The following is a 72,089-nucleotide window of genomic DNA, read 5'->3' on the forward strand; positions in this document are numbered from 1 at the left end:
AGGCAACAAATTCTTCTACCATTCCTCATTCTTTGCTGTTGTAATGCTAAAGCTTCTATTAGCTATGAAGGGAGAAAGATGCCAGATCTGGTCATTAAGTATTGTAAAAACAATTCTGACAATACTAAGACACTTAAAACACACAGAAAAAGATTTTAGAATATTTATTGTCATTAAAGTCATCAAACCCTGGGCTATTAGAAAATCAAAGAAAGACATGTGTGGTCACAATGCCAATAATTTAATTCCTGTTCACTTACAAAAGGCTAGTTCTCCCCAAACATGTAGTTTAGTGACCAGTAAACGTTGCTTTACTCAATATAAGATCACTAAATAACAAAACACTTCTGATTAAAGAGCTTGATTTTATGTTTCTATCAGAAATATGGGGAGATGAAAATGGCACAGCAACTTCAGAAAACTATAGACTTATGCATACAGTAAAACAGAGCAGGCGAGGGGGAGAAGGCATGTATTTACAGTAGTGACTTGAACCTTTTTAGTGACACTTCTGTGATATTAAATTGTAATATATTCCCAAGCAAAATAGTTTTTGGCAGAAATGACAAAATTAATATCAATTGAATCCACAAGCTATGATGAAAGTTTTTCTCTGAGGACTTTAAGTTACATATTTATAACCCATCAGACATTAAACTTCTAGAGGCATTTGATTTGAAGCAGCACGTGTGCAGCCCTACCCACAAGCAAGGTCACATCCTGGATCTGGTGATCACAAAAGGTTTAAACACAAACAAGTCCCAAATCTCTGATATTTTCATATCAGCTCATATCTGTATATTATTTCAAGTCAATATAGAAGTAAGGAGGAAAGTGCCAGAAATCTATTTGGAAAAGTGTTCTGTTAACTCGTTATGTTAAAATTTGCCTACTCATACAAATCCTTGAATGAATGCTGAAATACACCAGCTTCAGAGAAAGTCTGAGTGCTTATGGAGAACAAAGGGAAAAAAACAGCAGGTACATTATGATATTTTTAAAGAACAGATCTCTAATATCAGATCTATAATCCATCCATCCATCCATTTTCTAAGCCGCTTCTCCGTCAGGGTCGCAGGGGGTGCTGGAGCCTATCCCAGCAGTCTTCGGGCAGAACGCAGGATACACCCAGGATGGGTCGCCATGTGAGTGACTGACTGTCTGTCAAGTGTAATTAACAAACGCAAAGATACCAACTAACAGACGGACCGACTAACTTTTCTGCTAGTGTGTCCAATGGTGATTTATCTTCTTAGATTTGCGAAGACAGCCTTGATCAGGGCCAGCACATGCCATCATGCTGCTGCAGGCAAAACAAATATTTTGCGCCCCCCCAGCAAATTTTCTACAACACTAAGCTAATGCTCTGCCTATAATATTGTAGTGTTAGGGTACTTATGCTCTGGTACATTTTATAACACAACATTTGCAAAATAGGCTAGTTTCATATATATCTCATAATACAACAGTCAGTTCCGGCCATTCAAGCTGATTGGTGGAGAAGCGTTCTAACCGTGCTGTTATTTTACCATAACATCACAGGTTTTTCACAAACACTGTATCACGCTGCTAAGATGCCGTTGCTAAGCAATGACTTTGATAGCTGTAGGAGACGTTTGAACGTTTTTACTTATTACTTTGCAAACAGACAATGGATACTTTTAAGATCACATTTGACCCACAGCCGATTTGTAAAAAGCGCTATACAAATAAATTTGATTTGATTTGATTTGATTTAGCAGGGCCTGAGCTTTGAACAGGGACTTTTTCAGACCAGGGGTCACATGATGCAGACCAGCCCACCCCAAACTCTACACACACACAAAGTGCCTAGACCAACTTCATAGATACAATGAAACATGTATATGTTCTATGTCTTACCTGGAAGGATTCGATGCACTGAGGTAATGGATTTATTTTAACATTTTCACAAAGCTCATTTCATCCTTTGGATTAAAATAGCACTGTGATTACTGACAACTACCAAGTTTTTTTTGCAATTGTTTTCAGCTTTGAACAGGTACAAACAACCTACTTTATGGGATAAATATACTTTTAAGTGACCTTTACATTCAAATACTGAAGGACTCACAAACTGAAGGACTGAAGCAAATGTAGTAGAGCTGCCTGTTGTGTCAGCCAATACCAGCTTGGATAAAATTATGGCCAAATTCAACCACTTGCACTGAATTTGATTCACTAGTCTCTCGAGCTGATGTTAACTTCTTGTTCAAATTTCAGTTCCAATTTAAGTAGTTGTAGTTACATATATCCATCCAGGCATCTGAATGGAACTGTTAATATCATTTAAGGTGGAACAGAACTTAAGTTTTATTTAATCTCTGACCACTGTACAAGTCTCAGTTATATGCATGTTTTTCAACTTATGGCTTCATCCATGTTAATTTCCACCTATTTGTTTCTGCTACCCTAAGACACTAAATCCAGAGAGGGATTGAAGAAGGACTTGATATTCACAAACCTTCTAACCTGCCACAAACCAGCTGCACTCCATGTTCTTTCTTTTTCTCAGGTTTAATCCAAATTCTACACTTCTTCTCTTGTGTCTTTGGTTTATGAAATTCGTAAAATTTCTCCAAACTCTTGAGATATTGGGTTTTTGAATAATAAGTTCCCCCCAGACCCAAAGCTTCAGCATAGTTGTGAGTGAGTGCACAAACCTAAATCGGGTTACTAAGCCACAATTGGTCATCCGGCGTTTATGACAGGTTTTCAGTGAAGGGTGAGTGCGGGTTAAGAGGCAGACTGAGCATTAACGGACAGGTTCCTTAGCCACTCACAGAGAGCTTGTCAAATGCTGTACTCTGTGATCATTGTAGGTGACAGTAGTACTTCTCTGGATGATTGCCTAGTTCACCTACATGGATGTACCAGCCCTGGCTTTGATAGGACAGAGCATATCTCAGCCAACTGAAACAAGTTCCAATAACCTTCCTGATAAGCCACCTACAGGAGCTTTCAACTGTTATAAACAAATTAAGTTCATCCACATGTGATCTTGACCCTTTTCCTACTTCACTTAAGAAGGTTTTGGATTGTGTTCAAAAATGTCTTAACTATTGTAAACTGTTCTCTGTGAACAGCTACTATTCCAGATGTTTTTATAACTTTTAAAATGCCCATTTCTTGTGGAAACCCACATGGTTCAGTTCTAGGGCCTTTTTCTTTGTACGTTACCTCAAATGATGTCATCAGGAAACATATATTTCATAGCTATGCTGATGACATACAATTATACACTTCCATACCTTCTGAAAAAGACAGTCTTACTAGCTTGTGTGTCTGATATTTCTCAGTGGATGTCACAAAATTTTCTACAACTAAATCAGGAAAAAACAAAATACGGATTTTCTTGGTACATAAAAAAAAGCTTTAGCTTCATATACCCAACATAAAACAAATCTGGGTGTAATCTTAGGCTCTGAGCTCTGTTTTATCCCACATGTAAAAGCAGTCACAAAAGTAGCTTATTATGATTTGAGGAAAATTGCTTTAGCCTTTTCTATATCAGAGCGATGCAGAGAAACTTGCATTTGTTACAAGGAGAGTTGATCACTGTAATGCTCTTCTTACTGGACTTCCTCTACAAACATCCTCTACAACTTAAAACTTAATTCCACCGTTTATTAGACAGTGAAGCTCAGTTACTACTACTACTACTACTACTACTACTACTACTACTACTACTAATCCAAATCTAATACACCTGATCCAGATAATCTAAAAACTCATGGTTCACAATCCACATCCCAGTGCCTTTGGAAGAAACAGCCCCTCAACATCAGAAACCTTCCACTGTACGTAGCAGCAGTCATCCTTGGTAATCCACATTGCATGTTTGTTGCAATAAAGCTACATTTTTGGTTCATCTGACCATAGAGCATAGTTTGTCAGTCCAGTCCAACCCAGTAGCATGTAGCAAACTCCAGGTGCTTATGTTTGTGTTTAGAAGATGAAACAGGCTTTTTCCTGGCATGGCATGCTTTCCTTTCACATAATCTGTTGGTATGGAGGTGGCATCTGAAGGTAGATTCTGAGACTTGGTGACCCCAAGACTTTTTTCAGTAACTTTCCAACAGCGATCCATGGGGATTCTCTACAACTCACACAAGTGGCTCAGGTAGTGCAGCTCATCCAGGATGGCACATCAATGTGAGCTGTGGCAAAAAGTTTTGCTGTGTCTGTCAGCGTAGTGTCCAGAGGCTGGAGGTGCTACCAGGAGACAGGCAAATACACCAGGAGACGTGAAGGAGGCCGTAGGAGGGCAACAACCCAGCAGCAGGACCGCTACCTCCGCCTTTGTGCAAGGAGGAACAGGAGGAGCACTGCCAGAGCCCTGCAAAATGACCTCCAGCAGGCCACAAATGTGCATGTGTCTGCACAAACGGTTAGAAACCGACTCCATGAGGATGGTATGAGTGCCCGACGTCCACAGATGGGATGTTGTGCTCACAGCCCAACACCGTGCAGGACGCTTGGCATTTGCCAGAGAACACCAGGATTGGCAAATTCGCCACTGGCGCCCTGTGCTCTTCACAGATGAAAGCAGGTTCACACTGAGCACATGTGACAGACGTGACAGAGTCTGGAGATGCCGTGGAGAGCGATTCCTCTTAATGCAGCACAATGCTAGACCTCATGTGGCTGGAGTGTGTCAGCAGTTCCTGCAAGATGAAGGCATTGAAGCTATGGACTGGCCCGCCCGTTCCCCAGACCTGAATCCGATTGAGCACATCTGGGACATCATGTCTCGCTCCATCCACCAACGCCACATTGCACCAGACTGTCCAGGAGTTGGCGGATGCATTAGTCCAGGGCTGGGAGGAAATCCCTCAGGAGACCATCCGCCACCTCATCAGGAGCATGCCCAGGCGTTGTAGGGAGGTCATACAGGCACGTGGAGGCCACACACAATACTGAGCCTCATTTTGACTTGTTTTAAGGACATTACATCAAAGTTGGATCAGCCTGTACTGTGTTTTTCCACTTGAATTTTGTGTGTGACTCCAAATCCAGGCCTCCATTGGTTAATAAATTTGATTTCCATTGATGATTTTTGTGTGATTTTGTATTCAATGAGAATATTTCATTCATTCAGATCTAGGATGTGTTATTTGAGTGTTACCTTTATTTTTTTGAGCTGTGTGTGTGTGTGTATATATATATATATATATATATATATATATATATATATATATATATATATATATATATATATATATATATATATATATATATATATATATATCCTTCAGTTACATTTTCTAAGAATTGCCAAGGGGTGCCAATAATTGTGAAGGGAACTAAGTATGCATTTAAATAGGAATAACCAAAAATAAACTAAGCAATGTTCAAATGTATCTTCTATGCCTACAAATGCTTTTCTGCTCTGAAGTCAAGCAACTTATGTTGCAATGAAGTTCACTTAAGCAATTGTTAAAACATTCTACTATAGATGAAAAATATAATCTTGGGTAACTGACAGACATTTTTTTGCCTATTACTTTGACTTATAGTGCACCTAAAATGAATTCAGAAGCATTTACCTGTCAAGACTATGATTTCATGTTTGTGTCTTTAAGTGCCTTAAATTAAGCATGTCTGTCCTGGAACAAACAGAAGAACCCCAAATCAGAGGTGGGCCTAATATTCCATGTGAAAGAATTGTCTCGTCGTCTTAACTCCATTTCCCAAACTCTCCTGTTTTTTCCAGTCTCCTGATATCAGCCTCTTCCAAAATTTGTCTCCTTCACATCACGGCAGTTTCATCTGGTGACGCTAGATCAACCATTTACATTGAGGGGGCACTAAATCTATTACACTTGGTACTACAGCAAAGTAACTGGTACCAAGAGCGAGGCGATGTGAGTCGAGCCAGTATTATGCAGTTAAAAAAACTGCTTTAGTCTCATTCTTCAAGCTTCAAACTTGCAGCCACTCAGGCCCTTGGCAGATAAGAGTGGACACCCTCGTCGTACACTTTCTATGGAGTGCAAGAATGTTTATCGAGAACAGTTTAGAAAAAAATCAAAAGCTGGCATTTGGGGGAAAAAAAAAACAAAAAAAAAAAAACATTGTTTTAGTGAAGGCACAATAGGTAATTAGTTCCACTAGACACATCTACTAAAAGTGGAGTGTATGGATAAAATTAGTGTTTGAGAACACCAAGATGAGGACGGCACAACTACAACTATATCCAGTATCGAAAGCAAATAGGGCGGCACGGTGGGTAGTGCTGTCGCCTCACAGCGAGGAGGGCCTGGGTTCGATTCACCACCCGGGTGACTGGTGTCGTCTGCGTGGGTTTCCTCCGGGTTCTCTGGTTTCCTCCCACAGCCCAAAGACATGCAGTCAGGCCAATTGGACATGCTGAATTGCCCCTAGGTGTGTCTGTCCTGCGATGGACTGGCGACCTGTCCAAACAGGACCTTTTTAAACCTTGTTAGTATATTTCCTTAGACACGTTAAGACAAGAATTCCTGTTTTTGTATCTTTGATCAAAGCATAGTGATTTCCGCCCAACTCTAAACACTGACGTTGGGTTGCTTCATTTCCAGGAGGTGGGAAAAAACTAATCAATGTTTTAGCATCACCTCATCACCCTGACCAGTCAGCCAGCAAAAAAACACCCATCACCACCGTTCACAACTCCATGTACACGCAGGTAGGCAGAAACCTTGAAGAGTTTAGAAATGATTAAATGTAGCTTTTAAATGAAGTTCAACAAACAAGGAATCGTGTTTGAAACTACAAAAAACATACATCAAAGCATAGTAGTTAATTTGACAAAGTTGGGGGCCTAATTTTGTTAGACAACTATTTCCAACCCCTTATCTTCTATAAAGTGATGCATTTATAGTGTTCTGATTTCCCATGAAGGGGGGGGGGAAAATCAGCATCACCAAAAAAAAAAACAAAATCAATGCTATTTTGTAAATATATTAATTTTCTAAATCCTATTGTATCTAATTCATAATGTATATTGTGTTTTTAATGTATTGGGATGCACAAAAGGGCAATACACATATGAAGTGTGTTCATTGCACTCCTAGAGAAAATCATGCGAAAAATCCAATTACGTTACCAATGTGACTTTATATTCAAGATGATTAAAATGACAAATAAGGCTGCATATATAATGCCAGTATGTGTCAAGCCAAAACTGAAGTTTTGCTTATTATTGCTTTTATTGAGGTTCTGGAGATTGATCATCTTCAGAACGAGGACAACATCCACTCCTTGAATTCTGAACAGAGGTCCCAGTTAAGACATTTATGTACAATTAATATCAAATGACATTCCATATAGAAAGCTAAGTTACTTATCAAAACACGCAGAAATTTAAAAACTAATTTTACAAGTACCCACAGCACACAGTCACTTCCATGCTCGTATATAAAAAGAGTACATTACGAACAGTGAGCTGTCCTTAGCATTTAGCAAAACTTATTTGCATTTTTTTTTCCGGGGGGGGGGGGGGGGGGGGGGGGGGCGGGGGGGGGGGGGGGGGGGGGGCGTCTCAATTGACAAGAACAAAAGCATACAATGTGCAAAAAAAGACGAGAGGGAAATAAACAGTGAAATTCAAATTCAAAGTTAGTACATTAAATAGTTATTCATTCATGTTAAATAAATACTGAGAAATGCTCCATCACTTGTGGTGGATCCACAATTTAAATCACTTTCCCAAACTGAAAACCTTTTTTTGGAAAGTTCAAGAATAAAAAGGTCAGCTTTCTCTACAATGGGCCCTCAGTAGAGACTGGTATACATCTTCAGGTTGTACTTAGCAAATTGTTTACACAATCTGATAGAGAACATTGATTCTGTAATAAAGGGCAATGCATAGGACACCTTACTAAACTGATGAAAAGAAAAAAAAAAAAAAAAAAAAAAAAAAACTAACTTCAAAAGTTACAATGAGCTTCATAAACCTAATTCTAACAACCATAAAGCCAAACTGTGTATTCACAGAACTGAAAGTATTGCAGTAAGTGAGCTACACGGCAAACCATGAAATTTACATTAGACGCCAAACAGGGTGGTGACCGGTAACTAGTGTAAATATTTCATGGTGGTCTCACTGGAGAGAAACAAGCAGTAGACTGACCAATAACTGTCAATTATGTATGGCCAAGTGCTAGTCACTTACAGTAAATCAAGACACGGGTATATTCCAGCTATCCGGGGGAATAACAGTATACAACCCACCTGGAGCTTGAATCACTGATCTCATCAAAATAACAGCAACATATAATGCTTACCAATATCAAACAAACTGGGAAGCTCTAAAAGCCTCAAGAATATGGCAGGTGTACCAACAGCTTGCAGCATTTAGTTGCATCACATCTAGCTTCAGTCATTAATGAACTGAATAAAATTTAGATCGGAGCCACACAAAACAGGATCAGCATTATAGAACAACATGCACCAGGTTACAACGTTTATGTCTTACTTTTCTTTTAAAAACAATGTGGCCGAAAACATTAAGATCTTTTGGCGCATGACTATCAAAAATGCCAAAAGCATGCTGACTAATGTATAGCTGCTGAAGGCACAGTTGACTAATAAGGTGTTACTGATGGTTTTCAGCACAATGCAATGAATCTAATGCCACCACGTGGCTCAAAAGGGGAACATTTAGTCCACACTACAACCACCCATGGCAAAAATTATGGAATCACCACTCTTGGAAGATCCTTCAATTGTTTAATTTTGAAGAAGAGGGTTAATCACAGAGACAAGCCACAAAACTTCTCAAAATGCCAGCCTTCTGGCATTAAGAAAACAAAAAATTTAATAATTGTTGTAGTCAGTCACAATTGTGTTTTTAGATCATGTAGAGGAAAAAATATGGAATCACTAAATTCTGAGGAAAATATTATGGTACCATGAGAAAAACACTGCACCATTTGTACTTTGTTGCAGCACCTCTGGCTTTTATAACAGCTTGAATTCTCTGAGGCATGGACTTAACTAATGACACAGTATTCATCAATCCGTCTCTGACTGTGTTATTGCTGTTGCCAGATCAGCTTTGCAGGCTGGAGCCTCGTCATTGACCATTTTCTTCAATTCCCACCAGAGATTTTCAACTGGATTGAGATCTGGAGTATTTGCAGGACATGCCATTGACATAACTTTCCCTCAAGAAAGACATTCACGTCCTTTGCTCTATAACAAGATGTATTATCTTGAAAGTCATCACCACCAAACATCCTTTCGGCTGATGGAATATGAAGTGTCCAAAAATTCAATGTAGACTTTGGCATTTATTGATGACTCATCTCCGTGCCTTTACCTGACATGCAGCTCCATATCAACACTATGGAAATTTGTTTTCTTCAGGCAGTCATCACTATAAATTTCATTGGATCGGCACCAAACAAAAGTTCCAGCATCATCACCTTGCCCAATGCAGATCTGCGATTCATCACTGAAGATGATCATCCCATCATCCACAGTCCATGACTGCTCTACTTTAGCCCAGTGTAACCTTGTTCTTTTCTGTTTACATGTTAATGACTGCTTTCGTTTGGCTTTTCTGTATGTAAATCCCATTTCTTTGACTCCTGTTTCCGCCCACTTGTTTGTTTTGCTGTGCATTTTCTGTTTTCAGGAAATATTGCTTTAAGTTTATCTTGACGCGTTGATGTTTTCCTTGGTCTACATGTATGATTCCCTTTTACAACCTTCCCATCTGGTTTGTACTTGGTCCAGATTTTAGACACAGCTGACAGGGAACTACCAACATCTTTTGCAACATTCCGTGATGATTTGCCTTCTTAAAGACGTTTTTTAATTCTGTCCTTTATTTCTACCAACATCTCTCGTGTTGGAGCCATGATTCATGTCAATCCACTTTGTGCAACAGCTCTCCAAGGTGTGAGCATTTTTTTTTTTAAACTAGACTAATTAGCAGATTTAATCTGATGCAGCTTTTTGTTTTAGAACTGCAAATTAGAGAGATTCCATAATTTCCTCAGAATTTTGTGATTCTATATTTTTTCCTCTACTTGATCTAAAAACAGATCCAAAAACAAGTGACTGAAAACAATATTTCTTTGTGTTCTTAATGGCAGAAGGTTGGAATTTTGAAAAAAGGTTGTGTGGCATGTCTGATTACATTTTTCTACTAAATTAAACAATTGAAAAGATCTTCCTCCAAGAGTGGTGACTCCATAATTTTTGCCATGGATTGTATAGCAAAAACTCACTTTTAAATATAAATTTGAAGTTGTGTGTAAAATTAAATCTGAATTTTCCAGATAAACCAGTTTATAGAAATGGCAGTAAATAAGGTATCTAACCAAGGTGGAATCTTCGATGTGGGATTACATCAGCAGCTCAAAGTAATAGTAATGAGGGGTGGGGGGGGAGGCGGGAAGAGAAGAAAGGTGAGAAAACTGAAAAGCAGTTGTGATACTGGAAGCAACAGAACAGATACAGAAAGGAACAGTTTAATACATATTTATATTGTTAGTAACAGATTTGGAGGTAGTCTGCAGTACATAGTCCTGGGGCAAACCAATCAGGATTATTTAGCCTATCACCACTCTTCACAAAAAGCCAATACAAATAATTAACATGGAATATTTATATTGTTTTTACATAAGCTTTATATATTAGAACTGAATAAGAACATGGTAAATTTCCAGAGTGCATGTTTCAAACTTCTCTTACGCAGCAGTAAAGCCTGCAAAACCTAGATGCATGATATGCAACCTTGATACATGAAGTACATGCCATTTATGCATGAAGTTTACATTATTTATGCTATTTGAGCAGTTGATTAACGTGACTCACATCAAAACAGAAGTAATCAAGTCACAGGCCTTGAGCTCCAGGTACTGCAGATTTTCCACCATCTGTAAGCCCAAGTGCTCGCTGTAAAGCAGCCAGATGTACATTCACTGTTCCAATGATCTATTAGCAAACAAAATGTAGAATCAAGACTTTGACGTATCCAATCTAAAAGCTTGGATCCTCCAACAGAGCCACGTGGAGTTTGTGTGATTGTTAGCTTCATTTCCAGATCAACTGAAGATCAAAACTGCGTGACCACCTACTTAAATTTGGTTAAGCCTACAGAACAGTACCACACCTTTTAAACAATGGCTTTAGTCAAGGACACCTGCCTTGTATTTAAAATTGATCAAGCATCACTTAGAAAACACTTTCTACACTTAACACACCAACAGTGCAGCTGAAAATTTCCAATGACAAGCTGATAAAAACATCGCAAGAACTGCAAGTCATTTCCCTTCCAACAGGCAGTCCCACAATGGACAGAAGTCGCTGCCCACACAAATGCAGAGCTGATTTTCTTCTTTTCAGTTGGATGGTGGCAACACGAGCATACATCTGGGAAGAGAGATCTAAAGTGCACTTCCAAAGTTTAAACGGAGCTGGACACTGGCGCAAACATCCCCCGTTTCAATTCACATCAGTTAGATATGCTACCAGTGTCAGAACATGTTGATTCTCTATGAAAATGAATGCGGTGCCAATTAAACCTTTGGTCTACAGAAGATATTAGCTCCACTCTACTCTCTTTAGCTGTGTCCGCACATGAACGGCCTTCAATAGTCAATATTGTGAGGGGATCTCACTCAAATAGGTCACTGATCAAAAAGAAGTTGTAATCTGCAACAAGTGCAGACAAGACATTTCTATACAAGTGTCTCCTGAATAATGGTGTGGCCTTGTGCTGCTAGTATATCTTATTCATAAAGAAGTGACAGGCAGCAGAATAAGCTGTAGATATGCTGTGTAATTCTACACAGAAACTCACTTTCTCCCACTCACTGGTGTGAGCAAGAGAGCATATTCCCAATAGTCAATGATGAATCAAAGGCCTCTAGAAAGAGAATTATTTCACTGAAGACAGGAGAAAGAGGGTAAATTCTGATACCCATTTCAAAAGCAGCTCGTGTACTGCTGAAGAGTTAAGGAAAAACCAAAAAAGCCACTTCCAAATAAAGGCCACGTGCAAGCTGCACTTGTCAATGCAATCGCACAGTGGATTGTTATCTCAGTAAGGCTGAAATGTCCTCTCAAACCAAGATGGAGTCTCACCTTGAGACCCTTTCAGTTGCACAGGAGGTCATCAAGGTTTGGAAGCCTGTCCAGGTCATCAAAGAGGTCAGTGATGCCCTCTCCTTCACCCAGGCTCATGAGGTAGTCCTCACTGAGAGGGGGCGAGCCCAGGCTGACGAAGGGAATGCCGTCTGCGTAGGGAATCTGGTCTTCTGTCTGCTGCAGAAGGCTGGTGTATGGAGAGGTGATGGGTGACAAGCTGGTGACCGTTACTGCTGGACCAGCCCGACTAGAGCCCCCATCTGCAAGCAGAAATGAAGATAAGACGCTATACAAGAATCACTGAATCAAGGGATTACACAATAGGTAGAACAAGACTAGGCAAATAACAGCCTTTCACAGTAAACCTACCTTCTAACACTTTCATGAAAGGTGAGGAGTTTCCGTTCAAGCGTAAGCCTTCATTTTTCACCGGACTGTCAGGCGTATTCTCATCTGGACACAGGAAGACATCTATAGGGCCCTTTGTACTGGTGAGATGTACTTGCAAACCCTGTAAAAGATCAATTTAGCACATTTAGGCAGCCCTTGAAACATTCCTAGGGTAACAAGAAAACCAACACTGCACCCTAACCACATTAGTTCTAACTGCACTAGCGGTTTCAAACAGAACACCGAATAGCTACAAGTTTATCCGCTTTACCACACTCCAAAAAAAGCTAAAGACATGGCAGTTACATTGTTGGTATATTAAGTTAGGTCTGTAGCATGGTGACTCTCAGGAAAAAATATCCAATGTTCAAAAAGAAGTTATGGCCATGAAAAAGATTAAAAGGCCTTGGATGTGAGGACAGGTAAGACAGCAAAACAATCCTCCAATAGCTTGCTTTACTACAGGGTAATCCTGTTATGAAAATAAGGTGGTTGTGAAGCAGGCACAAGCCAGAGACTGACCTCTTGTGGATCCGGGACTTCCAGCTTGGTCCCAGCAGGTGCTCTGACCACAATGACCGTCTGATCTCTCAGGCTACGGTCTCTGCGCAAGTCTTGATACGTCACATAAGCGAATGTGAGGGAGGTTAAGGAATTACACTCAATATTCCAAAGTTCACCAGAACATATGATGGTCCAACCCACTGTGCTCAGTAATTCTCTAAGAGTGAGCACAATGAACTGTCCAAATGAAGCACGTTCTCTTTACATGTATACAAGGAGCTTGAACAAGTTAGCTTAATATTTACAAAGTTTTCTTTTCGTTGAAAAAATGTTAAAAGTAGGGATGGATTACTCATTCCGGCTGAGTGATTTGGCCTGCTAGTTCATAAGCTACAGATTTGTGTGCTAAAGTTTACAGCTCTTGACACTTGCTCTCAAATTGTAATTGATATTGATCTTTCAGCCCTGTAACCCTCAATCAACCAAACAAACTCTTGTCCAACATAAAGCAGTCATATGTGGTGATGTGGCAGTCACCCATTCTTGGCCTGAACAGCAAAGAACCAGGTCATATGCAGCTTGATTAACCAGCGACTTGCGTCATACAAACCACAGCACGAATCAGACTCAAGCAAGTATGCAGCACCATCACTGCTGCTAACCAGGAAATAAAGGATATTTCTGACCATTCGATGACTCCGTCATCTGCTTAACCTCCTGGGTACATTTCTGGATCAACTCGTCCAGTCGGCGCTCCTCCTGCACCAGCTGAGCCACCTCACTGCTCAGAGTCTGCTTCTGAGTTAAAGCCCCACCAACCTCTGACAAATTACAGCCCCTGAAGCACAGAGACAAGCAGTTACCACATGCATACAAGGAGTAACTCACCAACACGTCAGTGTTGCCCCACGTCCATCTGTTGAAAGAGAGGAGTCCACATGTTAGGGTCAGTGGCATGGTACCACATTTCTAAACAACGGTCTCACAATAACAGAATTTTGGAGGTTGTCACCAAACATCAGGGACCAACCGAGTCTGATAAATCAGTATACACTCCTCTACTAAATACTAAGGAAGCCATCAGCTGCATTGTATGTGTAACAAGTAGTGTCTTATAAAAGACGCTTGCATTATGTGCTGGTTGACACACTTCAGTCCACCTGCCCGCAGTGTCTGGCGGAAGCCCATTCATCCTCACTTGAAAGAGAAAATTCCCTCAAATCCTTCTAATGGACAGGCCCGATTTTAGTCTCAAGTTATCTGGCTTAACTCAAATCTTGCTTTGCGAAAAGCACTGGAAGACACATCAAGCTCAAACACACAATAAACACCACTGATACTGAACTTGTTATTAGGAAAAGCTTATGATGCTTTGTAAAGACCCTCATGTTCCATTAATATTTTTTGGGTCTTTGTCATCCCGTTCCAACACTCAAGTTTAAATTAAAACATAGCAATCTTCAAGTCTATTCTCTGCCACTTGCCATGAGCGGCATGCAAATTTTTTTAGAAAATACAAAATAACACATAGTACGACCAAACCAGGCTCATAATCACATTAGCTATAGTTCAACCTGCAGCAACAGGCCCGGACAATATGTAGGTTAGGCTACCTAGTAGCCCGACAGCATACAAAGAATTTGACTTCTGCTGATTTTCACAATTAGCATTATTTTACCATGAGTGTAGTTGCACTGTGCTATTTTCACATTGTTTTGCTCTCATACTGGTGAGTATGCACACATTCTTCTGCCTGCAGAATCAGTTGTGACTCTAGACCAGTAATACCAACACTCCAGACTAGGGGTCTTTAATTCTGGTGTCCAACACAGGTGATATTCTTCCTAAAGTCTCACAGGCTTGTCAATGTGGTTTACGTCACAGTACCAGTTGCTGTGACCTAAAAAATGAAGATGGATGGATGTAGCTCAAACAGGTCAGGCTTCAGCACACTGGCTATGTTTACATGCAAAGATTTTTGCCAATCCAACTGAATACAATTGGATTAGAGATTTAGACTGAGGGGTTTATCTGCTCACTCTACTCAACAATCTGACAAAAATCTTCGTTTACCTTCGCTTGTGTTTTTGATGTCAGGCTCAGAAAAACGTCCTTCACATGCACTTATTTAGGAAGACGTCGTGCTCTGAGACACATAAGCTGGCCGTCCGTCCCACCTCTTCTTTTAAAGCTCAGAGTATAAACCTCGTCTCCTCTGCAGACCAGTTTCTGCTCCCGCCATGTTGAACGGTATAAACCTTTCGCTATGCCGCGCATGCGCAGAAGTGTACTCGGATTCAGGCGTTTACGCGGATATTATTCTTCTATTTAAGGGATTATTTAGAGGTTTACCCACCTCATTCAATTGGATAGAAATTGTATTCCGATTGAGGCGTTTACATGGACGTTTTCTATTCCGATTGAGCTATTAGTCGGATTATTAGCAGATTATCAGGCTGCATGTAAACGTAGCTACTGCCTCATTAAACACAACGGATTCAGTTCATCAGCAAATTAGCAAGGTCTTCATAAACTGAATTTAGAGTTTTAGATAAACACTAATCTCCACAGCACTTTGGCCAGGAAGGTCTCCAGTTTGTCATGCCTGGTGTCAAACACGTCTCAAACGTCTACCTGCTAAGTAAAATCACACACTGATTTCAGGGGACTTTAGGTGCTATAATAGGTCAGTGCACAGATCACACGTGCCTAGGGACACTAGATTTTTACATTTGTCTTACCTTTTTAAAAAAAGCCACCTTTTTATAACACCACCTGTATTTTCAAACTGAAAATTAAAAATAACCTGACGTAAATCTAAATGCAATCTAGAGCTCATATGTCCACAAGAAGGGGAGTCTGAATTTCGAGTCAGATTTCGGCACAAACGTAGTGCCCGCAGCGCGTGGCCACTCAAGTTTTGTTCGTTTGTGTAGTTCACAGAAAGACATACTGTGTCCTAAACAATACCAACAAACTAGTGCCTTAATGAAGACCCAGAAGACATTTGAGCAGGATGGGAAGTTCTGGAGATTTACGCAAGACATCTGGGTAACTACTGATGTGTTTACAACATTAAGCTTCAGCACTAAACCAAAAAATGAAGTAAAAGGAATATTGTGTAAATTTGTTTTTGCTATACCTTTAAGAAACCCTGAACTAGAAAACCAGTAAAAGAAAAATATTTCTGAAGGTTGCCACTTGGTACCAAGTTATGGATTTGTAATATTTCTCTACTTATGCAGTTTTGTCTCACCACAGCAAACAAGCCCTAGTGCCTCTGTATGCTCACTTCATGCATACAGTCAAAGAGGATTACCACAGGCAGGAAAACAGCTCTCACAGACATACTTCCTGTGTGCATGGGTGCAGAACAGTAATGTACATGTGCAAGGTGCTTATCTTTTTTTTTTTTTTTTTAAAGTGCTTTATCAGACACATTATGGTCACAAGTATGCAATGTTATGTCATGACCACTGCTAAGCTAAATGTGTGCCACTTGAATGTTTACACAATGTGGTAAAACCCATTTTAACCTCTGCAATGTTTCCCTGAAAAGAAAAAAACCCAAATCAATACATACATCCATTGTATGTTGTTCTTTGATTTCTTCTTGATTAGATGGACTCCCTCCAGCACATTGGTAATATCATAGAGCCGCCTCTTCTGGACATTGAGCACTTCAGCTGCTTGGTTCAGGTCTACCACACCATCAGAAGACTGGCCTAACAGCTGCACAAACTTCTTAGTCAGGAGGCCCAGAGAAGTATCATAGCGCGTTTTCTCTGATGGAGACTTCGGAGCTACGTGGACAAAGTGGAAAAAGACTGGTCATAATGTGCTTGGGGCAATGTCAGTTAGTAAACTTTAAACTCAGTATCTGAATTAAACCAAAAAATAAAAACAGTCACTGCATAACCAATGCATCCTCCTCATAACCAAACCATGCTTAGGTATTTTAATCCATTTCTTACTTTTGCTGGCCTTCAGTACAGCTAGAGGTGCTCCATTTTGAGTCTTGGATGTTTTGGCTACATCAGTCGTATACAAGTGGTCAGCATCATCCAAGGCCAGGCGTCTCTTTGCCTGTGGAAACATAAGAGTGCATACAGTGCCAAAAACACGAAGCAGCGGCTAGACAGGGGATGACCACCTATACTACAGTCTTACGGTTTCTCCAATCCACTTAATCTAGTTGCAATTATGAATATACAAGAACCAGGTGTGAAATGAGGATTTAGAACATTGTTCAGGTCAACACCTAATAGCAGAGCTGAATGCATCGCAAGTGTTGGCTGAAATATTTGTATGCAAGGGTCAAAGCACTTCTCTGGAGCTCAACGAAGCGACTTAACTTCTCGATTAATAATTATGCAGTAGGTATCAGTTTCACGCAATCATGCTGTCAGTTTCATTCAGCAATACAATTAAGTGTGCAACCAGCTTAATTACCAAGCCTTTCATGAGCTGAACTAGACAACAAGCACAGAAAAAAAAAAGATGCAGAGGGGAATTCAGGATTGAAGTTAACTACATTATTACGGACACGACTTCTGCAGACATACTACCGGCAAGTTGCTGCTGCCTAGAGACACTTTGCCATTTTACCACCGGCCTTGCAGTCCAACATTTATTCCTGTTCCAAAAAACTTGATTCAACTGATCAATTAATCATTAAGCCTTTCATGAGCTTTGCTGGCAGGACCGGTGCAGGGAAAAACAAACATTCTGTGCTCAGGAAACGGATTGGGAAAAAGCAGATCCAATGATCAATGCATCTTTATCCCAAGTCTGGCCCTGGTTTCCGGTGATCTTTCCAAAGGTCATCTGTATTTATGCAGAGACGGTTCTAAACTTTATCACTGTTATAAATATGTTTACACCAAAGTCAACAATATACAAAACCCGTATTCTCTCAAACCACGTGCCAGCCATCGCGTCCAAACTCAATACACTCAGTTTGCACTGGAGCTGGGACGCTAATTTTGCTAGCAAGCCATGGAAGGGTATACTCCACCAATTATATCTGTTAACTACATGTTTAAAGTGTCATACCTGCCTCAAACCACATGTTAAGCAATCTTATAGACTTGCATGTGTGGTTTGACACAGTAGGGCATACTGTCATCTATAAAAATGGACAAATGTATGTTGTATAGCTTAGAGAAGTAGTAGCAGCCATTTTGAAGCCTGAATTCTGCCTGAGCTTTTGTCCGTTTTTATATAAGAGTGCGTTCCAGTACAGCTACAATTCATTTCTGAGTATTTTCAAGCAGCATTTACTTCTCAAATGCGAGGAATTTACTTCATTACTATTTAGGTCCTTAAGAGTACATTTGTTCTGTTGAGGCAGTTCTGGGGCTTTAGCATATTTTTAGACTCAACCTTCCACAAAAATATTCAAAAGGATGCATTTTTAAATGGAGCTGTGTGGGTTTTTCTGGAAGTGACACTTTTACATAAAAAGTTTTGATTGCTACCTTTACTTTTCTGGGAGTTCCTGTTACTGAAGAAAACAAAGCTGCTATTCTAGGACAGTTTAAGATTCTCATACCTCTGAAATTACAGGGTTTTGTTATTTTCAGAAGCTGAACGTTGCTAGTAAGTGGCATTTCTTGAACATAAGATTAAGGATTCCCTAAACTCCCTCACTTGTGCGCATTTACCTCCACTCTGCTGCTCAAAACAAACACAGCCACAAAAACAGGCCAGAATGTGAAGCCTGGTCAGCAGTGAGGGAGGTAAGGGATGGAAGCCCTTTAAGGAGATTAGCTCCACTAGCAAAGAAAAACACCACAGAAAAGCAGATCCGTTTTCCCAACTCTGCACCCTTCCCCCTCTGAATAACAAGAAGCGGAGGCCTGGGGCTCCTTCACAGCCATGAAAACACACATACACACGCCATACACTCGTTTTAGAGCCAGGACCAAAGTAAAAACCTCCATGAAGCAACTGCCACACTCCCCATTTGCATATGACCCCTTAAATGGCAGCAAAACACAACGTGCGACAGTGAAACGTCTTTAAAAGCAGATTTTCAAGCTTTCTTAGCTGGAAAATTGAAGTTGAATAAGTTTGAAGGAGCGCTGTAAGGCTAACTTAAGATGTCGAGTTTAAGGGAGGCAAACCTAACGTGAAACAAGCGAACGCTCTGCTACGCTGCTAGCAAACACTTAGCTTTAGCATTCGGTGTTTGTAAAAGCGGCAGAGCTCAGAAAGTGAGTTTTTGTTTTATTGCTGTTATTTTTTACCGGAGGGCGTCCTAGGGCAGGTCGTGGTCCGGCTCCGTTGTTCCCGTGCGGGGTTGTGTACAAACTGGCCGCCGGAGCCTCCGACAGGCATACGGTGGAGGTCTGAGAAATGCCCGGCGGCGGGGTTATGATTTGGATATAAGTTGTAGTGGGAAGATGAGAGGTCAGGCGGTCAGACAAAGCCGTCAAAACAGCGTTTTTGTCCAGCGAAGAACCACCAACCCCTGCGATTATGACTTTCTCCGGGGCTGATGAGATCCCTCTTCTCATCGTCGTGGACTCGAGTACGGGGGCCGTCCTTTTGTCCCTCTTTGATTTAAAGGCTTTTTTGTACCTACACGCCGCGTTTATGTCATCAATATCGGTCTGAAATAAAAGATAAGACTCTTAACTATCGATTTGGCCACGTTTGAGTTTATATTAGTCCCACGAAAGCGCAGATGGTTTGGATTAAAAAACGGAGTCGAAGTGCTGCGCCGCTCGCTGGAAAATGGCTCCAGGAAGCTGACAATGAATGAGGGGGATGCAGTTTTACCCGCGAAAGGAGCTCGCGCGAAACTCAGAATTCCCGCGAATATTTTTGAACCAAATTTGCATGTGCGCGTGGATTGGTCCTTCCTGCTGCGCAAAGCCACACCCCTCGTGTAAAAACATTGCGTTCGGCGTCAGTTGCGCCAATCAGGGAGCGAACACGCAGCGGCCGATCCTCCGATTGGACAAGAGGAGCGCTGTTACGTCACTTGAGAGTAGCATGCAAGTGGATGAATAATATTTACACGGTTTTCTTTACGTCTTTATTACTGTAGTCGATCAAGGTTTTTAATTTACTTTACTGAAGTATTTATAACACAGTAAACATTGTCACATTTAAATAGCTCGAATTTAAAACGACCAATTACAAAAAATATTAATACAGCACAGTGTGCACAACAGCGCAGCTGCCCGTCTGACAGAGCACACTGACGATCATAAATAAGATCCGGCAGATGATACAAGGGGTGATACAAGACCGGTACAAATACGCACGCATACAATACTAATAGCTGTTTTGCCTTACAGTGCCCTCCATGTACCCCTCCATAATGAATGAATTTTAAAAAACAAATACGATTCAGGCCAAAACCTGAACAACCTGTCTCAGGCATCTAAACAGGAGATGTGTTTGTCATGTAAAAACCTCCAGTGAGGGAGCTTTAACAGGCACTACATGCTTCAGATGCCTGGTCCCTAGCCCCACCACTGTGACTGTGTGTTTCTCTAGAACAGCACATTTCACAACAAAATTCTGAATGACCATGTTTACATCTTACCCGCCGCTTAAGGTATGGAGAACCTTTTTCAAAGATCAGTCGAATTTGCCAGTAAGAGACAGGGAAAAGAAACAAAACATGAAAAGGCGGTCTGCTAGATGGTCTGTAGAACATTAAAACAACCCCATAGAGATTCTACTGTGCACAAACCTATCAATCATCAATCATTTTAACTGACCTGTAAAAGAGCTATAAGCATCAGACATGTTTCCTCAACCAGTGGCACTGAAGCCTGTCCACGTACTGCTTTAACAGAAATGTTGTTTGGCTAAAAGCACTTCTAAAGGCAAGAGCACCGTCTACTTACGCTGCAGCTCTGGTAGCCTCATAAACATTTGTTCTCTGTGTAATCAGGTTTAAGTGGGCGAGGAGAAGTATTATGCTATTGCAGCACTTCTGCCACTTTAGGAGTTTGTTTGAAAAGGTTTTGTCAATCTTCAGATTGATGGAGAATGTGTCGTCCATGGTTCTATATAAACCCTATAACCCTATAAAGGGTTCTGCTATTGTTACAATTTCAGGCTTGTAACAGTGCAAGAACCCATTTTTGGTGCTACATAGAACCATTTTCAAAATATTTCCGTATCAAACCATATACAGCACACTCTCTATCAGTCTGAGGAACAATTTCACCATGCAAGAAACTATTTGGGCATGAAATGGTTCTATATAGAACTCATGGTTCTAAAGAGAACCGCGACCTTTACTAAAGATCCCTTAAAGAATCGTTCTTTTAAGTGTGTGGTTTTTCAGGTTACCTCAGGGTAGTTTTACCAAATTTTCCCCAATCTGTCAAACAGTGCAGTAATGTATGAGGCGACAGTGTTTATGTTTATCTGAGCTGCATCAGCTGTCAACTGAGTTTCTCATGACTTTGTTAGCCAATCTAAAAGTAACCTTATGAGCTTTTCTTCCTGTGGGGTAGACATTGAGTGTATTATAGGATGTCCATGTATTCAACCCCTGAAAGCTTTGATTCCTGGATCTATGGTGATTCATGTCTTTTTTAAGAAGAGTTGTTTCCTTCAGCTCAGATTTCCATTTCTATTTAAATGATGGTTTACCTTGCAGCGCCTTATTGACTTGGTTCTTGTTTATTATACAATGGTTTGAACACCCTGGTCAAAGAACATGTTTTGTTGTAGTGAAAATGACACGTCATCAACAGAGAACTTGCTTAAATGTGACATTTTAGTGTAACATATCTGAGACTGACATATTGGAGAGAAAGAAGCATTAATGCTAAAACTGCTATAATGTTTGGCCAAATTCTGTGTTTTATTTTCCCCCAACTGTGTTCAGTTCACCGAGTAATCATTCATTTGGCCCTGAAATGTGATCCTCTGTGAAGGACATAACAACTTATATTCAATTAGAAAATCGACAAAACGCAATTTGACCAGTGGTGCACAAACTTTTGATAGAACTGCATTTGTACTGAGTACTTGAAGAAACCGTACACCATAATGTTAAAATAATGGTAAAAGATTCACATTGGTTTTTCATTATGAATGGCTATTAATCATTATAATTATTGATTAATGATTAATAGAATAAAACATTTCTTATGATGTTAGAATATCATGTCCATCATCTGAAACGCTTTACTCATGACAGTAGAATCTCATTTCTGTGTGGATTCATTAATTATCCAAACTAATAGAGGTTTTACTGCAGTGTTAGAGCTCGCAGGTCATTGTGACTGGCGGCCTGCAGGTGGCGCTCCGTGCTAAAACAACAGCAGGAGGACGCTGTAGCACAGCGCTGCTGCTGTTTCAACGGTTTCTGAACGGATTCATTTGCAGACAAATGCATAAAAACTGGCTGTCAGTTCACAGCAGAGACTCTAAACAGCAGGTTTACAGCCGGTACAGCGTCAGAGCTTAAACCCTGGGCGAGCTGAGCACTGATAGTGTTTCTGACACATTTTTCAGTGTAAAACTATTTTAGGAAGCTCCTGATAACAATAACCTTCAGGGTTTTCCCCCTTTTTTATATTGGATTTCGATTTTAAAGGAGAAAAAAGGAGAATTTCTCCCATTTCTCAAAGATTTCTGCTTAACTAAATGTTTCAACTGTGAACAAAGTCGTTCGGAGTGGTTTGGTGTGAAAAGCTCTGTTCTAGAGAAACTTACAGTCAGAATTGTTCCCAGTGGTGCTGCTAGGAACCAGACATCCACCTCTAGAAGCTCCCTCACAGAAAGTTATTACATGAAGTAGCATTAATGTGCTGCCTGATGAAGGTGTTGGCGTTATAGGTCGTTTTAAAACGCTTTCAGGGCAGAAAGGTGGCCTGCATGCAGGGCGTGGGAGAGCGAAACGGATCAGTCTGGAGAAGAAAAAACACGTCAGGCAGTGAAGATCTTTCAAGTTCTGGGAAGGAGCGCGAATGACTGAACGATGTTGTTGTCGTCTTTTTTTAATTATGCAGAATTTTTTGAAAAATGGGTGGAATTCTTCTTTAAAGTTTACAAAATATACCGCAGGATTGGAACAAAAGGGCAAAGTAAACAGAAAACAGAAGGGAAAATGGCTGTAAAATAATATTATTTTTTATTTAATTGATATGTGAACATATAAATATGATAAGACCGCATCAATCAAATCTATACAGAAAAGAAGAAAAAAAAAAACAGGTGTTCTCGGAGCTCACGGCTCTGGCTGTTCCAGTGCTGAGGAGCAGTGCTGAGGAGTTGATTCAAAAAGAGTCTTCTTGGCCAGTGACTCTTCGACTCGAAATTCTTGGAGTCGACTCTTTGACTCTAATTGGCTCGAGAGACAGTTGTTGAAGCGTCAGTTAACCGTTATCGTTTGTCAAAACTACCTCATATTACTTGGCATAATTATCATCAAATTCAAACTTTTACATAGGACTGCAATTGTATTAAATACATAAAAAATGACACCAAAACATTACAATAGTTGTAAAAGATTCAGATCTTTTAGATAACCTCTTATAATAAATCAACCTGTCAGTGTTGGTATAATCTCATGTCTATTATCCGAGATGTTGCATTCATGATATTAAAATTTCATTTGCTGTTTGATTCTTTAGCTACTCAAAAAAATGGGTAAACTGTGTTTAGGATTGTTTAATATATGCTGTATCTCTTTACTGCCGACACTGGATCGGCCTTGGTTTTAAGTTAAGGAGGAGTCGAGGAGTCGTCCAGACTCAGACTCTCTGCCACAGCTATCTCAGTTCCTAGCCCCAGCCTTCAAAATAAGAGTCCCTGCAAAAGATGACAAGCAGAATAACTGCTAGGGAACGCATCACCTAGACCACATAGAGCACTCAACACTACTGCTCTTCAAACTAAATAGGCTCTGACACCACAGCGTTATATTAAACTGTAGTATCAGCAAAATAGCTGATCCAGCTCATAAAGGGTCGTATAATTAGCTGAAATGGGGTGACAATAGCTGAAAATGTGTGCAGCAGAGGGTCAGCAAGATCAGAGTTGGGCCCCCTGTCCTGCCCAGTCTTGTTTTTTGGTCAATGCCTTTGTCCACACTTATTATTGCAATGTACCCTCGCTGGCTGGTTGTATATTCGGCATCTCATGTATAATCTTTGTGTTAATTGTATTGCATTACACTGTGGTTGGTTAGTGTAGTGGTTAACACCTCTGCCTTGTAGACTGGGGTTCAATCCCCACCTGGGCAAACACCCTACACTATACCAATAAGAGTCCTTGGGCAAGACTCCTAACACCGCCTTGGCCTATCTATGTAAAATGATCAAATTGTAAGTCGCTCTGGATAAGAGCATCAGTCAAATGCCGTAAATGTATTCATTCAGCAGTATGTTATGTATTAGACTGTATTTTTCTACATGTGGTATTACACTGTACATTCTGCACTGCAGAGTGACCGACTAGTCTATTCTGACTGAGGTGTAAACATTGATCGAGCTGTCAGTCGGATTATTAACGGATTATTAGGATGCATGTAAACATGAACGGTACCACAGGGACGGGAGGCGTTCACCTAACATGTAATCTGTGGGGAGGGGCGAAGAGAGCTCGCGCACGGGCCTTGGTGGGTGAGGCTTAAAGCTCCACTGAACAGCGGAGTGTCAGCGCGCTGCCGCTCCCGCGCCCCGCCTCGATAAAGCAGATACAACTTGTAGAAGAGCTGGTTTGTGTACAGGGAGCGTGTGCCTGAGTGTTTGGGAGTGTAAATCAGCGTGTGAGAGTGCTGAAGACCACCGGGAACATGCTGCTCCTCGCGGTTCGGCACTGAGCGTCTATACGAGCAACAGGTCGTTGAGTTGGGCTGCTGGTGAGGGAAGGAGGGACGGTGTAAATGCGGAATGGGGGAGCGGTCGGACAGTTTCACCACCACGGGCTGCACATGGCTCTGGCCTCTCAGCGACCTCACCGGAGTCCCCCTCGATCAGGTAGGACCAAAAAGAGACCGGGACAAGACAGAGAGCTATTTCAGTGACACTGAGCAATGCTGTTTTCTCTTCAGCTGAGCCTTCAAGCCGACCCCCGCTTATTATGAGGAAAGTTTTAGTAGAAATGTGGGTTTAGTTTAAAGGTTGACAGACAGAGCATCTTTCACCATCACGTAGCAGCGTTTCTCTAACACCGAGTGCATCAACTTCATCACGATTCTTTCCAGCAGTCAAGTTGTAAAGCTCTTGTCCTGTCATTTTAGTCGCATTGCTGCCTGTTGTGTATGAGGAGCAGTGCCATGTTGCCTTCTGACTTGTTTAAAAGGGGAATTCCACCAGTTTTTCCTTTTTCTTTATATTTCAGTGATTAGAATGTACACACAGTCTTGCAGAGCGGTCTAATACGAAATGCTCTGTTCAAGAGAATTTAATGAGTCCGAGTTGTTCAGTGAGAGTGATGGGAACCAGACATCTGAGGCAAAAGCTCCCTCACAGAAAGTTATTACATTAATTGGTTTTGAACATGCGATCTGAAGCCTGGGACACTGTTTTATGATCATTTTGAGAAGCTTTTGGCCTAAAACATCCTTATATATGTATATCTGGGGAGCTACACACAGGGCATTGTACGGCAAAATATTCCCAAAAGAAATCCTATTTAAAAACTCATTAGACATATGTGACCATCGGTCGTTTTGGATAATAATAATAATAATAATAATAATAATAATAATAAATTAAATTTAAAAGTGCCTTTCTTGACACTCAAGGACACTGTACAAAATGTAGGGTTATATATATAAAAAAAAAAAAAAAAAAAAAAAAAAACATCAACAGAGAGAGTAGGCTAATTTGAACAGGTGAGTTTTAAGACTTGATTTGAAAAGAGGAAAAGAGTCAATGTTCCGGATGTCAGGTGGGAGGGAGTTCCAGAGTTTGGGAGCAGAGCGGCTGAAAGCTCTGCACCCCATGGTAGTCAGACGAGCAGAAGGTACAGAGAGATGAATGGAAGAGGAGGATCTGAGCGAGCGAGTAGAAGTTGTGATTTGGAGAAGATTTGACAGATAAGGGGGGGCAAGATTATGTATGGCCTTAAATGTGTGGAGGAGAATTTTGTATTCGATCCTATATTTAACAGGGAGCCAGTGGAGCTGTTGAAGGACAGGTGTAATGTGATGGAATGAAGGAGTTTTAGTGATAATACGGGCAGCTGCATTCTGAACCAGCTGAAGCTTATGGAGGGATTTATGAGGAAGGCCAAAGAGAAGAGAATTACAGTAGTCTGTAGTCTACAGTAGGATGTGTGCATGGTGTCCTCTGGTTCCCATCACCACCACTGTAAGTGAACTTGTGTGGCTGCAGTCTCTCTTCCTTTTCATCCTTTTACATCAGAGTGCTCTGGATGACGTTGTTTACATCTCAGTGATTCAATCATGAGAGGATTTAGAGAAACTGGTGAAATGCCCCTGTACATGTGGCCAAACCTTTGATGCATTGTTGCTCAGTGTGATACTATGAGACGCTGTACCATGTCTGAGTGGTTCTTGGTCCTTTACTCTGTCTCTCCTCCGCAGGTGAACTTCATCATTTGCCAGGCTGTTGGCCTCGCAGCTGCTTTCTGGTTCCGCCGGAGCTTAAGCCCTCAGCGGGTCAGTCCAGCACTGCGCCACGCTGTTGCCACCCTCTTGGGGGTATCATTCGTCATCTTCTGCTTTGGATGGTAAGGACGGGTGTGGTGGTGGTTGCCCATCTCACGCCTCACTGTTGTGTCTCAGTACTTTGCTGTAAGGACATTTCAGCCAACTTGCATTGATGTATGAAATAATTTATATAGCTGACTTACTTACCTCCTTTACACTGTGTCTTTCTGCATGAGTGTTCTGTCACGTCTTGTTGAGGACTCGACTTCTGTTACAAGTCCCAAGAGATCGTAAACAGAACTTGACTGTACTTTCAACAAGGCTGTAACTTTGCACTTTCGGACAGGCAGCAACTCCTATGGCTTTCCACAACACAATGAAACAATGTAATCTACTGCACCTGTCTCGCCTGTTTCACCTGCCCACAGGTGCTGATCACCTGAAACTGGTGCTTCTGCAGTGCACTGATCTGGTATTTTTCTCCTTTAGGTATGCATCACATACCTTCATCCTGACGCTGAGTTGCTACATAATCCTGTGCAAAGCGAGCGTTCACAATGTTCACTGGTAAGCCAGTCTGGACACTCTTACTGGTCATTTTTTACATGCATGATCTTTTGTTGCAGTTTAGAGATTGTGAATAAAACCTAACTGGAAAAATTCATTCATTGTTAGTCACAGTGCACTATGTGCTAAAGTGATTCTGATTGTGTCGCCTGTTTTGGCAGTGGGGGTAGGTGGGTGTCCACTGTTACCATAGTCAGGCACACCCAGACATGCCTGATGGACTCGTTCTGCTGCGTGTGGGTTATTTTTATGGAATGTAGGCATAGAGGTGGTTTATTAAGCTCCACTTGTAACAGAATGCAAAAAAGATTTATAGCATTGGTAGAACAGTGGTATGTAGATGTTTTAACCACGTCTTTTTTTAAATTTGATTCACATTCTACTTAACACTAATATTCTTTACTCCTATCATAGATTGAGTACAAGAACATTATTCCATTAAGTTTGTTTATTATGATCTCCTTCTAAATAAATAAAAAAAAACGTTTGAAGGAAAAACTTGCCATTATTTGGAAGCCAGTTTTGCTTAGTTTATCAATGAAACCAGTAGATGATTATTTTTGTGGCTAATAATGACTTTGCTAATATTGCTTTCATTCATTATTGTTGGACACCTTAGGCCGGTTTCCCAGACAAGCGTCAAGCCTAGTCCTTGACTACAGAGCATTTAAATGGAGATTCTGCATTGAAAGGAAAACATATTCCAATGAGTAAACTTAATCCCTGCCTGGGAACCTGACCCTTTACATTTGACTGGTTAAACTACCTCTTCACAGTTTCAAAGTATGCTTTGCTGTCAAAGAAGTCATGCTAATGTTCAGTGTCTTTTAACATAGGTATTCCATGCTTGTGGCAGTGGGCTACCTCACAGCGTGCCAGATCAGCAGGGTCTTCATCTTCAGCTATGGCATCCTGTCCACAGACTTCTCAGGGTGAGTCTCCAAGGATTGCACCATATTTCCCCAGTATCATGGTGACAGCTATTCTGCCTAACCAGTTCTGCCTGACCTAGCATGACAAAATGAGAGAAATGGAAGGTGTGGATAGGGGCACCGCAGTGAGGGAAGGCTGTAATTGTTTTGCGGTAACTGTAACAGGTTCAGCATGCCACAGTATGATGTTTGTGCGCACACCTGCCAGACAGTACATGATAAAATGACAAACCATTCTTGTAAACATGGTCCAGGAACTATAAGAAGACATGTTAACTTTATTTCTGCAATGTCATGGCATCTGTGTGACTTGCATTGATTTCTTAGCCATATCTATCTTTCACCCACCCACACAGTCTGTTAATCTGGCCACTCCTTTGGGGTAGATTTCGCTGCTTATCTGCTGATCCTGTTAGTTTCCTTCGCCGAAAGTTTGCAACACACCCTTTGGCAAACAAAGGTGTGAGATAATGTGCGGCTGGCTGCTTCACCTGCCTGTTTGGTTGTCCTTGCTGGGCCAGTTTGGCTCTCACAGACTGCAGGGCTGCTTTCCAGCAGGGAAGGGTGGGGGTGAGTGGGCCATATCAGCTGAATCTCATTATGCTGCTGCAAAACTCAGCCAGTTTGATACAATCTGATGTTCCATTCATGGCTCTCTTCTTTCCCCTGCCAATCTCGCACCTTCTCTCTTTCAGTCCAGAGAGAGTCCATAGCTGGCATGCGCATGCCAACTGGACCAGCCCCATTCAAACAAGCTTTTTCAAACATGCTGATGGTTGAGCTTCAGTACCAGCAGTAGAACGCAGTGTTTGAGCACGTTGAAGAGAACTTCGGAGGGAAATGGGATTTAGCAAAGCCTGGATGTGCAGGCTGTGGCTGAGTGCCCTGTTCTGCTGGTCAGTTTTCTCTCGGTAACTTTCGTCCCCTGCCAATGCCATCTCGCGTCTAATACAGCTCTCATCACATGAGTGGTCCTAGCAGAGCCTGCACAAAGTCAGCAGTATGTCAGCCAAACAGAGGGTGTTCTATCTGCTGGACAAACATGGAGCCAGCAATCACAGCTACACCCATCCGAGGCAGCCCAGGAATGGGGCCATCACAGGAGAATAGTGTCGGGTCTTCACCCATTGTTCCCCATCTCACAGTGTCAAGCCACTGGCTTAATTTAATCAAAGTGCCATAAAACTGGCCACAGCAGTGCTTTGATAGAAAAGCATTTGGCAGCATAACTAAGAATGTAAAGCATTCTAATTAGAAAACCATATGAAACAGTGGGAGGGAAAGCAAATGACTCAGCAAATAATTATATTCCCGTTATTCTGCATTGGTGTTCTTGTAAAGGAACTCCACTGCTTGTATAACTGAGGTTTAATTTAAGGGTGTTGTAGCTGTAACTTAATAACCTAATAAAATGCTTTCAATGAGTTCATATATTGTGGGATAAGACTCTTTGCTGAACTGTTTCCTTGGCTAGAAACTTAACTTTCATTTGTTTACTTTTCTTACTCAGTCTGGTTGGTTTCTCAGCCCTAGATTAAGCTTAAGCCTAGACTAAAAAGGATTTTCAACAGCAGATCACTCTTGGCATTGCAGTTTAGTCCAAGACTATACTTAATCCACGTCTGGGAAGTCGGCTCATGAAGCCATCTGTGATTCCTTCTGTCCAAAAAGAGCAGCCATTATTTATGCAGTTATTGGATAAATAGTTATGCACAGGGTGGATCATTTGTATCTGCACTGCTAGAAAGGTTGTATTGATTGTAAAGCATCCAGCTTCTTTCCTTTGGTTTCAGAGAGGAAGTGCCAAGCTCATCAGAGGCTGAACTCATGTAATTGCTGAAATTCTTACACTTACTGGAATACCCACTGTGACTAAAAAGCATCTGATTCCTGTTTTCACATGTCCTTTATGCATTATTTTAATCTGTAGGCCACTGATGATGATAACGCAGAAGATCACCACTATAGCCTTTCAGGTTCATGATGGTAAGAAACACTGACAGAATGCATACAAACTGAGAGACTATAAAGGAAAGGACAATTTAATTGAAGCATATTGTTGGTTGGTTGGTTGGATGGATATACTCAGTTCTGTGTATGTTTGCAGGTATGTGTCGCAAGCAAGAGGAGCTTACCCCTGAGCAGAGACGTCTGGCAGTAGTGTATGTATAGAATACTTCTTGACCTCTATCTACTAACAAAGTAACTTAAGGCAAGACACTACAGGTAAAATTGGATTAAAAAAAAAATAGTAGATATCAATGAGTGAATCCTTGTCAGTTGATTACTGATATTCCTGCAAGTATTTGTTACATTTAAGGTTTTCAAGCAAAGGTATAAGTACTAAAATTCAACCCTTTTTAGTGGAATACCAGTTTAAGCTAGGAGGAGCTCTAGATAGTGGTGTCAAGTAGATATAACAACTGCATCTCCTTTACACAGCAGTAGTATACGACAGCGTAAAAACAAGTAGCCATGCTAATTGTAATGAAGCCAAACTAGTTTATCACTAATTACTGTTGTCTTACAATCTCTAAGCTAAAGATATGGTGCCGCTCTGATTTTCTTACTGTTGTGAAACACTGTAGATGATACAGATTACTGCAGTAATTATTAATCACTCTGCTCCTGCCTGTTGGCTCTGAGTAACTGCAGTAGAAAAGAGTGCAGAGGTCAGTGGGAGGTGAATGCTAGATCAGAAGATCAGAAATGAAGAGAGTTGTGGTATATAACAACACTAGGAGCTGCATAAAAAGAGTAATGCAATATCTCTTAACAATGGATACTGCCACTGCTTTTAACTATGTAACCTACTTTTGTCCATTTTTCTAGATAAAAATGTGTCACATAGTGTCAGAAATCACAAAAGCAAGTAAGACTTGTTACAGTTACCTGATTGAGCTCATGGATGCATTATTAACAAAAATGCAGTTTTATGCATTTTCCATATATAATTTAAAAAAACAGCTACGTTTTTTTTTTCAGTATTTTCTGTGAACACAATTTACCTTCTGTTGTTTTGGGAGACTTGCTTTTAGTTATTCAAAGAAATCTGCAGGGATATGTTTACATGTTCAGACCTCAACATAATTGAATGTGTTTGGGATTACTTCGATCTTGAGAAGCAGAAAATGCAACCAACTTCTAAGACTGAACTTTGGGGTGGTCACTCCATTGTACTGAGAACAACGGCAGCTTCTTTGTTTGATTTGCTGCGTTTTTGTTAAAGGTGCATCTTTGAATCTTTGAAAGCTGTACATGGTTTATTATTGTTGTTCATTAAATCCATTTTTTGTTTGACCCGCCTAAAACATGTCTTGACTGATCAGCTATGTGTAGGATAAGGGGGGAAAACTGAGCACATTTAAACTGAACTGTTTCTTTAAGGCAGCTGGGTGGAGCGTGCATTGGCCAGCACAATTGGTCATGTGTGTATGAGTCAGGCCAGACCAGTTAAAAGTCCATACATTCACTTGTTTGGGGAATAGCATGAGGAATGGTCATTGAGCAATGGCGCATGTTTATATTCAAGCAGAGATTAGGCTGAGTATGGGTTCATAAAGGGAGGGAATTTTCCAGGTAACTTTCCAAAGCTTACACTCTGATTCTCTACAAATGTTCATGTGCATTGATGGGAGAAAAGAGAAGAGGAGAAGCCAATTGCGCAAGCAGATTAAAAGGTTGGACTGGAGTCCATCTGCAGATTTGCAGAAGATTTTCATGTTATCTGACCATGAGGAAAAAGTATAAAGCATGATTTAAAATAGCTGAAAACATACAGCAAAAGGTCAAGCAACAAAGAAAATACACATGTATGTTGGGTCAGTGTACACCAGTACACCTACAGCTGCCCAGACACATCATGGATTCCCATGGAAAAAAAAATCTGTAAATGATGCCTTTATCACTGATCTTAGCTGCATACAGAATGAATGAACTGAGCTGAAATATAAGCTCATAAATACAATGATAACTATTTTAATTTAAATAAACTTGTTTACTGTAAATAATTGCCAAAACAGGTTAATTTAACAGAGGAAGTACATTTAATATTGTTGTAGTAAACGAGTCTGAGTCACGACTGACACAAAGAGTGACCAAGACCAAAACTAGATTAAGATTGATTCAGAATAGAAAAATAAGAAAACCGAAATGTGTTTGTAGTTCATTGTACATTTCTCATGATACATTTTAAGATATCATGTTTCATAATATACTTTGTAAAATATAACATCTAAATCAGATATAGTCTAAAATACTATTAATAATTATTTTACTGTTGTCTTAGTCCAATTTTACATTGCTTACCTTTTGGAAATTGATGGTAAGATTATTCTCTGTCTTTCTTCTCTGTAAGTTTCAGAATCACCACCTAAAGTCAACTGAATATAAAGCAAAAAAGATGCATCCATGTTTATTATTAAATTAAAACACAGTGATAATAACATTCCAATCTGCCCTCAGGGGATGTCTGAATTTTGGAAGTGGTGAACCTCAACAAACAAACAATACCCAGTTAAGCCATCATGGAAAGAAACAATTAGATCCTCAAACTACAGCAAACCGATTTTATTTAAACAAGTAGAGAAAGTTTTATTCTGTTTTAAGGTTTTGTTAATAGGAAAAAGTTTCTAGTTATCGCAAACAGGCTCACACTCGGCTGCTCTTGAGAACGATTTCCACATTACTGCAAGATCAAATGATGTCAAGACCAAGACAGAGACTGGACTCGAGTACTACAACACTAGTTAGCGTAAGACACAATTCAGAAACCTCAAACATTATAACTAAAAAAAAAAAGTTAGACCACAGCTTTGAAATTTTGTATGGCTCCATTAGTTTCACCAAAGGCTGTAGCTGAGTTGGAGTGAAATGATCCACATTCAGCTCACTTTGAACACGCCCTGCTTTTACCCTCTTTGTGTTGAATTTGTCCGTTTAAATCATGGGTCACCAACCTTTTCTCCCTACAGCACCAGACCGTCCCTGCTGGAGTACCTTAGCTACAATCTGAACTTCATGAGCATCCTGGTAGGACCGTGCAGCAACTACAAGGACTACATAGAGTTTATAGAGGGGCGGCACGTGCAGAGCAAGCTAAAGAGGCTACGAGAGGGCAGCCCAGAGCAGAACGGCTGGGACGCGCTCTCAGAGCCTTCGCCTGTGGTGAGACACAAAGAGAGATTCACGGCTCTATTCACATGCACATAAAAGGCTGTTCACTCAGGCTAAGACACACAGAGCAGCACAGAAACACCATAGCACAGAACAGTGCTTCTGCATTCAGGAGAAAGATTTAAGGTGGCACCTAGATGAAAAGGACAGATAGAAGAAGTACAAACATTGCTAATAATGTAGGAAGGTAATCTAACTGCACCAATCATTCACGCCTTTAGAATCCATACACTGCAAAAAATGATCTTTATTCTAGATAATATATCTGAAGTTTCTGATTGAGATTTTAAAGGAATATTATTAAGATAATTCAACTTGTTTCTACGTTTTTTTTTTTCTTTTTAAGTAACTTTCTCTAGAGAAATTGTTTCCCTCCAGTCCCACTTCATCTGCTTGATTCAAGAAATAATGCTTGAAAATTAGGCGCCAGTTGGTATTTATCATGTTTTGTTTTTTTGTCTTATAATTTTTGCAGCATACTTTCTACTCACTGGGCACTTCATGAACTTGTAGTTCTGCTATATATATGTGTGGCATTACAGACTGATTATGTGTTTTCATGGACAGTTTATCAGCCAGTCTCTAGTCCATTCATTAAAATTTTAAATTCATCTGCTGTCTCAGAAGATCAAGCCACTTTTTGGTAATGTAGCAACTTGTATGATAAAACTAATGCCTTCCTTTGCTCCATCTCAGCAAGCTGTGTGCCAGAAGCTGCTGGTTTGCGTTGGCTGCATGTTCTGGTTCTTCGCAATCACGAAATCGTTCCCCGTCACCTACACCGTTGACCCGGAGTTCCTCAGCCAGGCCTCATTTCTCAGGAAACTGGTCTACAGCTTAATCTCCCTTCAGGCAGCCCGACCCAAGTTCTACTTTGCATGGACTCTTGGTGAGTTGGGTTCCCACCAGACAAAGTACTCACTGGTCTTCATTGAACCTATAGCGTGGTAAATAACACTAACTCCAGGGTATCATTAGGGAAGTGGTGTGACAATGGCAGCCCTAGTCATTTTAATGACTCATTTAGTAGAACACAATGAAAGTGCTTGTAGTTACAATATAGTTGAACAACGTAGTTGCTTGTTTTGTATGAAAGGGGTTAGGAATGCTTGGCAAGGTCCATAAAAAAGCTACTATGGGGGGAACCACCACTGTGTGTTTCTTGTTGCCATGCACAAACCTGTTCATTGATTCAAGTGTATTGAATGTTCCTTCATTCAGCTGATGCCATCCATAATGCAGCAGGGTACGGAATCAGTGGGGTGGACGAGAAAGGCCAAGTGTCCTGGGACCTCATCTCCAACATCCGCATCTGGGAGATTGAGGCAAGTTCATTCAGCATAAAGGAATACAAGCTCACAATTGATCCTGCCACTGGTTGTATATAGCTCTTTAAATGCTTATCTCTGGTGTCGGTTAAAGGAATCCTCCAGAATTTTTCAACCTAATCTCTATTTGCCACATCAATAGCATGCAAATGTTTACCCTGAACAGTAGTTTCCTTGTACAGGAATTAAAAGAACAAAATCTGTTGAGTCAATGCACATTTGTACTAGGAGTCTGTGGGAAGGTGTTCAGCAACTGCCCATTGGCTTCTTTGATAAGCAGATTTTGTAATAAGTCTTCTGTAACTCTTTACAGAAACACATCATTTTGATATCATTTCCCTTCAACAGGTGCGACGTCAGATTAAGGCTTTAGAAATGTCTATGTAGGTTTAAATCAGTTGTCACAAAAGACAAAAGATGTGTGTAGCTTTAAGAAATACACTGTCATACATGTCTTATAAGGCTGGTGTTTTATACACTAGTGCACAATATGTGTAAAGCTACATTTCTGGTCAACATTGGGCCAGGTAAGATCTCCAACTTGTGCTGAGCAGTTTGTTTCTTTTATTATTCTATCAACAGACAGCAACCAGCTACAAAGCATTCATCGACAACTGGAACATTCAGACTGGAGTATGGCTGAAGAAGTATGCACCAAATCTGCTCTTTATTATCTGCAACACATGAGGCACTGGATCAGTTAACATGTGCAGATGGCACATACAATATTGCTTCATGAGATGTTTTTTTGGGGGGAGGGATTGTATTACAGTGCAGCAAACACTGCCTTTAGCTGCTAAGAAAATGGTACAGGGTTGCTGACAGCAATATAAAAAGAATAATACGAGTGAACATGTGTGTCGTTGTTAATTAGTCAGTATGATCAGGGGACGTTCAGTGTTCTTGCTCTGTTTGATCCTGTTGTGTCCTCTGTTGTGATCCGGTGCAGTGTGTGTTATGACCGGGTGCCGTATTACCGGACACCTTTGACTTTTGTGCTGTCAGCGCTTTGGCACGGAGTTTACCCCGGATACTACTTCACCTTCCTCACAGGCATCCCTGTCACCCTCGCTGCTCGTGCTGTGAGTCCACACACATGCCATCACTGTTCACTTTATTAGGAGCACCAACCTTGTACGTCCATTCACTGGTTACTTCCTATGAGCTTCACCCAACTTATAGCTCCAGTATATAGGTGTACAATTACAGACTGTAGCTCATCTGTTGATCCACATGTTTATTAGCCTCTCTGCCCTGTTCATCATTGGTCAGTTTCTGACTAGAGGGCTGCTGTTGATCAGATATTATTTGGGTGGTGGGTCATTTTCAGCACAGCAGTGACACTGACATGATGCCATCTATGGTAGTGTGTGTGGTGCTGGTGTGAGTGTATCAGAGCAGCAGTGTTGCAGGGACAAGTCAGTGTGGAGAGTGGACCAGCAACCTAAAATATCCATCCAGAGGCCACAGTGTGGTCAGAAACACAACATCAAAAAATAAGCCGCAGTCTCTAACTGTACACCAGCAATTTGGAGCTACAGGGTTTTTTTTACAGGCTTCTGCACATTTTAATGCAAAGTTACTGTTTGTTTGAATTAACAAATTGAAAAAGCGGCCAATTTGGCTTTTAGCTCTGGCACATTATATATATGTTTTATCTGTATATTAAACTCAGTAAAAAGGTCCCTGTAGAGGATGTGTTCACTTATTTTCACTTAGAAAATTAACAAAACGTCATTAGACCAGATGTGTTCAAACGTTTACATACGACTGTATACAAACACATTTTCTTGTTGGAACAGACCAACGTACCACTAACCAGCTTCCCTTTTGTCCTCTTCTACATGCTTATGCTTCTTCTGTTTCATGAGCAGATGCGCAGGAATTTCCGCCAGTACTTTTTGGGCTCCCCCACCGTGAAGTTTGCCTATGACGTGGTGACATGGCTGGCCACACATTTGGCCATCTGTTACACCGTTGCGCCCTTCACACTGCTAGCCATGGAGCCCACGCTGGAGTATTACAGGCAAGAGATCAGTCCTGCTGACCCTTGTGTCCTCCCAATCATCACAGGCTGATGAACACACCAGGAGCAAATCTGTGTATTTAAACCATTGACATGTAAACAAAGTCTTTCAGACTGTTGTGATGTGGTTTGTTGTAGAGAAACTTACCCTCTCTGATTTCTTTACACTGGTGGTAATAGGAACCAGGAGTTTTATGTTGTGGTTAATAATGGTAAAATAGATTCCTTTGGGACTACTTTTCCTTACAGCACCCTGCACGTCCCCCTCCACCCTGAATGGATTAAAAAATACATTTTAGACGAAAATGTTGTCTTAAAACGATCAGAAACAACCATTTCAGTGTATTAGCTTTCTGTGAGGGAACTTTTAGAGACATTAACGGTGCTAATAAAAGAAAAAGCTGAACAGTATTCAGTAAAATGTTGTTCTCTTAGCATGTGAATTAGTCCATTTCAGTTCTCTGTTTGTCTATGTGAAGTCAAGTATTATGAAACGTGTCATTATATGAGGATCATTATGAAGTAAGTCCCTCTACCTCTCTGTCTCTCTCTCAGGTCGATGTACTTTTATGTGCACATCATCAGCATTCTGGCTATAATCGTCCTGCCCAGTAGACCCAGGAGCACCAAGCCTGAAAAACATGCCCAGCACTCCAACAATAATGTGAAAGGAGACTGAACGCTGCTGCGGTGTGTGTATGTGTGTGGAGTGCAGGCACAGCAGAGACATGGGCCTGGACAAAGACTGCTCTGTGAGAACGCAACAAAGGCAGCTCGACAGGGCCTTGACCAGCTGGCTGGTTGGCCCTGTGCTGCCCTCTCAGCCAGGACGCTTGCCAGAGAAGCACTCTGTACCCACACATACACGCAAATGCAGTCTCTGAGGTGGACACGACAGCTCTAGGGTTCATAACGCACCCCAAAAGCCCTGAAAGTCTGCCTCAAATTCCAACAGAGACTTTGAAACTCCTGAATCTCACATACACAACATTTTCTGGAAACAGCAGAATGAACAGGTCACAGCCTTTACTAAGTAAATTAATTCTGCCCTTTTTAAGGGTTTTTAATACCGTTAAACTCGGGAGAAGAGCCTAATGTAAACTAATATTGTCTAATATGTATTTATTATCTATATAGCATTGGTTTTGCAAGAAACAAGATTACGGTAATCTTACCATTTTAAAGTTTTTTTGAATAAAAAATAAAACAATTTTTCAAAAAAGGGCTGATGTCTGTTTTATAATAGACTTATGACGAATTATAAATTCATTAAGAATGACTTACATGACCATTTACCCCAGATATAAGTAAATGGGCTGTGTTATAATAAGTGTGTATAAGTGCTCTAATCTTATACTCCATATATGGATTAGGAGAGTGAATGCTAAGTTTTACATTTTTAACAATGTTTACATACCACATCAAATGCATTTATTTTAAAAAAGGGATAAGAAATGAGATTTCCATTATATGGGCCCTTTAAACAGTATTGCAAGTAGGGACAGCATTGATATACCACTAGAGGTAGCACCATTCCAGCATTAGGTAAATGCTAGATCGGATTTTGGATGGGAAACGGTAGTATTTGAGAAGTTTGACCCAGGCCTGTAGCTAAGAGCAGGCCTGACTGATCACAAGCCTACCCAATCAAAAATAATATTTTTTAAGATGCACTTTTCAGGACTTTATTTGACTTTTCATTTTTGCTGATTTGTTGTCATTGTATTATGGGCTGTCAATATCATTATACTCTTTAATCGATTGATCCTAAGGTCTGCCTTATTTTCTCAGCCCACCAATAACTGCTTAGCAACCTTAACTCAAACCTTAATTTCTTTAGCAGTATGTTGTTTTCAAATAATTTCCAAAGTTATAAAGAAATAACAATAAAAGTTGAGATTGTGTTAATGGGCGCATAAACAAAATTTTCCTCACTTTCCTAAAATAAAAGTTTAAAGCAGTATGTAAACATTGCTAATGGTTCAAAATATACATTTTCCAGTCCATACAGTCCATGTATGGAAATTAAGCTTCAAAAGCAGCTTGTTCTGAATACACTGTTTCTGTGATGACACAAAAACAAACATATTTACATGTCTCCTGCTTAACTTTCTAGTATTTCAGCCTAGACTGATTTTGAATAAAGCACAATACAGGACAGTCAATGAATATATCAGTCTTAAAAATACAGTAAGAAAAATGACCAATTCTAAGGGATAAACAGGGGTTAGAAAATGGTCGTGTTAAAATGAATGAAAACTACATTTGGTATATAAAATGACACAAACATTGTGAGTGGAACTCATAAATGTAAGACATTTAAATGTAAGTAGACATTTACATTCATGCATAAAGCCATCAAAGGTAAGACATAAATGATTAATCTTTTTTTTGCGTGCCTGCTCTAACAGAATGCTTCAGCCTGGGATGTTTAACAGTTTAGGTTCTTGAGTTTCCTTCAATTTTGTACTATCTCTAAAGGTGGCCTACCCACTTTCTGTGCTATGTAAATGTAATTCTGGTTATGCCTCTCATTTGTGTTTGGGGATAATTTATGTAAATTGTAGTTCATTTTTGGTGTTACAATGAAATACAAAAGGTATTATTCAAAAAATGTAACATCTATCAATATAATAATTGGCAAACTTTGGCTAATAGAGCAAGGCATTTTGGACCATAAATATAAAAACTCAGTCAAAAACATGAGGAAAAAATAATTCTATGATTTTTAGCACCAAGCTAAGATTTTTTGGTCATTCTATATTGAACACAGACATATAAAGCTTCTGAATGGCATTCCATGTTTTACTTGAAGCTTGTGACAGACATATTAGCATTTATTTTACTTTGTAGCAGTTTCACAGTGACTCTTTCGTTAGAGAGGCCTGATACAGAGTGGCTGCTGTTGTTTTCAGTTTCTTAACAAATCATTATTATAGAGAACCACTGGCTGCTTGTATTCACAGTCAATGACAAGACCCTGAGGCCTGTTCAGTATATTTTAACAATAGTGTAATAATCTTGAAAGCCAAGCCATCCCTAATCACACATATGAAGTGCAAGCCTAGGCTGTTGAATTATTACGATCTAGAAACTGCCGTCCTGCTGCTTTGTGGCTTCAATTGAATTTAAAGTAATGAATGTCTCTAATTCATTCCTAATGAATTAGTCAGGAGACAGACATTATGGCATGACATGGTGCAGATGGACTGGGGAGCTACATAATGAAACAAATAAGGGCTGTTTGGCATTTGGTGTTTGGAATGGGAGTTGCTGGTAGTATCATCACAAAAGATAAAATTCCATGTCTTCTAGTAACGCACTATTAAAGATGGCATTGGGCAGTTAAAGGCCCACAGAAAAACCAGCAGGAACAGCACAGCTGGTCACCAACAAAACCAGCATATGTTGTGTTTTCCATGCTGGTATGCTGTTCAACCAGCATGACCATGTTGGGTGACCTGCTAAACCAGCACCAGATAAGCATAAACCAGCATAACACTGCTGTCAGAAGAAAACCTTGTATCTCCGTTTTTGTCATTTTTCAGTTTTTGACATAATTTGAAAATGCCTGTTGTTCATCATTTCATGATAAATGGCCCAAAAGTACATGAAAAGACGTCTGGTTCCATTGACTTATATTGAAAGTAAACTATGTTTTTCCTTCTCCTGTAAAGTTACCATTTTGGAGATACAAGGTTTTTGTCCGACAGCAACAATAAATAAGATCTGCTGGGAATACAGGTCACTGATGTGGGCGATGGTTGTATTCTGCAGATCAGTAGGCAGGCAGGTTCAGGAAGCAGCCAGAAAAGCCAACTCTATTCAGAATTGTTCAGTGAACATGATTTGCAGTCTAACTAGGGGCAGTGACCCAGAGAAACAGCCTTTCGGACCTGTGCTGACTTCTAGCATAGAAAAGATAGTGGTCCTGTTTAGGCACATTCCAAACGATGCTAGTCATGCTCACCATTACATCATGGGGATGGTACTGGAAAACAAGTCTTGGTTAGATGTTTCCTTTATCTTGGCTTTATTTACTTAAGCGGGTGGAGAATTCTTCCACAGCTACTTACTCTTGTGTTACTAATGTCTGTATGGAATAAAAACATCATGCAACTGTGGTTTAGACAGTAATGCTACTCAAACAGCAGGGGGCACTCTTCACTCAACTGTGTGTGACCGGCCTGCCACACAGCAATTTACACACCTCACACCAAATAGATCCTCTGTTAAGAGTCAAGCTCAGATACGAGTAGCCACTTTCTCCCCTGCCAGATAAATATTTAATGAGGTATTACTTCAACTGTTGCATCAGCATCCCTAAAGGAACAGTCTGAAATGTGAATTGCATTGGTTTCTCCAAACTTCTGTGTAATGAAATGGTTAAGATGATCTGTTGTGAAATGCTCCTTTCCAGAGAAGCTTACCGAGTCAGAATTGTTTACAGTGGTAATGATGGGAACTAGACATCCGAAGAGTTTAATGCCTCTAAAAGCTGCCTCACAGAGAGTTATTATACGCAATAGTTATGAATATGTTAATATCCTGTAATATTGATATTTTACTATCAATATTACATTCACAAACTCAAAGATGTGCATGTTCACTGCTAGTTTTAGTAAATAAATAGTAATAGTAAATAAAATTCCTATATTTGTGTTGTAGTGATTGGGACACCTGGTTCCTATCAGCACCACTGTAAAGAATTCCAAGTTGGTAAGTTTCTAGAGTCTAGAACGGAGAGAATTTCACATTAAATCACTCTGAATGACTGTTTATCTCAATGACTAATTTTCATACTGCATCTTTACTTAGAAGCACATTGTTTCACAAGTAACACGTGAAATCATTAGAAGACAAAATGGACATTTTTAAGCTTTTGAGCAAAAACATTCCATTATTCCTATAAAACCGCATTTAAATAAGCCACTTCCATCTTCAGATGTATTACTAAGGTATTTCTGTCTGCAGCACAGCACCCTATTGTCAAAAGGATTGTTATTACTAAGAAGCATTTCAGCCAAGAGCCCTTTAACATTTTCTAAGCGTACCCGGTAGGCAATCAGTGTCAGCGAAAGATAAACGTCCATCATCAATCTGTGCATGCAGACGTTCTCTACTTGTATAGATAGATAGGCTTGAGTTAGGCTTTTCACATGTAGAGCAGGCAAACGCAGCAAACTCGCAGAACCACAGCTGTGTTTATCACAAAGTGACAAGCCAGTATTGCTGTTAAATTTGCATCTCCTTGTCTTTCACAATCAGCAGCTTTGCTTTGGAGGCATTTGTTACATTAATTTCACATCACAGCCAGTTTAGCCACACTCAGGCTGCATGTCTGGCCGTTTAATGCGCAGGAGATTTGTTGCTGCTTTTTGAAGTACTGAGTTCCCCCTAAAGGGGATTCAGTCTCTCCGGGTAGTGCACTTTACGCTTGGTGAAATCGTTCAGGGCAGGAGGTGCAAAGCATATTAACTTCAGCATTATGTGAAAATCATGTTGAGATTGGAGCTCATGTACAAACCTGATCCCTCTGGGCAACACAGGACTTACACTACAGCACTCTGGTGGAGTCAGTGTCCCTCTCTCTGTCTCCCTTGCTCTCTCTCTCTCTCTCTCTGCTCCTGCTGAGAACACAGAAGGGAGGTCTCACCCACGCAAGTAGCTCATTACCTGCACACAGACGTTTCATTACACTAGAGAAGGATCTTTGGTACTGAAACCACTCAAAGGGCTGGGTAACACTGGGTAACAATCGCTTTCTCTGAATACACACACACACACACACACACACACACACACACACACCCCACACACACACACTCAGGCATAACATTATAACCACCTCCTTGTTTCTATGATGCTCATTGTCCAATATAGGTGTAACCCATGCAAATCATTGAATTCAGGTGTTCTAGTCACTTTCATGGCCGCAGGTGTGTAAAACCAAGCCCCTAGGCCTGCAGACTGCTTCTATAAACATTAATGAAAGAATGGGTCGTCATCTGGCCTTCAGATTATCTCAAGAACAGCGTAGAGAGCTTCATGGAATGAGTTTCCATGGCTGAGCAGCTGCATCCAAGCCTAACATCACCAAGCGCAATGCAAAGCATTGAATGCAGTGGTATAAAGTGCCGCCACTGTGATCAATCACGCTTCTCCGTCTGGCAATCTGATGGATGAGTCTGGGTTTGGTGGTTGCAAGGAGAAGAATTTTCTAAGGGTAAACATGCACATCTAAATGCACAATTACTGTTTATCTGACATACTGCCAAAAAATACACTTAAAATATGGAATGTGCTATGTGAGGCCATATTTATCAAACAAATGAAATAAATTTTTCTTGAAAAACCACAGTACATTATTTTGTGTATTGTTTTTACCTGTTTCGTTAATTACTTGTTTATCAACATTGACCTTTGGAATACTGACATCACAGAAGACAGAAGAAGGAGTTCATAAGGCGGCCTGGGACCCACATAAGCCTTTCATCACAACCTATTTAGACATTTAAACACTTATTCCACCAAGTGTCAAACACCATCAAAATAGACAAAAGCAGTGCTTATGTTAACCGACTTTTGTTGGGGGCCTTTGTAAATGTCAGAGGTGGACGAAGTACACAAATCATGTACTTGAGTTAAAGTAGAGATACCCAAGGTAAAATATTCCTCCAGTAAAAGTAGAAGTCCTTACTCTAGACCTCAACTTGAGTAAAAGTACAAAAGTATTTGCTTTCAAATGTACTGAAGTATCAAAAGTAAAAGTACTAAAAGATTAATTATGGCTCTGATGTCCTGTTATCATTTTTGTAGCAAGACTCACTTCATTAACTCAGTTTAGGTGAAAATCCTCCAGTGTCTCTCTTGGTAAACCAGTCTTTTAATAGAACGTCATTAATTAGTGACGCTGACGTCTATTAAAATGATCATAAGCACAAAACACTGAAGGTAAACAGTTTCCATCAGGGAGAATCGAGTGGCTCTGAAATCACTTTTTACACACAAGCAAAGTTTCAGTTTAAGATTACTTTGTAAATTAGTTACAATAATAAAAACTGGCTTTAAACTCAGGATCACAAATGAGTTTCCTTTCCTATATTGATCTGTAGGTCTCTGTTCATAAACATAAACTAACCCAAACTAATTTACTATAAAATGAAAGTGTTTGTATGAATTCAGGAAAAAAGAAACGTGTCAGTCACGACTGCATGTGTGTACATATTTCTATATTGTGGTCTATTTACACAAAGTTAGGTTAGTCCATCATTTAGGTAGACAGATGTGCTCCCAAATTTTTACGCTGCTGCACTGACGTTGAACCGTGTGCTGCACTGGGTCGGTATGACCAACATTTCAAAACAAGCTCAGAACAAAGTGACCGCTGTGCCCTGATTGGTGTTCTTGCTTTGCGCTTATTTCGTTTTGACATGTTACGTTTTTATACACAAAAAAAAACAAACAAAAGGAACGACAGATTTCTCAAAGTGTAGTGGAGTAAAAACTAAGATATTTGACTCTGAAATGTAGTGGAGTGAAAGTAAAAGGTCGCCCAAAATGGAAAACAAGTAAAGTACAGATACACAAAAAAACGTATTAAGAAAAGTAACTAATTACATTTACTGAGTTACTGTCCACCACTGGTAAATGTTTATATAAGTTTATCTCTGTTGTCATCAAAGGTTTATGTAGGTGTCATGTAGCCTTATTAATGCTGCCTCTCAGTAAAGTAAAGGCATTTTTGGTAAAAATAACAAGTCAATTATTATTTATCATGTCAAATCAAAGGTTCATCTATGGCTTTGTGTGAGGCATATTTCAATCACAATATGTAGTAATCTCAAAACAGTATTTTCTCTGTATTGCTCAGCCATACAGATTAAAATATATCTTCTGTTTGAAGGAAAACAGATGAAGAATCTTCATTATTCTCATGTGTGCTTTAGGAAAAGACAATTCTCAACCTACAAGTGTTAAGCCCAGGCAAGAGCATCCATTAGTCAGATGATGTATGTATTCTGCATCACAGCTGTGGAAGTGCGGGTTTATTAGTAATTAACACACTGAAATCCCAGCAGTCCAACTTAGCAGGATTAATGAGGCACTTCAGTTCATATCCATCAGCCTCCAAACAACTACTTAACCAGCACCCAAAGACATTTAGCCTGAAGACTGATAGCACAGGTGACAATAAAGCAAAAATCTCCCCAGCTATTTCATTTGAGGAGTAACTACACAGTAATACATGCTAGAATAATAAATGGCTGCACTGAAATAGTCCTTTGAGTAAGTCTGTGGAGATGGAGCTGTGTGTCATAAGCAACTAGAACTCAATCGCTTTTGCACCTTAAACATGGCATATATATTTGCATTTATTGGTTTGTTTTAATCAAACAAGATTCTTCCAGGGCTCTTTTATGTTTTAATGGTAGCAGCCTACAGTTCATGTGGAACACTCTTTCAGAAAGTAGATGGAATTCAAAAAATTACAGAACGTTTTTCTTTACTTTTCAGTTTGTGCTGCAGAATATACAGCACCGAACAAAATTCAGAGACGGCTCTTTATTGATTTCATGACCAAAAAAGCCACTAAGCACAACTTATTCATTTTCTAGGAGATATTTCTGAAGAGATTAGATATAATAATCCACTTGTATGGAAACTGTGCAAAAGAAAATTGTGAAAAAACAAGAGTTTCCAAAAAGAAAATGATAAAAAGATACAGGATGGGAAACCAAACAACAGTGCTAGATTACTTAGACCAAAGCAACAACTTCTAGGGCTGAACTTTGGAGGTGTGGAAAATATCCCTACAGGTATCTTTGAAAAACTAAAAGCAAGTGTTCATTAAAAGAATGGAAGCTGTAATGAAGGTAAAGGGTAGAGCACACTAAATACTGAAAATGTATATACATATATATATATATATATATGTATATACATTTTCGGTATTTAGTGTGCTCTACCCTTTACCTTCATTACAGCTTCCATTCTTCCATTCTGCTGATCTACTGGGATTTTCACGCACAACCATCTCTAGGGTTTACAGAGAATGGTCCGAAAAAGAGAAAATATCCAGTGAGCAGCAGTTGTGTGGACGAAAATGCCTTGTTGATGTGAGAGGTCAGAGGAGAATGGGCAGACTGGTTTGAGATGATAGAAAGGCAACAGCAACTCAAATAACCAACCAAAATCCCTGAGGAACGTTTACAACACCTTGTTGAAAGTACGCCACGAAGAATTAAGACAGTACTGAAGGCAAAAGGGCGTACAACCTTTTACCACCTAATAAAGTGGCTTCATTATATATATATAATCTATATATATAATCATTATATATATATCTTCACATCATGTATCAGCCACTCTCAGAGCTGTCCAGGGATGCTGTGTTATCAGCATTTGGAAAAGATATGGTGGCATTTCAGATCACACAAGAGAAACAACTGCAAGCCTTTGCACTCCCACTTTGATATCATGGTGTAGGATATAGGGAGACCTAACTAGTGGCTATAATTGTCCCAAAACAAAAACGGGCCAAAAATAAATAAACAAACAAATAAATAAATCTTGGAATAAATGATTGCTACATTAACTTCCATTTATATAAAAACACTTGCACTAACTTAACCAGATTAACTCGAAAGACACAAGGTACAGATCCAACACTAAAGATACGTAAATAAAATACTGTAATCTCATAACTGAGACTGAGATATCTGCAGTTCTAATGCACGAGTGCCAAACAGGGAAAGAAAGAAGACACAGAGACAAAGAAATGACCATTTGTAACCCTTTAATTTACAGGGATCAAACCATAATGTAAGGGGATAAATATTCAAAGCACATTGCTCAAGTCTCAAGTCAAATAATAAACAGTACAACCTAATCATAACAATCGTAACACCGATTTCAAACACCTCCCTAAAACTCGTGCTGTTGGCATTTTGTTGAAAGTCATTCATGTTCAAATGCATGAGCTGAAAGATTCACAAAATGATGCAGTAGTAATCCATCATTCAGGGGCCAATAGCAGCAGCAGCAGATTATTCCAGATACTCAGGGCTTTCAATCGCTCTGTTTGTGCTCAGGCTTATGACTTTCGTGCACGTTGTGTTTGAACTGTGAGTTTTCAGTGAAGCGTTTCAAGATGAGACTGAGACACTTGTGTTTAAAATGAGTCTCTTGGCTTTCCTGGACCAAAATAAAAGATATGTGAAAGCTCTTTGAGATATGAACTTCAGGAATGTAGAGCCTATTCACATGTTTTCCAGGAAATGGCCACAACACCAGCAAGTGGCCAAATTTCAATTTCCAAAAAGTAATTGAAATGAAAACAGATAAGATTAAAAACTGCAGATTGCTACAGAAAAGTTTTGAGCTTCCTTTTCATAAGAATCTATAAAACTCTAAAGACAAATGGCCATTATTGCCAACATAAAGCAATATCTTATTATTACACTGAAGAAAAAAAGCCATGTGAAGTCTTACATGCATTTCTTCCTTCCGCTGGCCAGTGATTTGGACAGCTTTAAGATGATGCTACTAGAGTGAACGCAGTAAATTTAAATTTGCTGTTAAACTTAGTAAGTAATATAGCTACCTTAACATTTGGAATTCATTGAACATTAATTAGTAAATTAACAGATCAATAATCTGTATCTTACATTCTGTTAACTTATCTGAAGCTCAGTCTTAAGGCTGGTTACTTACATTTTACTTACAAGTCAAAACAAAACATTTTTACAGTGACATAGTTCATTTAAAAATAAAGTGTTTTTGTTACAGCTGGATAGTTGCTATGGTCAGCAGTGATAGCTGAGCATACACAGTACCGAGCAAAAGTCAGAGACCAACAGTTTCCAGCCAAAACAGCAATTACGTACAATTTATTCATTCTTCGGAGTCATAAAAAAGCAGGAAACATATTTCACTAAGAAGCATCCAACAAAAAGTATAATGTCAAATCTGTCAGTATTTAATTACTTTTTACTTTTGTGCATTAACTCCTTCATCCTACCAGTCTTGAAACCAACCAGTTACAGCTGCATCCTCCCAACAAAAGCTGTTCCCCAAACCCTCACTGACAGTAGGTTTCCCCTTCAGAGAGGCACTAACAGTCGCACAAGCAACTACCCAAACACACCTTAGCTGCCTTACAGTTACTAAAAAGTTATTTTTCTTGTGCATCTAAAATCACTAAATATGAGATCTTTGGACGTAACAGAAGGCAATATGTACTACACCAAAGCAATAAAAGACTCTTCAAACCAAACACTGCAAGCTCAACGAGTGCTAATGAGTATAAATTTTAATACATAATGCTTTGCCCTCTGGAAAATGTATGATGGGGAAAATAAAATTATTCTGCAGCAAGATAACAAACCCAGGCAGACTGCAAAGAAGATCAAGATACATTTCTCAAACAAAGAAGCTGCTGGTTTTCTTGGAACAATGGACTGACCACTCCGCATTACCTGAATCATCAGAAGCAGAAAATGCAATGAACTTCTAAGACTGAACTTTGGAGGTGTGGAAAAAATATAACCTTCGAAAAACTGAAAGTCTCCTAAGAAGAGCGGACGCTGTAGTAAATACTGATAAGATGAAATGATATGATGAAAAAAAAGGGGCTTCTGCGTAACTTTCTGTCAAATATAAATATGTAAAACTTTAAATAAAGTTCTCTGCTTTTTTCTGACATTAAAAATGTATGACATTTACTTAATGGCCAGTTTCACTGGAAAGGAGATTAATGGAAGGGTGTTCTCTGACTTTTGCAGAAGGCTGTACAGGCGGTCTAGGAATAGCAATAATAATGGCCACAAAGCAATCAGTGACTTTGCACCTTTGTTTAATTATACATCACTACTGCACATTATTCCTTTATGACAAATAACCATGCTGAACAGAGGAATCTTTCTCGCCAGTAGTGATTATGTAGTTATGAGAATGTGCCAGATACACAGAGGGCCAGCTATGCCTGTAATGAATCTTTGTACAAGTTACAACCACATAACTAATTAATCTAATCATGCCTAATAACCGATTCGTCTTGACACAAATAAAAATGAGGTACACGTTCTGTGAGGCAAAAGGTCACTTCAATTTATTATAATCAGGGGGAAAAGTGTCCACACAACCAAATCCATTACTCTCAGCGGCCACTGGACACAGGAGTGATCGGCTTTGCCCCCAGGTGAAATGTTAATGAATTCATGAGTATTCCACAGTCAAACGGCTGTGCCTTCATCTGAAGATTTCATTTGCATCTACACAACAGCTCTGACTCACCACACGTCAAGCAAACCTAACACAGTGACGAAGAGGAATGGCACTAAGAGGAGTAAAGAGTTTCTCACACGGGTGATCTTTTTCTAAAAAGCTGCATGCTGGCATTTCCTGGGGAGAAAACCTGTGTATTATTATTTGTTTTTAATGGAGACCAATCAGGATAAGAGCCTGTGTGAGTGTTTACCCAGAGCCCTGATGGCACTAAATGAATTGGCATGCATTTCATAAATGGGAGATGAGTTTCAGCATAACGACTCATAAAACCGAAAAAATATTCCAATCATTCCACTTCTCACTACAAGAGCATGCAGGCCTAAAACATATGGACAAAATACCATTTTGTGATTACATTGCTACATAAAGTGACTGCAACTTTAGTGAATTCATAACAGACGCATAACCTTAATGTTCCTTGTATTTCATTCTTTCCCTTGCAGTTCACTTATTTGTCCATTTGTGATTTTATGTACCAAATATGGACACCATTACATTTTCTTTGGCCCTTACAATTAAACACTGTTTTTGTTACTGCGCCTTTAAGACTGATATAAAATAAACAAGCTCTGTTCTGATTGGCTGTCCTATATTGTGCCTCTTTCAAAAAGCACTCATTACTTAGAACTTTACTATGAATGGGTGGAGCTAAACTGCCACAGGCTAAATAGATCCATACATGTAAACAAGTTCGTTCTCATGGCATCAGAGAAACAGTGTGTTCAAGATAGGCTGTTTTGCCAGCAGATGGCTGTTTAGACAATCGCTAGACCTGTCATGATTATTATCTTACTGCCTGAGCTTTGGTGCTGTAACACCATTAGAGGGCAGCTGTGAGTAATGTTTATTTATATGAGCTCAAACTGTTTCTGTCATCAGTTGAGAGCTACTTAGTATCAACAGCAAGACAGCTAATCAGCAAATTCAGAACTTATTTAGGGCTTATAATTCAAAGGTTCTTTATAATGAGAAAAAGACAAATTATTAAACGTAATTATTCATTTTGAAATTAACTGTCAGCTAAAATTAAGGCCTACCAATCACAACTGTTTCTCATCGATACTTCCATTAAGAACTCCACAAACTACAAACCTGCAATGAGAACAGTGGTGGCAGTGAATTACTCTGAATGATTAGACTATGAGACTGGAAAAGGTGTTACCGGAGAACATGTCACACACTATCCTGATCATCTGCAATGGTGGTGGTTTTTTATGTCATTTCTGAAGCTGAGAACGTTTTGTATGAAACTAGGTGGACGAACAAACTCAAGCTCAATGGAAAGGCTAAGGCAAGCTAAAGTTTATTTAGATTACTATATTTGCTAATACTCATTTTAATCATGTCTAATGATAACTGTCATCAGAGAACAATGTTAAAATGAGTTAGCTCTAGTGTCAGCTTTAGCCCATCTTAAGGGACAGCTTCAGTCGCTCAAACCTCCTCCTCACAGCAATAAAAAGTGCAGCTTTACTAAACTTTTCTGGTTTGATTCATGTAAACAGGTATATAATTCCAGACCTCTTTATAGCCTATATTCACATTTTGTCAACTAGCAAACACATTTCCTACTAATCATTTGTAAGTCTACTTGTAAGCCTGCAGATGCTAACAGGTGGTCTATGGTGAAAATTTGACAGACAAAGCCAGCTTAATTAAGGGAGGCTCAACGGAATACTAGACAGGGGCATTGATAGAACAGTTTTAGGGTGGGCTTTAGGCTACCCTAAATGCTATCTAGCCCCCCTCTCAAAAAATGTACTAGCTCAAATCATCTGTAGTTTATTCTCATTGATTCTATATTATTCAATTATGCCATTGTGTCTCTAACTTCACAGTATACTGTGACTGCAGTGTGTGATCTGGCTGTTGTGAGTTCATGGTGAACAGACATGTTGGGGCCATTAAAAATAAATAAATAAATAAATAAATACATTCTCCTGGGGGATCATGCTCCCAGAAACCCCTAGTACAGGCTTAGCCCCCCATCCATAAACCTTCAGTGATGCCCCTGATATTAGATCCTTTGTAGAATCGATACTACAACAGTCAATATCACACTGAAGACTAACTAAGTATATATTGTGCAGCTGTAATGTGTATAGTTTATGTGTGCATTATCCTGGACTGTTCAGTGGACAGAGCGGAGTGGACTGGTCAGTCACATTTCCATCACTGTCACAACCTAATCTCCCACACACACACACTGCAGGTCTCCATCACTGTCCTCGCTGCAGAAATATACACACAAAGCCGCAAACACATCCTCAAAAACGTACATAGCTTCCATTCCTTTGTCAAATCTCTCTCTCTCTCTCACACACACACACACACAGACACACACACACAGTTACACACATCCCTCCCTCAGGCAAGTCCCATCACTTCTTGACTGCGCAGTGCCTTCCCCTCCCCCGAGTGTTCCAAATGTCCCCAACTGACCCTAAACTTATTCCAAAAACTGCCCCTCACTTACTTACTTTCAAAACTTCTGACTGTTTGTTATATACAGTACAAGAGAGTGGAGTACAACATAACATGTGGGCCTAATATTTTCAGAATTGTTTTATATAAGCAATCTACACGTACCTGCTATAAAAATAAACTCTGTTTTCCCAGCATCTACTGTTTGTGAACAATTCAGCCCAAAGTGGTGGGAGTGTGGCTGTAGGTTTTTTATTCCAAAAATTAGGAGCACAACAACCTCATTAGTTGTTGTAGACTGAGACTAAGTGATTAACCAAGTGGAATCAGTTGTGGTCCTGCTCATTTGGAATGAAAACCTGCTGTGAAAGCTACTCTTTGTACAGAAGACAGGACACCCTTGCCATAGGTGGGCATAGGTGTTGGTTGATACAAACACAAATAATTTAACAAATTGAAGTGTTCTTTGAACCAAAATAAATACACACACAAACTGTCTTTTGTATGTTTTTATCAATCTGTCAATCTATCAGGTTCTTATTGTCTACTTTGACAGGCTTAGTTATAACAATGTGTTAAACGATCCCTGCCATGTGGAGGCTGTACGTCAGCCTGGCTAGCTGTCACTCAGAGTTGTCTACATGCTTCAGAACAATGCATTATTACAGCCACTAAGAGAATGATACGAGTTAATTATTTAACTTATATTTAATCAGTATTTCAATAAAACACTTATGATGAAAAAAGTTTTAGAATACAAAAACAGTCTAGGGGAGTCTTGGAAAACGTCAGCCAGTGGTCCGAATATGACCAAAGATCTGTTTAACTACATGTTACATCTTACCCAGAGTTAGTTTGTGCCCCACTCTCTGACATTTGCTGGGTCTAGAAACTACTGATGCCCACAAGCTTTAGGGAGTCATGTATTTGAATACTGAGATGCCAGGTTATTAGAAACACCTACTTTGTATCTATACTCATTGATCATCTTATCAGGTACATGCACCATATGAGTGCACTTTGTAGGTTTACAATTACAAACCGCAGACCATCTGTTTAAATGATCAGCCCCCCTCTACCTTGTCCATCAATGGAAATTGACCACCACAGGACCACCACTTACCAAACATTATAAGAGTGATGGACCACACTACCATGTTAGAGACACTGCTGTGCTATTAATGATCCACCAACTAAATAACTGGCAAGGGGTGGTCATGTGGTCAGAAACTGAACACAGACAGATAATGGCAACAGTCAGTAACTGTACGCCTATATAGTGCACCTACTGTGCAAGTCTGAGATCACCCTTCAATTATTTAATTCATTATTTAAATGCAAATTATTCATTTTTAAGTATCAGGGAAAAGGAAACATATTGCTGCTGTCGGAACAAAACCTCATATCTCCTATTTTGGAGTTTCTCAGATTTGAAAACGTCTGTTGACTGGACCAAAGGAAATGGCCTAAAATTACTTGGAAAAACATCTGGTTCCTTTGACTTACATTAAAATGAAAGTAGGTTTTTTCCCCTTCTACTGTAAAGTTACCATTTTGGAGATAAAAGGTTTCGTTCCGACAGCAGCAATATATTTAACAAAAAATGCACAGAAGCCTCAACAAGTAAATATCGAATTTTTCAGGATTTACTGAGTCTACCCTTTAACCCTACTACAGTTTCTTCAGGAGGTTTTTCTAATAAGCTGTCAACTTTGTGTACATAACCCTGCTTGCCCATGCCTCAAGTAAGCCTTTCCACATGTCCAGACCCAACAAAACAACAGTCTCCCTTCACACTCAACCTATAGCCTCTCCGGGATTCAGACACCGAATCAGCAGTCCCCTCATACGCCAATCCTGTCTCCGGTGGGAGATGCTCGACTGCCCACACACCCACACCACAAATGCCAGCTCAACATCTGAGCCGCAATAACAACACCCAGGACTTTCTAGAGGAATGCAAATAACAGGATGAAAGGTAATTAAGCCGACACAGTCACAGCACGGAATAAATCAAATATAAACCTTAAAGTGAGGAACCAAATGAGTGGCATGAAAATGACAAACCATAGTCTCCTACTAACAGCATATAAGCACAGAAATATTCAAGGTGAATTAATTTACATAAAGCTACATGTTGTTGTGCAAGTTAAATAAATATGTTACTATTTCTTCCTGACCTGGACAATATAGTGGTCATCCACTGATCCACCAGCCTTGTTAATCTGAGTCTGCTGAGATGATCGAGATGCATGTGAGAGAATTCAATTTTCTCTTAAAGCTTCAGCAGACCCATGAATGACTTCAACCTCTTTTATGATTATAAAACAAGTAAAAAAAAAGTAAAAGAAGCAAAAGTTAGCATATGGTGTAAATATAAGAACAGTCAACCATGAAATTTCATTGGCTCAGTCCAAATCATCCAAATGTACCGGGTTAAATGACATTGAAGTTTGCAAGGTTTCCACTTAGAACAAAAAAGACAACAACATCTAACCAGAACAGGGTTCAAGTTCAGCGAGTGACTTGCTTTTTTGTATTAGATAAGAACCGAAGTCCTACATCATTAATCAGCTCAGATTCTAACATCCTTTTAAACTCCTTGGAACCACTGGTGGTTCCAAAATGCACTTCGTCATATTCTTCATAACTTTCATATTTCATAAGCTACATTCAAAAAGTGGGTGTCATATGAGTCTTTCCAGTCAAATAGACGGGTAATGTAATTTTAAATCCTTATAATAAAAGAAGCTGAACTCACAAGTTTTTTTTTGTCTACTGAAGTCGACCCATTTTTCCACAAATCTGGGCTACAACCTATAAACAGATGGTGTCTCTTCAGTGATATACTCCTTTAAAATGATTTTTATAAAATAATACAAAGAGTGTCAAAGATTTTTGGATTTCAGCAGTAAATTGTAAGCATATAGCAATATGTGTAGATCATAAAACACTTTTTCTGTGAATTTGAGGGGAGCTTTCAAAAAATAAATAAATAAACAAAATATAAATTTGCACTTATTTCATGCAGTTAATGAATCGTTTGCCTTCAGATGTGGTCATGTAAATTCAGATGGACAAACCAAAATATACCCTGGAGAATAAAAGGATGTTCAGTTCAAGCAGGATAGTTTAACTAATTAGTTACAAGTAAGCAAGCCATTTAAATCATCAGTACTCAGTGATCCTTAACCCAGCCACTGATCTTTAGTTCAACAAAATGCAAAATATCTTCATTAAATTTTAAATGCAATCTCATCTTGCATTTAATGTCAATGTTTTGTCAAGTTCATGAGCAACTTTCTCAATACCACATGCAAATTAAAAGTCAAGACTTCATGAACAGAAAAAACTAGAAAAGAATTACATTGATATAAAACAATACATTAAAAGTGTGCTTTTAATAAATAATTCAATATGCATGCAGATATAAAACTGAATCCTTCAGTACTTCTGCAGCCTTGAGCATGTTTTCATAATGCATAGTGACTACAAGCCAGTTAAGTCTCAAATATTTTAGTGCTCAGCAACCAACTTTGGACAAATCTCTCATCTCACCCACACTCTGAGCTTTCCACATATACAGTACTGTGCAAAAGTCGTAGGCGCCAAGCTCCTACTGTTTGAAACCATTTATTTTGGCAGTAGCTGTGTTTTGCTTGCAAAAACACCATGTACTATTAGAAAAAAGGCAAACAAACATGAATGTGTTTTTCAAAAAGTAGTCTTTTGAGGGAGTCTGAGGACCTCTGGTTTGGTTCCAGATTTCTCCTTGATGCCTCAGCTGTCATACAGGTCTGTTCAATTACATCTGCAGCACACTGGATTTAATTTAATTAGGTGTTGATTAGGTAAATCAGGCATTAGATGATAACCATAATTAATACTGGGCTGCCACAAAATACCATTTTGTTTTTTTACATTTTTTTGTCCTTAGCAAATCCGTGCTTACTAACCAGATAAACTGTTCATTTTCTCAGCTGCCTAAAACATTGCACAGTACTGTATATATAAATATATGTACATTACCAGTCAAAGGTTTGGCCACATCTGACTAAATATGTCTTTTTGTTGTCTTCAAAGACTCTTGCATCCTATTTCTCCCCTGAGCTCCACCGTATGTGTGGTTTTGTGCCAACTTCTCCTATGACCAACTTCTCTTAATCACTTTGAATTAAACTGTTTTTTTAACTGTGCCTTTAAGACTGATATACATAAATGAGCTCTGCTCTGAAGAAATTCAAATTGTAAAATTAATGTATGAATTAATTTACAAAACAAATTTTTAAATACCCCCCCACAAGTAGCTTTCAGCAACCAACAACGTCTCAATATACACAGAACTTCTACAAAATGATTCAAAAAGCATCACAAGTGGCTGCTCATGAAACTGCCTGATAGAATGTTGAGTATGCAAAGCTGACTACTTAGTAGAATCTAAAATATAGATGAGTTTTGATTTGAGATTTAACAAACAATTAGTTTTTTTTGGTCACTGCATAATTTCATGTGTTTTAGTCTTTGAGTATGTGTGCTCAGACTTTTGACTGGCACTGTATATGTACACAGTCTGACCAGCCACTTCATTAAGTACCTCTTTAATTCTACACTCACTGTTCATTTTAGCAGCTCTACTTATCATACAGGTGCACTTTGTAGTTCTACAATTACAGACTGTAGTTCATCTTTTTCTCTGCATACTTTGTAAGCCCCCTTTTACCCTGTTCTTCAATGGTCTGGACCCTCAGAGGACCACCACAGAGCAGGTATTATTTGGGTGGGGGATCATTTTCAGCACTGTAGTGACATTGACATGGTAGTGGTGAGTGAATCAGACACAGCAGTGCAGCTGGAGTGTTTAGACACCTCAGTGTCACTATTGGACTGAGAATAGTCCAACAACCAAAAATATCCAGCCAACAGTGTCCTGTGTGCAGCAACCTGTGAGCACTGATGAAGAACCAGAGTTATCGCTCAGTTTGTTTTGGTCGTTCTCTGGTGGTACTGTTGGGGGTCCTGACCATTGAAGAACAGGGTAAAAGGGGGCTTACAAAGTATGCAGAGATACAGATGGACTACAGTCTGTAATTGTAGAACTACAAAGTGCACCTGTATGGCAAACAGACCTGATAACATGGATGAAAAGTATAGATACAAGGGGGTATATTTATTGAAGTGGCTCGTCGATGTATAATACAGGTAGAAAAATTACTTCAACGGTTTCGTTCAACCTCAACTTCACAATGAAAAATCTACATACACACACAAAAAGAGATTTTGTCATGCCAGTTTTCGTTGGTCTGCTTATGTAAGTGCTTGTGCTTACTTCTTTTCTCTCAACGCGATGAGGTCAATTAGATCCTGTAACCCTGGTTCATGTTTTGCTGTCAGTGTATGTGCCAGGCTCAGCAGGAAGCACTCTAATGAAGAGATGGAGGCAGAGCGTTTCCATGGTTACAGTGGCCTAGAATATCATATCGGAAATTTGGAGGCGTCAGCCGAGCAAAAGGGACACTCCATGTCGAGACACCTTGATCCTGTTAAGTTCAAAACACTTAAAGTATGAACACTTCATAAATGACACAAAGCAAATTAATAAACAGAAAAGCATTTTACATTAGTGTGCAAACATTCTGCAGTGTTAATATACAGTGTCTGTTACTGAACAGTTATTTGCTGGGTCAGGTTCCCATTAGCAGTGTGTATTTTGTGTTTATAGTGTGAGTTAAGCCAGGGTTGGCCAAGGGAGTCAGTAGACTCCTAAAAGACTTTTCCTTCATATGGCCCCTGTTGGCCACCCCTGCATTAAGGCACATAACACAGTAACGTGGCTGAGGTATGTGTAGTGAACGTAGTGTGCATGTATATGTATGTGAATGTTTTTGTGTTGGAAGTGTTCTGACAAACATGTCCACTGATGCATGTTTAAAGCTCTATCTAGACAACATTTGAACATGAATATTCACCAGGGAAGTCTGCTCAGATTCTCCATGCATTTCAGCTCTCCTTCTGTTTCAGTTCTGCCTCAGTACTGCCCCCTGGTGGCAGGATGGGGTTACCTTGCATTTTCAATCATCGCTTACGTTGAGAAAGAAATGTGCTCACAGAAACAACACAAAACGCAAATTAAAGGTTCTCCAAAGTCCTCCACTCTAAAGAGTTCCAATTCACTCAGTCACTATTAAGGGGAGATGTGCTGATCTCTAGTGTTTTGATTTCTAGTGTAAGATGATGATAAAACAGTTTATTCCATTGGCAGTATCAGATTCCAGTGTAGCTGCAGACCCATCGAAATAAGAGGCTGCTTCTAAACATGACACAACCTCTAGTTAGAACTTGCCATTTTATGCTGTCAATTTGATGGGGTTGAACAACTTATACTAAGAATTGAGCTTGAAGTCAACTCCATTTCAACCTATTGAAATCAGGAAAGGGGCAGTAATTCAACTTTCAAATCAAATTACCCATACTGTACATTTCTATCAAAATATTCCAAGTGAGTGATCACATGGGCACTCTAGCCAAATGAAAAATGTAACCATTGCTACATATATTGCAAAGATGCCTGCCACCTTGCCAGTGGTGCCACAGTAGTCTTGAAAGTGAGATTTTCAGGTTTAAAGACTAGTAAAACCCTCTTCTGATGATGCATCTTGATGGTGGAAGAAGCCCTTTTTAGAGGTTACTTGATGCTGGGCAGAAAGAAGCCAGAGAGCTAACGCTACTGGCAGGAAGTAAAAAAAATCTTGTTTATATTTATTATTATTATCAATTTATTATTATCATTATGTGTATATCAGTATGTGTGGGTTTCCAAATGGTTCTATGATATTTGCATAAGTATGCTGAGTATTGTAGTGAGAGAGCGAACGCCGATGGACGAAACACAAACTGAACGCAAAATGATAAATTCTGCCCAACCGACGAGGCTGAGGGATGCAATGCTACAAAATTATAGATAACATGACAAGTAACATATTAAATGCTAGTTTCATGCTGGAGAGCCATTTTAAATTTGTCTCTTGAACAGCCTGAACTAATACCTGTATTCAATCAAATCCTATTATTAATTCAAGCCCTTCAATCACAAATCCTTTTCTGCACAGTTTTGAGAAATTTGCACACCCAAAAGTGAAATTAAATAAATAAATACCCACTACTTGCTAGCATTACGCAAACAAGTTCATGCAAAATACTTCTCATTAGCCTTCATTCACTGTAAGTCATGTGAGCAGTTTTGATTCTATCCGCAGCGTTCTGAAGTGAACAGGAACTGACCCTATTTCTGTTCTGCACCACTAGACTGCCAGAGTGGCCTTCACTCACTCCTGATGAGACTGGGGCTGTACATCCTGACGACTGAGATCACAATTCCCATGAAAAACAAAACTACAGCCATATTGTAGAATGTAAAGATGCAGCCGGAATGGTTCGTCTGGAACTGTGTGCCATCTCAAACCTTTGATGCAAGTACTTAAAGGTTTCAACACAATGACGTCGTTGAAGAAATGCACATGGTGTTAGATCAAGGTGGAGCACCTGCTGTAACAGGCTGAAATGATGCTGTGATGGACAGCTTGAAGAGTGTCCGACCACAGGTTCTTTAATTTACAGGAGAAACAGTCTGGCAGGGAGGCCCCTCTGGGGCGCTTCTCCTTCTCATCAAGCACTTTTGGAGGTCTCAGCAGAAGGAGATGTCTGCTCCTCCCCTTCCTCTGCTTTCTTCTCGTCATCGTCTTTGAAGAAAAGGAGAGGAAACATGCCCAGGATGCAGCCGATGCTCACTCCAATGGCCTTGCCCTACAAGCACAACACAAGCAATAAGAATAATAAGCAATAAAAAGCTGCTTGCTTGGATGTTCTAGCTGACTAATGTAGCTACTGTATAGAAATAATGCCCAATATGTAAGCAGACTCACATTTGGTAATTTGTGTATGTGGAGCATAGGAAAATGAAAGTTAAGGCTAATTAATAAGCTTCACTGTTAACACTGAAGAAGAAATAACTTACTGTGCACTCACTGTCCACTTTATTAGAAACACCTGCCCTGTTCTTCTATTCACTGTTCATTAAATGACTTAAAGATCCACTGTATATGTGTATAATTACAGAGCGTTGCCCATCTCTTGCTGCACAATTTGTCAGTCCCCATACAGCCCATTCATCATTAGTCAGTTTCCAGTGATGGGTATAATGTGGTACAAAATAACATATTACAGCAGTCTTAAATCTTGTCACATCACAGTGACTGTCTCAATAAGAAATAGTAAGTTAGTAAGCATCACGAACTTCAGTAACAATCTGTTGAAGCATCTAATCATCCATCCATTTTCTAAGCCGCTTCTCCCTCGGGGTCACGGGGGGGTGCTGGAGCCTATCCCAGCGGTTATCAGGCAGAAGGCAGGATACACCCTGGACACTCACACCCAAGGGCAATTTAGCATGTCCAACTGGCCTAACTGCATGTCTTTGGACAGTTGGACAAAACCAGAGAACCCGGAGGAAACCCACGCAGACACGGGGAGAACATGCAAACTCCACACAGAGAGGACCCCGGTCACCCGGCCAGGGAATCAACCCAGGCCCTCCTCGCTGTGAGGCGATAGCACTACCCACCACACCTCCGTGCCGCCCCCTAATCTAATCATGCTAATATTAAACTGAAGGATAAAGATCCCTCTGCTGGAGAGAAAGCCCAAACCTCACATTTACAGACTCGACCTCGCTTTTTGAACAGTTTCTAGTGGCTAGTTTCTTGGTTTTTGAATTGCATCAACTGTTCATCAGCTCTTCAGCAGACAAGCATTACTGACAGATCTTTTAAGGGATGTTCACTGCGATCAGCTATTTCTTTCTTAATATAACACAGGAATGAAAGTGTCCATTTTCTGTGCAAAGTAAGAAGTAAAAATGTTCAAATTGCTTGAACATTTCCTACAACTGTCAAAGTCGTTGTTTAGCAATGGCGTCTCAGTGGAGTAATACAGTGTTTGTGAAAAAACTGTGATGTTATGGTAAAATAACAGCACAGTTAGGACGCTTCTCAACCAATCAGCTTGTGTGGCTGGAACTAACTGCTGTATAGGAAGTAATAAGTAAGTAATGGATTACTTTTTTGTTTCACTACCCTGATAATGCCAGTTTCTGACAACAGTGTGTTTGTTGACCAAATGTTATTTGGGTGGTGGACCATTCTCAACACAGCAATTCACAACATTCTCCCCCCCAAAACAACCCATCTTCATCAACTATATGTCAATAATAAGAAAAAAAAAGAATTTGGGCTGTCAGAGTTGTGGCCATCACACAGTGACCTTTTCAATTTCAAACAGCATTTGGAGCCAAATTTTCAATTAGAATTTCACACCCTGGTGAGCTTATCATCCAGGACATCATTCAATTTCCTGCTAATAAATTATTGTGATGCCTGGAAAGTATTTGGAGCTATTCTTCCTCAGGCAGCTCAGCAAAATACAGCATTTTTTCAGCAGTACACACCATCACCTCCTCTTGGGACGGTACAATGAGTTCTCATAATCATTGTTTATGCTGCAGAGATGCACAACACAGCATCTGACACTATTATCCAAGAAGCACAAAGAACAGTTGTAGGGTATGTGATACTGGCTGCTGGAAATAGAAGCTCAAAATTCAGAAATATAACCTTTCCCTCTGCTGTTTATCTGTTTATTTAAGGGGTGAATATTCTACAGGTTTCTTACATTTCACATTTTCCTCTAGTCCAGTTATAACACTTGCGAACCAAAGACATGGAATGGCAATTTAAAAATTAATATCAGCTTAAAGTGCAGACTTTCAGCTTTGGTGTATGAATTATAACCATTTTCATACATAGCCCCCTCATTCTTAGGAGCCCAAAAGTAACTGGACAGTTGGAGGTTTCGCTGTTCCATGGCCTGCTGTGTTATCCCCTCATTACTGAACTTACAAGCAGTTCTCAGGGTTGACTTCTAGTGTGCCATTTGCATCTGGAATCTGTTTCTCTTAACTCTTAAGATGAAGTCCAAAGATCTGTCACTGCCAATGAAGCAAGCTGTCATTAGACTGAAAAATGAAAACCTCAAAGAGTAAAAAGATTAGCTGTGACCAAATAAAGTTTGGAACAGTTTTGAACACAGATGATGAGCTCAGAAACACCAAAAACGAAATAACTGTGGAAGTGACAGAAGAATTCCTTCCCTGGTGAAGAAAACCCCCCTTCACAGCAGGTGGCCAGATCGAGAACACCTTCCAGGAGGTCAACAATCAAGAGAAGACTTCACCAAGTGTAGAGTAACAAAGAGGGTTTACCACAAGATGTAAACCACTGGTAAGAAAAAAAAAATTATTAAAAAATTCCTGAACAACATCTTCTGGACAGATGACACAAAGCTCAACTCGGACCAGAATGATGGGAAAAGAAGAGAATGGTTGAAGGGAAGGAACTGATCAATAATTAAAAGAATACCACATCTGTTAAGAAAGATGGATGTAGTGTTACGACGTGGGTATGTATGGTTACCAGCTGAACTGGTTCCTTTGTATGTTTTGATGATGTGACTTCTGACAAAAACAGCAGGATGAATTCCGAAGTGTATAGGGCTATAATAGGTGCTCGGCGAAATGCTTCAAAACTCATTGGACATGGATGGGTGATAAACAGAAGCATACTGCAAAAGCAACCCAGGACTATTTGAAGTGAAATAAGTGAAATGTTCTGCAATGGCCAAGACAATCCATGGACCTGAATCTGATCTAGCATTCATTTCACTTACTTAAGGTAAAACTGAGGGTAAAACACTTTAAGAACAAGAACGAACTGAAGACAGCAGCAGTAAAGGCCTGGCCGAGCATCACCAGGGAAGAAACCCAGTGTCTAATGATGTCTATGGGTTCCAGATTTCAGGCAGTCATTGACTGCAAAGGATTTGCAAACAACTATTAAGCCTTAAATGGCCAGGGCCCAAAAGCAGGCCCAAAGTTTTATTACACAGTTCTATGACATAAAAACAGCGCAGCCAATTTGCATTGACATCTCTTAGTTACTGAATAATAAGGCTTAGTACGTAATAAGGGATTTTAAGGGGTTAAAAATGACAATTTATGATGTTTGCTTGTTCAATTTTTGGGCTATGTATAAAAATGACTGTCATTTCTATACCATTCTCCTGATTTAGATGTAAATACCCTTTATTTAAAGCTGAAAGTCTGGCTTTTATTATTCAATGTCCAATATCTGGTAGACAGCTTAAAAACCTTTTAAAAATCACAGACTTGTATAATGACTTGTTAGCAGTCTGGGCTGAAATGTCCAGAACAAACTGTTAAGTCTGAAATCCTCAGGGTTGCTGGACTCTTTTCAGATGTCTGGATGCTTTGGAAGGCTGAAGTGATATGCTGGCTTTCACAACAGCCAGGAAAACCCTGATGTTCCTCAATAACCCTGCTACAGACTGTCTGCAAAAACAACACAGTCACGTTAGCGTGAATAAGCAGGCTAAACTGTTTTTGACTGTAAAGACAATGTCATATAAATGTTGTAATTCATGAGGCTTTTTTCACAACCATGAGGCTTTTTTCCAGCTTATTTAACATATATTGGCAGTTTGATCAATAAATTAATCATACATGATATGGACCTTTTAAGTCTTCAGACAAAGCAAGAGACTTTGCTCTGGTCATTATTTCAAAACCAGGGTGTCTGAGTCATCCTGAGCCTTTCCCCACATTGAGTAGAAAAGAGAAGAGAGACAAGGGACAGACATACTGAATGATGACAAAGGAAGGCCTTGATTAAGTAAAACAAAGAAAGGCATAAGCAGTAGAAAATCAAGCATGTCAGACAGACACAGGAAGAGAGACAGTGCGTGAGACAGTGATTAATTACTCACGGTATGAGAGCTGACTCTGGTTTGCCACATATCAGCTTGTTTGGGACTCAAGTCTGGAATCTGCATTCCAAGCCTGCAGGCCAGAGCCTCCACATAACCTGCAAGACTACAGAGACATAAAAGATTTGTTTTCCATTAAAGTGTATATTACTGTAGGTCAACACTATGGTGAAAAATCAAATCTACATCATTTTCCACCTACATCAGATGTAGCTGTTCAGTCAAGGCATGTTTGGTGTCCAAATGTTGTTTATTTAGTTTAGCGCTAGAGTTACAAGCTAATGCTGCTAATAAATGGTGCAGTCACCTAAACCTTTTCTGTACATACTACATTTTTTGCATTATGTTTTGCAAGTGAAGGGATGTCAGAATTCAGTGTAATGCCTGTTGTTAAAAGTAGCTGCTTGCTGTATTCAGCTCCAGAGTGAAGTTCTGACCAATTTTATAGTTCACAGTAAATCATACATCAACAAGTCTGTTGTCTTAATCTTAATGAAGACCTGGATGCGGATTGAGCAGGTTGAAAGTTTTAGGCATGCATTTTTGAAAGATTTGGGTGTCTAAAAGAAAAAAAATGTTAAGGCAACTTACTTCAGTTTACTCAACTTGAGGAGTTTGTCTTCAAGTTGAATGAGCTCAAAAAGTTGTGAAGTTGCCTTAAAATTTTAAGACTTTTCTTTTTATACAGTGTATTGACTTCTACTGTTTGTAACATTAACTTCATAGCTCCAGTGAAAAAATAAATAAGCAAAATTTGGACACCAGATTTTGGCTGTTCGACTACATCGACTGAAAGAGGAAAACTGTGTAAAACCTTTGTTTTCATTATTTAATATACTTCCATGTATCCACTTCAACTTTGCACACAAAGTTTGCACATTAAAATGTGAAGAAAAAGTACAAGACAAAGATTTGTTAGGAGGGGTCCCTCTGTTGGATTTGCAATTTTAAAATCCTCCACAAATTTCAAATGGAAGAGATTGGTCAGGCAATGCAAGCAACTTCGCCTTCTTTTTCAGCAAGCAGTCTCAAGTTATTTTGGCTATATATGTGGGGAGGTTGTCTTGTTGAAACATTAATCTTTGCCCCAGATTCAGTTTCTTGGCAGATTAAATTAAATTCTCCTGTAATCTCTTGGTACATCGCTCCATTCCTTTTTTTCTTTTTTTTTACATGTATGACATGTACTGCCCCAGTATTGTTCGCAGAGAAGCAGCCCCATAACATGATACTACCACCTCCATGCTTCACTGTTGGTATAGTGTTCCAACTAATGGCAACATCTTTTATAATGATATCAGCTGCAATTTGCACAAGAATAAATTTATTTTTATTTTTAACCTTTACAAACATGTATATGAACTTTTATTCTCTATCAATTTATTTTTAAACCTGTCTTTATTCTTAAGACTACTTATATTTCTGTTCATATTTATAAATATTAAATCAAAAGACATTGTGTAAAATTCTCAGGTTTAAAACTCAATTTTCATTTTAATTATAGCCTCTAACCATCCACCAAGTATCCCTTATTAAATAAGATTAAACAAGACAAACAATTGTTCACATTGTTCACAACCTGTCCATACAGCACAAAAGATTCTGTGAAACCTCCAGAAACTGATAACAATCCACAATTTCTGGGCAGTCAAGTGGATTTCCAGCACTACCCATCTTTGGGAACAGAGAAAAATAGGTCTGCCAAAGTCACCCAAAACTATCAGCCTGATGTGATAGATTTAAGATGCTCTCAGTCAAACATTTTTCCTTCTGTTCTTTTCCCTAAACCAATCATTTTGTCCCACAGAGAGAATGTTTTGGTTCCAGATGCCATGGTGGAACTAATGACAGCTCAAATTGAGACAACAGATGTATTGAGCCAAGTAATAAAATCACAGAAGACTAATGAGAAAAATCACTGACCTTCTTTCTGCTAAACAAAAACACTGACCTACATCAAGCAAAGACAAAAAATGGACTATGGAAGTTCAGACTTCAAGGTGGCTGCTACTATTGTTCCAGCTATGCAATGTATTCTGCCTATATATATTTTATTTATATAAAAACGCATTTTTATTATATTATATTTATACAGTGTAGGAGTGGGAGATTTTAAGACTTTAAGACATGATGAGTATCACATTCTTTATTTTTTTCAGAGATTAAAAAAAGACCCAGTAGTGCCAAATTTAAAACACACTATCAAAAACTAAGAATGCAGAAGCTAAATCCATTTAAACCAGCTTAATTTTGCTCTTTATCTCTATGAAAAATCTTGGTAAATGGAATCTTAAATCTAGTCAATATATAAAATATTTCTCATTTTCTGAACGTGGTACAGTTTGCATGATGGTTATTGATGGGTTATCAGCTTCTTACAATAGATACATTATTCCTACATCCCAGGTAGCGCCTCATACTGGGGTTGTGCCCTTCAACATTCTGTTTCACATGCCACTATACAAAATTGAAAAACACTCATCAAAAAAGGAAAATCTCTGCAAACAATTATCTCCACTCCCACAGCTTCAGCTACATACATCAAACAAGCCCTTCTGCACTGGACAGGTGACCCACTCTTAGTGCCATTTCATCACAGCCAAATAACATCTCATTACACTTCCTATCAGCTTTTCCAGTGGGAGCTCTGAACACACTAGCAGCTCCCAGCAACCAAATACTCATCCATCATCTGTGTGCAGATGGGTCGCTCTGTGAGGAGCTGCAACGGTAGAAAATGAACGGTCCTGGTGGTACACAGCAGACTGGGTCATGCTGCAGGCCTCCCAGGCCTATAATGTTTCAGAGTTAGCGATGGCGCATGGTGCTCGCACAGGGACGGCTTGGTAAGAGTGATGGATCATGGAGCTCTGGGTGAGAAGCGGTTGCTGTGGCACATTAACAGCAGGTACAGGTGGCAGAGTAAACCCAGAGCTGTCAGCTCATTTGCAGTGAGAGACGCTGATGTACTTCATCTGCAAACTAGGCTCTCCTGAGGAGGTTACTACCTCAAAAGCAAACCACATCAGGCAGTACAGCGTTACTACTACAGCAAATAATCCAAACTTACTGTCATTACATAAAGGTGCATCAAGCTATTTGTTGTTTCTTTACTTAACACAAATAACCTGGAATTTACACCAATTAGCCAGAATACTATGACCACTCACAGATCAAGGTATAACACTTATTATCTATAACAATTCTGCATGTCAAGATCTAGGATATACTGGTTCTCAAAGTTGATGTGTCAGATGTGGAAGAAATGGACAGGTGTGAAGGCCTAGGTGAATTTAGCAAGGGCCAAATTGTTATGGTCAGATGACTGGGTCAGAGCATCTTTGAAACAGCAAAGAAGCGTATGGGGCTGTGTAGATATCATAAAAGACATGCACTCCAATTTACTAGAAACCCCTATCTTGCTATTCCACTTTGCTAGTGTAGTTAGATATAGTAGTGCATCTGTTAAATGTGTTTGCCATTATCTTACCCAGAAGAGCTGCTGTTGGCTGGATATTTTTAGGTGGTGGCCCACTCAACAGAGCAGTGACATGTAAAAACTCCAAAACCCACACACACGACACACACAATACCACTACCATGTCAGTGTCACTGCTGTGCTATGAATGATCCAATAACCATATAATATCTGAGCAACTGCAGTCCTGTAATCAGAACCTAACCAATGATGAATAGAGCAGGTTCAACAATTGTGCATCAACCTAATACATTTCCAGAGAGTGGAGAGGGAATATAAGCAAATTCAGGGGAGTTCCACTAAGCAACCTGCAGCACAACACACACTACCATACCACTACCATGTCAGTGTCACTGCTGAGAGTGTTGAGAATGTTCCACCACCAAATAATAGTTGGACAGCAATCAGAATTAAGGATTAGTATTTTTCACCTTCATTAAGCTCCAGACATTTCTCTATATCTAAAACTACTTTCAGCAGCATGCAAGACACTTTGCAACTGTACACTTCATAGAAAGCAAGTTTACTTTCCTTGCTTTAAGATTAAGCAGGTATTTTACTAATAGGCTGGTTTATAGCTTTTGCATATACAGATTTGCATAAGAAATGCATTGGATATATTGTAAGAAAACAGAATTTGTATGCAGGTGGTGAGAACACATAGTGAATTGCATGTTTTGTTACAGCCCAGCTGAGTTTAAGCAATGTGAGGGTTCAGCAAAATCCAGGCGAACGCAGAAGTCAGTGAAAAGGAGAGGTTTATTTATGCTAGAAGTGCAGGTGGGGGTCAAAGCCAGTAGAGTTGATCACAGTTGTGATCATCACAACAGGCAACGGAACCAATAGGGTAATCCAAAAAACAAAGTCGGGATAGCAGGCAGAACAGTCAAAAACACAAGTCCAAAAACAGGCAACCAGAAACAACAGGGCAAGACAAAAATCAGAGTCAAGATAAACAGGAACCAGGTCAAAACCAAAAGGCAGTCTGAAATAACACTCAGCAAGTTCATAGAAGAAACAATACTTTGCAAAGTACTATCTCTGGGCTTAAAAACTATTCTAACGAGGTCTTGTGACCACCAACTCAGGTGAAACGAGTCAGTAATCCAGTGACAGAGCGCTGATAGGTGCGTGGCCGATCGTCACCAGTCACGTGTTTTCCCAATGATTCCTGGGAGATGGAGTTCATAACACTGGTAGAATCCATCTGAGGCGTGACAAGCAATTAAAAAAACAGCATTGTACATTATTTGAAAAAAGCTTTCAGGAACATTCAACCAACAAACTATAGGCCGATAGTCAAAACTGAAATGCTGTGGGTTAATATATAGAAACGCAATTCTGTGTTAGATGTAGACCCTTTGGCCTCTGACCTACTCTGTTCATGGTTTGAGATGTGGTTAATGAGGCTCATTGGTAAAGCTGGGAAATTGCTGAGGGTCATACAACCAGCAAGCTAATACATCAGACAATTATACTAGCAAACTAAGCAGCTTCATCAGAGCACAGTACAATCTTTTCTAGAATACAGATCATTAACTACGTAATAACAGGCTGTCTGTGGCAGAAAACAGATGATCACACAGATACTGAGCGGGGCAAAAACATGGTGTACAATAGGAAAGCACAGTCGGAAAAACTGCAGATTTTCTGTAAAAGTGCTTGTTTCATGTATTTATTTCAGCAGGGCCTTGTGAGGCTAACTTTCCTTTGGAGACTTTGCCATACCCCATACATAAGATAATTCAACATTAACAATAAATTAATAATCACAACATTGTTTGTAGATCAAAGTCCTAGGATTAAAGGGAGCATAGGTGATAAATTAAAGGAAAAAACAACATAAAGTAAGTTAGTAAGCTGTTGGGCCACCAGAAGCTGCCAGAACATCTTCAATGCACCTTAGTACAGATTCTACAAGTCTTGTGAACAGTACTGGATCAATGGAGCTATTCTTCCAAAAGCTATTCCCTTAGTCAGTGTTTTGATAATGGTAGTGGAGAGTTCTGAATAACATATCACTCCAAAATCTCAGATAAATGTTCAAATAAATGGAGATCTGGTAACTGTGAAGGCCGTAGTCTTGCCACAGATCAAGTACAGAGAATGAACACTATACTTCCAAAAGATATTCCCTTAATCAGTTTGATATTAGTGGTGAAGAGTTCTGTCTAACATGTCAATCCAAAATCCAGTCACAGATGTTCAACTGGGTTGAGATCTGGTAAGTATGAAACTCAATCTTGCCATAGGTCAACTGGGCCTGCTCAGCACTTATATACATGTCACAGAGCTTGGCAGGATGTTAATTACTCAATTGTATCATGCATTTTACATGTCTGGAAACATCAGCTCTCGTCATGTTTCTCTACCCATTTATTCAGGTTTTTCTTTTAATTGTGTGTTTATGCAAGTCATACAGGCAAAACATTAAAAAGGCAAGAGTGGCTTTACTTTTCAAAAAAATGGAGTGAGACCATTCAAAGCTGCACATTTGAAAGATCAGTGATGATAGCAGACCCCTCTGCAGCTTCATTTTAGCACAGTGGGGTGGCACTGTACAAAAGGTGTGTCTCTCAGAACCCTTCAGAGGTCTCTGGAGGATGTGACTGGCTGAGCTCCCATTGGAGAGGGACTGCGCAGCAAGAGTCACTCTCCTCCACTGAGTGAGACAATATGGGTGATTACGCAGCAAACATGCATTTGAGTATCATCCTGAGGTGAGTGAGGGGGAGAGAGAGGGAGTGAGTGCTTGTGGCAGAAAAAGGTCATATGGGGTAATCACAGCACAACCTGCTAAGACACTCAGTCAGCCCTGTAACCCAAATGCTGAGGGTCAGTAATGGGTTAAGTGATATTTAGATGTAACTGTGGTGTGCTGGTGAGCAGGCTGGATGCTTGTTTTTTGATGATTCACTGTTTAATTCAGAGAGCAAGGAGAAAGACAGACGGAGCTGGAAAGTGAGGACACAGTCAAACATCTGGGAGAGAAGTTTACTGGAGCATGACATTGAGCAATTATCAAGCCGAATCACATGCAGATGAACAGAAATAGTCGCACACAGACATTCCTGCAGTTTTAATGTAGGACCTCATGCATAAAGTTAAAATGCATATGCTACTGATATAAAGAACTGGGTGTTGGGCACTACAACACTACAACTGATACACAGTACCAGTCCCAAAAAAAAAAAAAAAAGACTCATAACAATGCCAGTAACAGAATCCTCTTCGGTCCGCTACAACACAAATTAGGTGAAATGTGTTTATTCATACGTGGGACAGAAATCTAGGGCAGCTCTAATTGCATCCACTTAATAGTAATGCATTTCAAGGGTGCTACAAAAGAGATATTTAAGAGATATGATTTAGCTCTACCCTGCATACCTACTGGAATGATACCGAGTAATGCTACTGTGGGATCCTTTGGTATGACTTCCTCCTAAAAGATCTGATTTATAGTCCTATACACCTTGTCCCAAAAGATTTGTAGTTTAGGGCATGACCAGAAGATGTGTGTGTGGTTAGGCACTGCTGTGCCACAGTTTCTCCAACATAAGCTTGGTACTCTAGGGTCCATCTTAGCGACAACATCCAGTGTCCTGAAATATCTGCTGATAATTTTCCACTTAAATTCCCACCACATATTTGAATTTGTAGTTTGATGTGCCTCTGTCCATGCCTCCCCTCACATTTCATCAGTAATTGTTTTGGCCGTCTCTGCCTCCCATCTTTGTTTTGTCTGAACAGGTTCATGTCGACTCATTGATAAAAATACCTTGTATAATTTTGTTATGAAATTCTTATCCCCTTCACCTTTTTGAAATTGGGTTAAGAATTTTTCTATTGCTGTGGGGTTCAGCACTCTTTCCCATTATTTGTGTGTAGTCAGAAAAGAGGGCAACTGTAAATATCTAAAGAAATCATTTTTTTTAAGCTAAAAATGTCTCCGTAGTTGTTCAAACGAAATAAGGTTGTTTGTATCAAGTAACTGATGAATAAACATGAGCCCCTGATCAGCCCATTTTGCAAAGCCTTTATCTAAGATATTAGGAGTGAAGGATTTAATATGTCCAATGCTGGTTAATGCAGGTTAAAATTGAAAATGCTTTTGGCAACTTAAATGCAGCTCTAACTTTATTCCAAATGTTGAGTGTGGTTCTAGTCCACAATGACAAACCCTTTATTGAAATATCTAGAAATGGCAATACCTTTAACGGCTTGGGGCTCATTGTTTGTTCAATGCTCAGTCATCGTGTATGAGTGTCGTTTTGGATCCAAGAGATTAATGGCTTTAATTGAGCTACCCAAAAATAGTATTTTAGAACAGGAAGATTGAGTCCCCCTTCTGCCTTACTTCTTTGGATTGTTTTGTATTTTATCCGGGGGTGCTTATTTTGCCATATAAATTTTGAGATTATTTTATCCAAGTCAACAAATGTGGATTTTGGAATTCCTATTGGTAACATTTGGAATAGATATAGCAATCTTGGAAGAACATTCATACGGATAGTTTATATACGGCCAAAAAGGGAGAGAGGTAACGCTGCCCACCGCTCCATTTCATTTTTGATTATGTCCAGTATTTTACTGTAATCAGCGTGAAACAAATCATGTAATGAAAAAGGGATACTGATACCTAGGTATTTAATGCCCTCTTTAGACCACTTAAACCCACATTGTTGCTTTACCCTCAGCAGGACATTGCCATTGACATCCATTGCCTCTGTCTTATCAACGTTTATTTTATAGCCAGAAAAATGTCCATATATAGAAATCACTTCCTTTAAGTGTGGTATTGATGATGCAGGCTCTGTCAAATATAATAGAACATCATCTGCGTATAGTGAGATTTTATGTTCTTTTGTGCCAATCAAAATTCCTTTAATGCCGTCATCATCCCTAATAAGTTGGGCCAGCGGTTCAATACTTATGCAAATAAAAGAGGCATCCTTGCCTACAGCCACGTTCTAGGTTGAACCTTGCCGATCTAAAACCACTGACTCTGACAGCCGCCTGTGGGGATGAATAAAACTCTTTAATGTCTGAATTAGGTATTTCCATGACACGCCATCAAATGCCTTTTGGGCATCTAAAGAGATTATAGTTGTTCTCTTTTTGGTGAGATATAATGTTCAATAGACGGCATTAGTTATTTCCATAGTGCCTCCCAGTAATAAATCTGGGTTTGATCTGGATGTATATTTTGAGTTATTATGTAATTTAATCGTCTAGCGAGTATAGTTGTTAGAATACATATGTCTCCATTGAGCATAGAAAATGGTGAATGAAGCCTCTATGCAGAAGATCTGTTTCTATAACCACCTGAAGACAAAACTTACCTGACATTAGCGCCTCTTCATGAGGAGAGGTGCTA

The 72,089-nt window shown here is 39.6% G+C and overlaps 3 protein-coding genes across 4 annotated transcripts in view; 1 reads left to right on the forward strand and 2 right to left on the reverse strand.

Annotated features, from left to right (window-relative positions):
• Positions 1-9,860: 9,860 nt before the first annotated feature.
• LOC108429255 (transcription factor E2F3-like) lies at positions 9,861-19,766 on the reverse strand. Its single transcript, XM_017700893.2, has 7 exons — positions 19,248-19,766; positions 16,971-17,082; positions 16,580-16,799; positions 13,676-13,834; positions 13,015-13,129; positions 12,472-12,613; positions 9,861-12,362 (listed from the first exon to the last, which is right to left on the reverse strand). The coding sequence occupies exons 1-7, from the start codon at positions 19,515-19,517 to the stop codon at positions 12,112-12,114; spliced, it is 1,269 nt and encodes a 422-aa protein (XP_017556382.1). The 5' UTR covers positions 19,518-19,766; the 3' UTR covers positions 9,861-12,111.
• Positions 19,767-24,597: 4,831 nt separating this feature from the next.
• On the forward strand, positions 24,598-37,849 carry mboat1 (membrane bound O-acyltransferase domain containing 1). The gene is made up of 13 exons (XM_017700892.2): positions 24,598-24,959; positions 26,534-26,679; positions 27,089-27,166; positions 28,003-28,098; positions 30,029-30,084; positions 30,206-30,260; positions 33,072-33,264; positions 33,970-34,162; positions 34,495-34,598; positions 35,184-35,248; positions 35,551-35,683; positions 36,476-36,627; positions 37,183-37,849. The coding sequence occupies exons 1-13, from the start codon at positions 24,873-24,875 to the stop codon at positions 37,304-37,306; spliced, it is 1,482 nt and encodes a 493-aa protein (XP_017556381.1). The 5' UTR covers positions 24,598-24,872; the 3' UTR covers positions 37,307-37,849.
• Positions 37,850-56,176: 18,327 nt separating this feature from the next.
• The window catches only part of LOC108429253 (transmembrane protein 65-like), a 70,374-nt gene continuing 54,461 nt past the window's right edge, over positions 56,177-72,089 (reverse strand). Inside the window, exons 7-8 of one of the 2 annotated variants that reach the window (XM_017700890.2) lie at positions 63,235-63,340; positions 56,177-59,142 (exon numbers count right to left, since the gene is read on the reverse strand). In XM_017700890.2, the coding sequence (XP_017556379.1) occupies positions 59,005-59,142; positions 63,235-63,340 (244 nt within the window). In that variant the 3' untranslated portion in view covers positions 56,177-59,004. Of the gene's footprint in view, positions 59,143-61,414; positions 61,671-63,234; positions 63,341-72,089 lie in introns of those variants that run through there. The other variant, XM_037536680.1, reaches the window with a different exon arrangement.

Source organism: Pygocentrus nattereri, chromosome 3, assembly GCF_015220715.1.
Source record: "Pygocentrus nattereri isolate fPygNat1 chromosome 3, fPygNat1.pri, whole genome shotgun sequence".
NCBI lineage: Eukaryota > Metazoa > Chordata > Actinopteri > Characiformes > Serrasalmidae > Pygocentrus > Pygocentrus nattereri.

Bases quoted from the DNA above. Each gene is read 5' to 3' on its own strand.
- LOC108429255 (XM_017700893.2), bottom strand. From the start codon at position 19,517: ATGAGAAGAGGGATCTCATCAGCCCCGGAGAAAGTCATAATCGCAGGG. The intron at 17,083-19,247 runs GTAAAAAATAAC...ATGTTTCCACAG, and splicing joins CTGCCCTAGGACGCCCTCCG to GCAAAGAGACGCCTGGCCTT. The intron at 12,363-12,471 runs GTAGGTTTACTG...TTCTGCTTGCAG, and splicing joins TTTCATGAAAGTGTTAGAAG to ATGGGGGCTCTAGTCGGGCT.
- mboat1 (XM_017700892.2), top strand. From the start codon at position 24,873: ATGGGGGAGCGGTCGGACAGTTTCACCACCACGGGCTGCACATGGCTC. The intron at 26,680-27,088 runs GTAAGGACGGGT...TTTCTCCTTTAG, and splicing joins GTCATCTTCTGCTTTGGATG to GTATGCATCACATACCTTCA. The intron at 34,163-34,494 runs GTGAGTTGGGTT...TCCTTCATTCAG, and splicing joins CTACTTTGCATGGACTCTTG to CTGATGCCATCCATAATGCA.